Consider the following 71,608-nt stretch of genomic DNA (forward strand, 5'->3'; position numbering starts at 1 on the left):
ATTCTGTTCTTTCATTTACTTAGTTACTTTTGGCTGTGTTGGGTCTTCGTTGCTGCACGCGGGCCTTCTCTAGTTGCACTACTCTTTATTGGGGTGTGCGGGCTTCTGATCGTGGTGACTTCTCTTGTTGTGGAGAACGGGCTCCAGGAGCATGGGCTGAGTTGCTCTGCAGCATGTGGGATCTTCCTGGACCAAGGCTGGAACTGGTATCCTTTGCATTGCCAGGTGGGTTCTTAACCACCGTACCACCAGAAAAGCCCCAATTTTATCCTCATTTTAAAATTCCCTACAGACAGTAAATCTTGTTTGGCCTGCTCTAGAGAGAAGGGAGCCCCACTCTCACTACTCTGCCTTAATACAACATTCCTAATGCCTAGATCCCTGGACCACACTCAACTTCTTATCTAAGATACAGAGTTCTGGCCCTGCACTCAAGCAAGCTTCTAGGTGAGGTCGCCAAAATGAATGATGGAGAGTTTTTCTGTGATAAATCACAATCTCCCCTCTGCTTCCTTCCCCTACTCTAGCACCACCCAATTAGTATACGGGTTATATATTCTAGAAGACAAAAGAGAAAATTAAGTCTCTATGTTTCAAAATCTTACCCCAGTATCTAGCACTGGAGTGCTTGCAACATGTCTATCACTGTGCTAAGAGCTTACTGGCCATCATCTCATTTAATCCTACAAACCCTGGAAAGTAGGTATAAAAATCATTAGCATTTGTTAAAACCTTTTAAGTAGAAATTTTATTGTATATCATTTACAGCTGTCGTCTCTAACCCAGTGGTGCTATTTGAGGGGAGAGGTAGGCAAGTGTCGAATGCCATTTTAAGAATCTGATGAAAGTTACAGATAGTCTCTGAAGGAAAATTCACATATCCAAAGAGAAAAAAATGTATCAGGTATATCGGAATGTTTATGGACTTCTTAAAGCTCATCCCTGGACTCAGGTTAAGAACCTCCACTTTTTTGTCTTTTTGGCCACTCCGCATGCAGTATTTAAAGATTTTAGTTTCCCAACTAGGGATTGAACCCTGCAGTGGAAGCTCAGAGTCTTAACCACTGGACTGCCAGGGAAGTCCCAAGAACTTCCACTTTAAACAATGATAAACACAAGGAAAGCACTTCTGTTTTTAAGATGAAATAGAAAACTTAAGGCTCAGAGAGGCAAAGTGAATAATCGCCCAGAGCCTCACAGCTAGTAAGGGGCAAAGTCCTGGTTGGCAACCAGCTGGTTGAGCTCTGAATCTTCAGCCTAGGCCACTCAGGACCAGGGTGAAGGGTTAAATTCCGAACACTCGAGAATGAATATGTTTGTTTATCAAGTCTGTTGGATGTTCTGTCTTACATAAGAAAAACAGCACTAAGCAACACAATACTAAGACTGGCAAAAAATTAAAAGGTGGGCTTCCAGTGCCCTCTGGGCACAACAGACCTGGAGAATGAAGGCAGGAGGAAGTGGGAGGAGTCTAGTGCCTCTTTCTCCTAATTGTTCAGAAGCTGAGTCTCATGAACGCCTCCTCCTCATACACATTTGTGGAGCACCTTGCTTGGACCAAGAACCACTCCAGATGTGCAGTAGAAACTTCTTCCTTTATCCCCAGCGGGGCCACTCAAGGAAAGCACCACCGTCAGGAAACATTGGGATACATGTGGCCAAGGCTGGGTCTTAGAGGACCAGCATTCTATGCGGAAAATTTTACAAGTCCAGCTGTTTCTACAAGCTGGGGAGACAAGAAGGAACTCTATCCAATGACATACTTCCTTCTTGAGAATTAATTAGTTTTCCATCAAGAATACACTTGGCCTGGGGGTTGGCCGACCTCTCATTTGCAACAGTGGCCTGGGGATTTTACGTCAGGCTGTTGGTCCTGACCTAATACTTTTTTATTTCCTCAGCTGCTTTCATCCCAAAGTACAGCCACTTCCAGAAAGACTGGCAGCATCCCAAGAACAAAGTCATAAGTTTCTAAGATTCTCTGGTGATTCAAGCAGGCAAATGTTCTCAGACCATCACCGTGACCACGGTTTCCGTTATTCCCTGGAATACTCCAGTGACTGGAACCTTGAGCTTCGAGACATCAGACCTCCTCCTCCTGAAATCAGTTCCAAGTTGGCCTCCTCCCACATCCTTTATGACCAGATCTATGTGTGGAAAGAAAGTGTGTTAGTCACTCAGTCGTGTCTGACTCTTTACGACCCCATGGACTGTAGCCCGCCAGGCTCCTCTCTCTGTCCATGGAATTCTCCAGGCAAGAATACTGGAGTGAGTTGCCATTCCCTCCTCCAGGGGATGTCCCTGAATCGGGTATCGAACCTGGGTCTCCTGCACTGCTGATGGATTCTTTACCGTTTGAGCAACCAGGGAAGCCCAAGTTATATAGAAAGCCAAGACTATTACCTGGATAAAAGAAGCCCAAGATACTGGAAGGCTGAGATCTTAAAGGAATTCTTGGGGGTGTTTTTTTGCTTCTCCCTCAGATGATTCATGTGAGTGCCATGATTCTCCTTTCTCCCTTGTATAGGCCCAGGCTGGGCTGCTGAGAGGTATTTCATGCCCCATCTCCTCAGAATTCCTCACGGACCCCTGAGCCCCATGAAGGAAATTCCAGGAACAGGAGAAAAGGCATATCCTGCCTTCAGTGTTCCCCAACTTCCGTCCCCCTCCCCGCTGTGTGGGGACTGCCCCTCCCTTGTTCAGTCCCCGAGTTTCCCTTTCTGCAGAATCAGCTCTTCCTTGGCCAGATCCCTCGGTTGGAAACTACCTGTTGCTTCCATGAGCCAAGGAAAAAGCCTTCCTCCATCCTTCCTCTGGGACATCCATGGAGCCTGCTGTGTCTGGTGGCCCTAGAGCTTGTCAGAGATGGTCCACGGAATGTCTCCTTACCATGCTGCTGGGAATCTTGATCCTTTGGCGAGATTGCTCTCCGCTCACAGGCTATTGCTACCAGGGGGCTTCCTGAGGAAACTGAAGTTCAGCGTGGAAACAGCTCACCAGGGCCGCTCAGGCAAGTGTGGTGGAAAATCCAGCCTTGTGCCATCATGTCTCTCGGGCAAGGTTGGTCCTCACTTTAATCCACTATTAGATATGGCAGAGGTCGACTTCTACCTGAAGCCTTTGATGGCCCCCAGAGTACCTCTCAAAGTCCGCCTACTCCTGATTCCTGACTCCATCTCCTTTCATTTTGTCAGTGGTTCCTTCTCTTTCCACAGTATTCTTTCTATATTGAAATCACCCAACAGTTGGTAAGACTCACTGAGTCTTAGTATAACACAGCCAAGCAAAGCTCTACGAAGCCTCGTTTTTGCCTCCTGGTATCCCCTTTGCCCTTCCAGCCCCTTCACGTCTCCTGCATGCCTCCAAGATGGCTTAGGGCCCCCCAGAACAGAATACAGAAGCCACTCACTACAAGTGGCCATTGAGCGCTTAAAACACAGCTGGTCCCAAGTGAGATGCGCTGAAAATATAAAAACCACACCATATACCAAAGCTTAGCATGAAAAACAAGACTGTAAAAACTCTCTTGGTAATAAGTTTTATAATGATTACTCGTGAAAATGACAGCATTTGAATATATAGGGTTCAATGAAACATATAACTAAAAGGAATGTCACCAAATTGCTTTGGCATTTTCTTTATAGGTGGCTACTAGGAAATTTGAAATGACGTATACGGTTTGCATTATATTTCTATTGGACAGCAATGCTTTAGAAAAAGGTTAGTTTTAGTCCAGGAGAATCAGGCAATCATTCTTCATTCACCAAAAATTCGTTAAGCACACATCCATTAAGTACATGAAAAATAAAAGCTAACTGTGCTTATGGCTATCGGGAGAGGTACACATTTAATAGGACAGGTTCCCGCTCACCCAGGGGTCATGTTGTCAGGGAACTATAAGCTCCTACAAATCTCTGGGTTCCAAAACAGAGCCAAAGGATGGCTTTATTGAAGGCCAAAGCACACATGTTTAGGATATATTGGAAGAGGCAGAAAGGGACTCAGCTTTCTCACAGAGGAGGATGAGTCTTTAGGAGATTAGATCTGGTTCTCTAAAGAAAATCAAAATAACTAGCTTTTTTAATGTAATGAAAACAAGTATATTTTCCAAAACAAAAACTTGCATTGACAAGACCTGCATTATTTTACATTTTTTCCCCAAATTTCTTAAATTTCTAGTGTGATAAAAGTCAGCTTGTGTCTCACATCTACTTTTTTTTTTTTTTTTTCATTTGGACTTGGACAACCAACTTATGGTTTCCAAACAGGATATGTGGTAGTTGCTGTTGTTATTTAGTCACTCAGTCATATCCGACTCCTTGTGACCCCATGGACTGCACCCACCAGGTCCTTCTGTCCATGGAATTCTCCAGGCAAGAATACTGGAGTTGGTTGCCATTTCCTTCTCCAGGGGCTCTTCCCAACCCAGAGATCGAACCTGCATCCCCATATTGGCAGGCAGATTCTTAACTACTGAGCCACGGGGCGGTGTTGGGGGGAAAGGGAGGAGAGGGTAAATTAGGAGTTTGAGACTAACATATACACACTACTTTATATAAAATAGATAAACAACAGGGACCTGCTGATTAGCACAGGGAAATCTACTCAATATTCTGTAATAACCTACATGGGAAAAGAATCTGAAAAAGATGTATATATATACATACATAGATCTGAATCACTTTGCTGGACACCTGAAGCTAGCATAACATTGTAAATCAACTATACTCCAATATACAATAAAAAAATCAAATTTGAAAAAAACATAATAACTAGCTTTTAAAAGAGAGAGACCGGTTTTCTCTCAGATTACTGCTTGAACATCCATGTCCCAGGGCTGATGGGGCAGCTTTACCACGTCAAGGACCCAGGCACCTTCCATCTTGTTGCTCTGCCAGGATATGGGGTCCTAATACCAAGTTCACATTCCTGCCAGCAAGAAGGGTGGGAAGGAGCCAGTTACTAGTCCCGTGGCCACACCGAGCTTCAGGAAGTCTGGGAAGTGTTGCATGCTTTGCCATGTGCCCAGTTCAACTCCAGAGACTCTGTGACCACCAGAATCAGAGGAGAATGGATCCTGCAGTATAGCTTGCATTCTCTGAAACAGAGGGATTATCTGAGCAGCACCTGGGCAGATGGATAGAACTGAGAGGTGGAGAAGAGAGATGCTAGGCTGACAGAACTGTGTTAACCAAGACACCACAGTGTGAAGGCGGCTGACAAGTTTCAGGGGTGCTTGAGTGAGACATGAAGGCAGTTCTGGGTCCTGGGATGGAGAATCAGGGCTCTCTTCTGTGTCCTCCCCACAGCCAGAAGCACTCTTTAGTTTCCCGAGTTAATTTTCTAGAGAAGCTAGATGTTCTTATAAAAACTCCAGGAGCATCCTTCATCCAGATGGGGAGCAAAGCAGAAGTTAGGGAGCCACAGAGCAACAGACCTTGTTGAGCCTGGGAGGCAAGGGCCCCACAGGACTGGAGGAAGGACCTCAACTGAAAGCACCAGCAAAGTCAACCCAGTTAGGAAAAGCCTGGATAGGCATAAAGGTCATGGATTCCTAGGTCACTGGCTCCCTGAGCTTGGTGAAGTCAGACCCTGAATCTCCCTAATAAACCTGACATTGACCATTTGCACAAGTGTCACGCGTACCTCCCATATGTTTCGGTTTATGTGACTGTGTCCTCTCACCAGGATATGCACTTGTCCATAAGGGCAAGTGCAGTACTTCTAGCACATAGAACACAGAAGGTAATCAACAAATACTTGTTAGGTGAATGGAGGAAGGAATGAATTGATAAATGAGCATATGCACAAAGGAGTGAATGGTCATCACCTACACTAAAGCAATTCTGTAACACCCAAGAAGATATCTCAGAAGGTGATGCTCTCCTGACAACTTGCTACAAAAAGCAACTTCCCACTAAGGAAGTCCCACTCCACACTCCTAATGCAGGCGGTCCAGGTTCAATCCCTGGTCAGGGAACTAGATCCCACATTCTGCAACGAAGATCTGGTGCAGCCAAATAAATAAATCGACAGTTTTTTTTAAAAAAAGGAGTGAGAGAGATCACGGTAATCATAACTGCTGCTTGATAACTTACCGTTTGTCCATGTTTTTCTTGGTCATTTCAGCAGCCCTCTGAGAAAGGCATTCTTTCCACTGACAAATGAAAACACTGAGACTCAGCAAAATCCTGGGTGGAAGATACAAAGCAAGGATTCAAACTTGGGTCTTCCTCAGCTGCTGACATGGCATCCTAGAGACTCTGGATTGATTTCTCAACTTATGACAAACCCACCCCAGAAGTCCCAGCTGATGTGGTCATCCGTAGAACCGCCTCATGAAAAGAGCTGACATTGACCGAGACCTCCCTAGGTGCCAGGCACCTACATACCATAAATGCTTTCTACACATCATCTCCTTTCACCTTCAAACAATACCCTGAAGTCGAGACTATTATTTAGTTCCATTTGGGGAGTTAGTAGATTTCTGAAACTGCCTTTGCTTTTCCTCTGGGCGCCAAGTCACTGAACCACTGAACAGGAATGGAGTAATCCTGGTATTTGGAGCTAGTGAGTGACTGTGTCAAAGTATGTTTGAGCAGCTGGAAAAAAGTGCTAGTAGGATCACATGCCCCAGCCAAGGAAAAGCTCTTGTGGTTGGTAAATAATGCAGGATCTTCACAGAGGTTTCCAGACTGAGAGGGAGATTTAATTTCACCTTATGCATTTTGCTTATCTGAACAAAAAAACTTTTTTCAGCACAGAGTGCTCCAATCAGAGCATCATGGCATACATGTTATACTGACATCTGGAACTATTTAGTAACACTACAAACAAACAGTTAAGGAGTTGGCCCAGATCATCAAATACAGATTTGACTCTAACCCAGATTCTCAGCAGCACCCATCAAGAGTGAACAAACGTGAAGTTCCTTCCCGACCTGATCTTCTTCTGTAGCAGAAACAAACATGGCTGTTTCTGGTACTCAGGCCTGGAAGAGACTGGAGGATCCTGGTCTCTGGTATATTGTCCACTGGCAGGCTCAGTGGAATTCAGCAGAAACCAGGCCACAGGACTGGATGAGACAGGACAGTGGTCTAGACATGCTGGCAGAAGTTTAGGCCAGGGTTCAAAGGCAAATGGTAGACGGATGTGGTGGTCAGCAGAGGTCAGGACTGAGTGGGCATTATTGGGCACTAGGCTTGAGGGTTCAGTGACAAGCCATAAAAGGACCCAGCAGAAGCTTAGGAGCTGGCAGATCAGAAGCACACCAGAGACACAGCAGAACACAGCCAGGATATGGGCTAGAAATAGGCAGTGTTAGTGTCAGGGTGCTTCCTTCTCACACGTGCTGATGGCGTAGGAGTGGACAGAACCACCAATTCAGGTTTCTGGGGTGGACGCTGCCCCCCCCACCCCCCCCCCACACACACACACAGGCTTCCCAGGTGGCATTAATGGTAAAGAACCCGCCTGTCAATGCAGGAAATGGAAGAGATGCAGGTTCGATCCTGGCTTCCCCGGTGGCTTAGACAGTAAAAAATCTGCCTGCAATGCAGAAGACCCAGGTTTGATTTCTGGGTCAGGAAGATTCCCTGGAGGAGGAAATGGCAACCCACTCCAGTATTCTTGCCTGGAAAATTCCATGGACAGAGGAACCTGGCAGGCTGCAGTCCATGGAGTCGAAAATGACTAAGCAACTAACACACACACATCCCTGGGTGGGGAAGATCCCCTGGAGGAGAGCAGAGCAACCCAGTCCAGTATCCTTGCCACAGTCTATAGGGCCTTCTTCCCCACTGAGCAGGACCAGCCCCTCCCCTCTATTTCTAAAACCAGTCCCTCTTGCCTCTAGAGCCCCAAGCTTTATTCCAAGCACTGTTTTGCCCCCCTCACCAGTTCACCTGCTGTGCCTTTCCTGTTATTTCCACAGTGAGTGGGGATTTCATAGTCTTTAGAACACTCCTGTTGTCCCACATCACCAAACTGTTCCACCAAACAACACGCCCATGCAAATGAAGTAAAAAGCCCCCTCTTCCTCCACGCTGCCAGTCCTCAGCCCCACCCTAAGGCAGCCTTCACTGGCACTTGCTGTTTATCTTCATAGGAAGCATGTTGGGATCTCCAGATATATACCTGAGCATGTCCATTAACCACAAAACTAAACTCATACTCTTCCCCAGGCTTACTTTCCCCCTCTATTTATTCCTGACACTGTGATGAGCATCGTTGTCCATTTAAAACTAGAAACCCAGGGGCCACCCTAGACTCTTTCCTCATTTTCCCCCTCTATCCAAACACCAGGTCCAGTGATTTCTTTTTTAATTTTAAAAACATCTCAGGCTATGCCTTCCTACCTATCCGCTTCTCCCACCTCTCAAATAATTATTACAAAGCCTCCAAGTTGGATTTCTGCCCTCTAAAGTTTCCAGAATAATCTTCCTAAAATGAGGATTAGCTTGTCAGCTGCTTCTCCTTGGAAGCCTTTGTTGACTTCCCGTGAGTAATGGATGATCTTCTTTCCTCAAGAGAAATTCAGGGCCCTGAGAACATAGACCCCACCACCTCCCCCAGCCTCTCCACCACCGCCACCCCCACGCAACTCCTGGCTTTAATCTCCAGATCAAAGGGATCTAACCAAGGTCTGTGAACGGGTTGTAAAGTCCATGAACTACTGAGATCATAGGCAAAATGTCAGCCATATGTATGCTTTCTAGAGGGACTTGCAATCATTCTCAAATGGTCCTCAGGGTCCGTGACTCAAACACAAGTTAGGAACGACGGCCCCTCCCTTGGCATTCTTTCATACACCAGACCATACACACCTCACACCTGGCTTGTCAGAAGTGTTCAAACACATGTGACCAGGACCTATGGTAAGAAACATGATATTTCTATGTAAAACAGAACCAAACTTTTACTAAAAATATGCTTACTTGTACTATGTCATAGACCCTCAAATCTTTGCTGTTTGAGTTATTTCCTTTTTTTTTTCAAATGCCCATTGTGATTCCTTAAACTGATTTTACAGCCCATCCACCAGTGGATTTCAAACTATAGTCTGAAACTTAGGTCTTGAGGCTGTGCCATCTTTGTGGTTCTCTATCATTTTTTTGGTGTCAATTCCCAACTGTCTGGTAAGTTCCTTGAGGGCAGGGATTGTGACATATGTGTTTTTAATATTGCCCACAGCAGAGAGTCGGCACCATAGAAACAGCTGGAAGACATATGGGAAGAAACAAAGGACTACTTGGTATAAAAGTATATACCTTGAGGATGAGACAATTATTATTTGGTGGAGGAGAATTTTCTGGATTGCATTTGGGGTAAGGGCTGGGTCTCTGCGGTGCTGCTTTGGTGGGAACTCTATGCTTGAGTCTGTCACCTAGAATGGGAGATGCAGGAACTCGTGCAGGAGAAAACACGGTGGCCCATGCAAAGCTCAGCAGAACAATAAACCCGAAACTCTTTGAGGTCTCTCTCCCACGGGACATAGGAAAAAAAATGAATTACTGGACTTGCCTGGTGGTCCAGTGGTTAAGAATCCATCTGCCAATCCATCTGCCAACACAGGTTTCATCCTTGGTCCAGGGAAGAGTCCTCATGCCTCAGGGCAGCTGACCCCCGCGCTATAACTACTGAAGCGCATGCGCCCTAGAGCCTGTGCGCGGAAACAAGAGAAACTACTGCCATGAGAAGCCCCGGCGCGCAGCTAGAAAGTAGTTCCCTGCTCTCCACAACTAGAGTGAGCCTGCACACAGCAACGAACACCCAGCGAAGACAAAAATGAATAAATGAAAAGATTTTTAGCATGAATTACTAATGGAGTAAATATCTGCTTTGCTAAAGACACCAACAAAGTGAGGAAGTCACTTTTTTATTTAAATCTCTCGATCAGTCTTTCTGAATTTGTTGTTTTCTGCTAGGTTAGCACTGGGCCAGGGAGGGGATTTTAAATCCAAGGTGCCTGCCCTCCGGGGCTTGATAAACCAGCTGATATATGGAAAACAGCAGATTGAAAGGATCAAAGGGTTAAACGGTTGGTGTGGAAAAGTTCAGGAGGGCAGATCTCACACTTGAAGAAGGTAAATTCTTCATTCTAACCCACAGTGAAAGCACTAGTATTGTCTCGGTGTAAACATTAATATCACAGGAAACCAAGGGCCAGATAAGCTGGAGGACCTTTGTCAAACCACAGAGGCCGCTGCTAATGGCAAAAAGTCTGCCCGGATGGTCCGTTAGTGGAGGGAGGGGCCTGTGCGTGTGAGACACTGCTCTGCAGCATAGCCCGTGCAGCCCCCACCGTGAGAAAGCCTTCTCTCTCCTGCACGGATGCCCCTGGGCAGCCTTAAAGGGCTGGGCTGCCTCCCTGTTTGAGTGTCCCACCCCCAAACTCCATCACAGGCAGACGTGGAGGCAAATTCCTCAATTGCCACAACTTCCTTGACCTTGGCTCCAAAGCGAGAAGTTAGTCATTATGTCCTCAAAGGATGTCTTGAGATGGTGTCCATTCAGGACCTAGCACATAGTACACACTCAATAAATGCAGGCTTCCCTGGTGGCTAAAAGGTTAAAGCAACTGCCTGCAATGCAGGCATTCCTGGAATGTGAAGTCAAGTGGGCCTTAGAAAGCATCACTACAAACAAACCTAGTGGAGGTAATGGAATTCCAGTTGAGCTGTTTCAAATCCTGAAAGATGATGCTGTGAAAGTGCTGCACTCAATATGCCAGCAAATTTGGAAAACTCAGCAATGGCCACAGGACTGGAAAAGGACAGTCTTCATTCCAATCCCAAAGAAAGGCAATGCCAAAGAATGCTCAAACTACTGCACAATTGCACTCATCTCAAACGCTAGTAAAGTAATGCTCAAAATTCTCCAAGCCAGGCTTCACGTGAACCGTGAACTCCCTGATGTTCAAGCTGGTTTTAGAAAAGGGAGAGGAACCAGAGATCAAATTGCCAACATCTGCTGGATCATGGAAAAAGCAAGAGAGTTCCAGAAAAACATCTATTTCTTCTTTATTGACTATGCCAAAGCCTTTGACTGTGTGGATCACAATAAACTGTGGAAAATTCTGAGAGAGATGGGAATACCAGAGAACCTGACCTGCCGCTTGAGAAACCTGTATGCAGGTCAGGAAGCAACAGTTAGAACTGGACATGGAACAACAGACTGGTTCCAAATAGGAAAAGGAGTACATCAAGGGTGTATATTGTCCCCCTGCTTATTTAACTTCTATGCAGAGTACATCATGAGAAACGCTGGGCTGGAAGAAGCACAAGCTAGAATCAAGATTGCTGGAAGAAATATCAATAACCTCAGATATGCAGATGACACCACCCTTATGGCAGAAAGTGAAGAGGAACTCAAAAGCCTCTTGATGAAAGTGAAAGAAGAGAGTGAAAAAGTTGGCTTGAAGGTCAACATTCAGAAAACAAAGATCATGGCATCCAGTCCCATCACTTCTTGGGAAATAGATGGGGAAACAGTGGAAACAGTGTCAGACTTTATTTTTCTGGGCTCCAAAATCACTGCAGATGGTGACTGCAGCCATGAAATTAAAAGACACTTACTCCTTGGAAGAAAAGTTATGACCAACCTAGATAGCATATTCAAAATCAGAGACATTACTTTGCCGACTAAGGTCTGTCTAGTCAAGGCTATGGTTTTTCCTGTGGTCATGTATGGATGTGAGAGCTGGGCTGTGAAGAAGGCTGAGCGCCAAAGAATTGATGCTTTTGAACTGTGGTGTTGGAGAAGACTCTTGAGAGTCCCTTGGACTGCAAGGAGATCCAGCCAGTCCATTCTGAAGGAGATCAGCCCTGGGATTTCTTTGGAGGGAATGATGCTGAAGCTGAAACTCCAGTACTTTGGCCATCTCATGAGAAGAGCTGACTCACTGGAAAAGACTTTGATGCTGGGAGGGATTGGGGGCAGGGGGAGAAGGGGACGACAGAGGATGAGATGGCTGGATGGCATCACTGACTCGATGGACATGAGTTTGAGTAAACTCTGGGAGTTGGTCATGGACAGGGAGGCCTGGCGTGGTGCAATTCATGGGGTCGCAAAGAGTCGGACACGACTGAGCGACTGAAATGAACTGAACTGAACTGAACTGCAATGCAGGAGACATGGGTTCGATCCCTGGGTCGGAAAGATCCCCTGGAGAAGGAAATGGCAGCCCACTCTAATATTCTTGCCTGGAGAATCCCATGGATGGAGGAGCCTGGCGGGCTACAGTCCACGGGGTTGCAAAGAGTCGGACACAACTGAGCGACTTCACTTCACTTCCCTGTTTTGTGCTTCTGTTTACTCCGTTGATTGATACATACACATTCTTGCATTTGCCCCTCTGACCTGCCAAATAGCACAAGGGCTTAGAGGGACAATGACGAAGCTAAATAGACAAACCCTAGCCCTGTGATGCCCAGTGTTGGTGGGTTAGTCGCTAAGTCACGTCCAGCTCTTTGCGACCCCACAGACTGTAGCCCGCCAGGCTCCTCTGTCCATGAGGCAAGAATACTGGAGGGGGTTGCCATTTCCTTCTACAACAATGGTACAATCCCCTTTCAAGTCAGATCCCACAGACTGGAAGCGTCGGCTATAATAGGATAGTCCAGGTCCCAGCATGGAGGACATGGGGAAACTGACCTGGATATACACCAGCAGTTCATGCTCAAGTGCCATGTGGCTAAAACAAGCACACACGGCCTCCCCTTACCAGAGGCAACCCCACCACCCCTCCCCACCCATAAGGATGCTGGGAGTCAGGGTGTTTCACCCGCTGAACACAGCAAGGGGCAACCCTGGTTCACACGCCGCCTGCTGTACTGTTCAGGGGCCAATTTGCTTTCTGCCTTCTGCCTCCCGAGGCATGAGAACAGGAGGAAACGATCAGCTGGGCATACTTTAATGAAACAAAATAAACTCAGCTACAAGTTGTTACGAAACTGCTCTCTGGGGAGCAGTTTCCCTGCCTCTGACACAATCCCAGGAGAATCATGTTTTTAAAAGGAGATTTAAAATTCCCACCCTACAGTAAACGGGCTCTTTCTATCATACTGCAGCAAAAATGGCCAGTGAGCCCGCCATGAGAAACCATGGCTCCGATGTACAAACACACACAACCCTCCTCTCTTCTCCCATGGGCTTTCAGTGGGTTTTGTTTGTTGTTGTTTCATGGGGGATTTTCCCAATGCATTTAAGGACAGCCTACTCTCTCAATTTTTGTCATTTGCATCATGGACAGCCTCGTGCCATTCAACGCAAGCAATCCAGTCACGACACACAGCCTCCAGCTTGCCCCACTCCTAGCAGAAGCTAAAGATGAGCAACCTCACTGTCCTGGCAGAGGTGGCGCCTGGGCCCTCTGCCCCGGCCCACCTTGCATGTTGTTGTTATTTTTCAGTTGCTCAGTTGTGTCCGACTCTTTGCAACCCCATTTACTGCAGCACGCCAGGCCTCCCTGTCGTTTACTGTCTCCCAGAGTGTGCAAACCCATGTCCTGCATGTGAAAGAGTGAAAAGCAAGACATGTGGCCTTCTCCCAAACACAACTGTGGGGAAGACGGCTGGGACCCAGACACAACCACTCCTTTCTCCTCGTGGCAGCAGCATTTTAACCCGGGCAGGAGGCTGCCCAGGATAAAGATCACACTGCACCTCCCTTGCCACCCACATGGCCCACGCAAGTGCTAGGTAGTGGGGTGTAAGCAGAGGTGTCCCTTGGCTACACTTTTGGTTTCTTCTTTGTTTTGTGATTCTTCCTGTAGCCTGAAAGTAGGTAATAGTCATTAGGGACAAGAAAGAAGGCCACGCCCTGGGGAGGGTGGAGCTGGAAGTCAGGGGAGCCTGGGACCCCAAGGATGCATCCCTCAGGATGCAGTTCATGTGAGAAATAAATGCCTATCTTGTTTAAGCCAACGGATATACTGATTTTCCAGGCCTTGAAACTGAATCCTGCCCTAATCATACCAATTCTGTTCCAGGACAGTCACCACTGGAAACAGCGGCAGATCCAATCCACTACAGCCCACCAACTAAGCCATTGCTCATAGCGAGACCCAAACCCTACCAGTCAGGCTTCCCAGGTGGCTCAGCAGTAAAGAATCTGCCTGCAATGCAGGAGACCTGGGTTCGATCCCTGGGTCAGAAGATATCCTGGAGAAGGAAATGGCAACCCACTCTAGTAATCTTGCCTGGAGAATCCCATGGACAGACGAGCGTAGAGGGCTACAGTCCATAGGGTCACAAAACTGTCGGGCATGATTAGTGACCAAAAAACAACAAACAACCATACAAGGCATCATTCGGGCAGTCTGGATTCCAGAAAAGCAGTTCATCTGTTGTGATGAACAAGTTCATCCCTTCATCTATCCAGCTATTTTGTGAATCAAGACTCTGCCAGGTCCTGGGCTGGCTCCTGGAGGTGGACCTGTAAGTAGGATGGTCTGGGTTCTGTCCTCCCAGGGAGGTCTCCCATCTCACAAGGAAGAGAAGCCGAAACAAGGACCTAACCTGGTAAGCGGGCTGACACTGAAGGACAGCTGGCAGGTATGCTCACCTGCCTTACATTTATCAGATGCTCTTTTACAGGAGGAGAGAGAAGTTTGTGGGGATGACAGCTGGCTGGGCAGGTGGGTGGAGAGTGTGTGCAAAATAGAATGTGCTCAAAATCCTGGTGGTTGTCATGCAGTGAGGCTTCCCTGGTAGCTCAGTCAGTAAAGAACCTGCCTGCAATGCAGGAGACCTGGCTGTGACCCCTGGGTCAGGAAGATCCCCTGGAGGAGGGCATGACGACTCACTTCAGTAGTCTTGCCTGGAGAACTCCATGGACAGAGGAAGGAGCCTGGTGGTCTATAGAGCATAGAGTCACACAGAGTCGGACATGACTACAGCGACCTAGCACACACACACACGCAGGCAGACGTGGAGTGGCTGCCCCGGTGCTTGGAGGGCTCACAGAGGCTCCTGAGATCTGGCGCCTGGCCACCTTCAAGCCCTGAGTGACAGCGAAGTCTCCTTTCAGCTTCCCTAAGTCTGGACCAGGCACGGGCACGGCTCCGTGTGGAGGCATCAGCTTCTCCTCCAAGTGCAGTGGGGACAGACACTTCATCCTTGTTCCCCCTGCTCAGCGTCCCCTTCCCTCTCCAGCTCCCTGCCCTGCTCACCCACAGAGACCTCATGCCCCAAAACGCATCAGAGGACAGCCTCCATCCACATGGTCCCAGCTCCCTGAGTGGCCTCAAGGTAGCACCTTCTTCTGATCCCCCAAATGCCCGCTTCCAGAGTTGTACCTCCCAGCTTCTCCCACGATGCTGCCATAAACAAATCCTCTGATAAATCTCATTCTTTTGTACCCGTGGTCATGCTGCTTCCCTTTTCAGATCCTAACGCTAAATATTAAGGCCGTGCAGTTCAAAGAAAGACTATAGAATTCTCGGGGATTGGGAAACTAAACAGACAGAATAAGGAAATGTGACAAATGATTCTGGACAGGATCGTGTATAGGGGAGGAGAGGGGGATGTTCTGACAACATAATGGGGACAACGGTAAGATGTGAACATGGACTTCACATATGAAACTCGCCATATTGTGGTTATATTAAAAAAAAAAATTCTTCTCAGGAGATACTGGCTTCCTGAAGAACCCCTTTGTCTGCGACTTAATTCCAAATAGCTCAGCAAAACTTACAAATAGCAAGTATTCATAGAGAGAGAGGATGCACAATGTGGGCTTGTAAATCAGTGCAAAAGGCATACAGGTACTCCTTGTAGTTTTCTCGCAACTTTTTAAAATTGAGGTAGAGTTGATTTACAAGTTACGTAGTTTCAGTTATATAGCAAAGTGATTCAGTATGTTTGCGTACACACACATTTTTTCAGGTTCTTTTCCTTTATAGGTTATTACAAAATATTGAATGTAGTTTCTTGCGCTCTACAGTAGGTCACTGTTTATCTATTTTATGTATATAGCAGTGTGTACTTGTCAATCTCGAAATCCTAGTCTATCTCCCTCCTCCTCTTCCCCTTTGGCAACCATAAATTTGTTTCCTGTGTCTCTGAGTCTATTTCTGTTTTGTAAATCAGTTATTTCTATCATTTTTTTTTAGAATCCACATGTAAGTGAATCATATGATATTTGTCTTTCTCTGATTTACTTCACTTCACACGATAACCTTGCAACTTTTCTGAGGGATGAATTTTTTTCAAAACATAAAGAAAAATATTTTAAACGTTTAAAAAAAAAAAGAAAGAAAGAATAAGCCCAGAGGCAAGCAGAAAGGAAAAGAATTTGGAACCCCTGAAACATCGGCAAGGAGGGAGGTGTCCACCCTGGGAAGCCCCTGAGAGTTGGGTGACAGGGTCTCAAGGTTACTTGGGGCTCCTGGCCCCAGCCTCCCCACACAGTGACAGCCACCTCCCCAAATGTGTTTGCCCTGCTATTTATAGAGGGATCGCTTCCCTACATGAAGCCCTGAAATAGAAATGTTGAAAGAGCAGCTGGTGCCTCACGGGAGCCTCATAAAACGTCTGTTTCCAAACAGTCCCACTTCTCCCTGTCATAAATATCCTGTAGTTCTCTCTCCCTTTTTCTTTGTCAGCAGGCGTATTTGCATAAAAACAGGACTTGGTTTATTAAGAATTTATCTCTCCCTGCTGTTTACCGCCTGCCTGAGATTCACAGGTGCCATGTAACATGGCCTGTGATGGGCACACCAGCCTTCACCCAGAGGTGAGGCATACACAACCAACAGACACAGTGAAGGCTGAGAGAAGGGTCTGCTCTGCTTGGGTTCTGCTTTTCTGCTCCAGTAAATGAAGTCGCTCAGTCATGTCCAACTCTTTGCGACCCCATGGACTGTAGCCTGCCAGGCTCCTCTGTCCATGAGATTTCCCAGGCAAGAATACTGGAGTGGGTTGCCATTTCCTTCTCCAGGGGATCTTCCTGACCCAGGGGTCAAACCCAGGTCTCCCACACTGCAGGCAGACTCTTTACCATCTGAGCCACCAGGGACACCCTAACATAAAGCTGACATCCATGCGTACAAGGCTCAGTGGGGTCTTGAGAGGGCAGCCCTCATCAGCTGCATGGGCAGATGCCTGAGATGGATGTAGGATCCATTTGCCCCTAGACTTCTTGGTCCCTTTTTCCTTCAGGTTTGTCACTGAATGATGTCTTAGTCAGTTTGAGCTGTCATAACAAAGTACTGCAGACCAGGTGGCTTGAACACACTTATTTCTCACAGTTCCAAAGCTGGAAGTCCGGTTCCTGGTGAGGGCTCAATTCCTGGCTTGCAGATGGCTGCCTTCCCACTCTGTCCCCACATGGGGAGACTGGGAGTGAGAGAGGGACAGGAGGAGCTCTCTCTGATGTCTCCTCTCCAGGGACACTAATCCTATGGGATCAGGGCCCCACCCTTAATATCTCCATAAAACCCCTGTCTCCAGATACAGTCACACCAGGAGCTGGAGCTTCAACATAGGAATTTGAGAGTACACAATTCAGCCCATAAGAGAAGAGAAGACTGTTGTCCCTAAGGTTTCCCAAACCCTTCTTTTGGTGACAAATTAAGACTCCCCAACCTCTAATGCTGTGTGATGATAAACAAATGATGAATTTTTATCATAGCATAGGAAATCAAAATAAATAATTACTTATTTTTGTTTTGTGAAATATTATCCACATGACCTTGGAAAAATCTCTTTCACCTACAATTTCTTAGTTTATAAAAAGAGGACAATGATATTTGTTTATCTCCCAGAGATATAGTAACATGTTTTTAACTGTCGAACGCAAGCATGTGTAACATGTTTTAAGCAAAGGGTTCTTTTCATTGTTTTCATTTTAATTTATTTACTTATTTATTTTTGGCTGTGCTGGGTCTTCATCAAGGCATGTGGGCTCCTCGTTGCAGTGATTCCTCCTGTGGAGCACAGGTTCTGGGTGCATGGGCTTCAGGAGTTGCAGTTAGTTGTGGCACATGGGCCCTGTTGCACCAAAGCATGTGGGATCTTCCTGGACCAGGGATGGAACCCGTGTCCAGTGCATTGGCAGGCAGATTCTTAACCACTGGACCACCAGTGTGTGAGTCATTCAGTCATGTCCGACTCTTTGTGACTCCATGGACTGTAGCCAGCCAGGTTCCTTTGTTTATGGATTTTTCCAGGAAAGAATACTGGAGTGGGTTGTCATTACCTTCTCCAGGGGATCTTCCCAACCCAGGGATCGAACCTGAATCTCCTGAATTGCAGATAGATTCTTTACTGTTTGGGCCACCAGGGAAGCCCAGACCCCCAGGGAAGACCATAAGTATTGGGGTTTTTTGTTTGTTTTTCACTGTGTAAGTCATTTGTATCAGTAAAGATAGTCCTTGATCAAATAATAAAATGTGACATTTGGAGGGAAAAAAAAAGAAAGGCTCCCCCGTCTCAGCTGCCTCTGGCCCCTGACGACTGTCTGCTTCCATCACCAGATGAAGTCTCCAGGGCCACTGGCCACTGTGGAGAGAGGGCCTGCCTCCCACTGAGGGCCTGGGGACTAACACCAGAGGCAGGTGTGGCTCAAATGTCCACGTCACTGAGAGTAAGCAGCAGGCAGGTGAGGACTTGGCTGTGATGAGTGCCAAGCCCCAGCCAGGTTCTATCCCTTCTGGACACAATGTGGAGAAGGGACAGCCTCCTTGGGGGCGCCGACTGTGGGAGAGCCACTAGGTGACCCCCAGACAGGGGACTCAACAGGGGACTCAAGCGCTCTCAAGGATTTGCCCCAATCTCGAGAGTCCTCCCGTGGAAATGCCATTCAGCTTTTTTTATCCATTGTTGCATGCCTAACAATTGGAAATGTTTTCCTTGGAACCGGTTTGTAATCCCATCATGCTGTACTTCCTTTGTACTGAACAAGTGTTATTTAATGGGGCCGTTTTGATTGTTTTGGAGATAGGCGCATATTTGGAAAGAGGAGGGGTTTGTGTGAGTTGATTACATTGGCCAGCTTCCTTTATTTTTTCTGGGAAATCCTTCTTCCTGTGTGTATAGATGGTGAGTCTCACAGAACCTCACAACACAGCATGTGAGACCCTCACCGTGGGCAGCTTGGCAGCGACCCGTCCAGGCCTGCAGCTCTGGGTCCTAGGAGGCCACAGAGGTGGGCAGGCTGGGTGGGGGCTGAGTCAGTGGCGCCTTGTGAAGTCGTAAAGTCACACTCAGGTAAAGCCATCAGCAGGAGCTGGCCAGGTTCTTTCATGCCGGAGACGGGGCGTATCAGATTCCAAGTCAGCTCCCAAGGCCTCTTGCTCGCCTGGATCAGTGCAGGCGTCTGTGGCCCCTGTTTTCCCTTTCCTTAATCCTTCCCCCACCCCCTCGCCCTGGAGGCCTTTCCTCTCTTCTTCGGGAAGGTCAGCCTCCAGTGGAAGAATAGCTATTGTTCCTTCTTAGGGGAAAAAAGGCCCCGTCCCTTCTCTCCTTTCTTGCATCCTGTTGCTGACTCCTAAGTCCCCCTGCAGGGCAGCTAAAGTTCCCTCCCGACCTGGGAGCCTGCCTGCCCATCCCCCCTAGCACCACTGTGCACTTCTACTCTCTCCATTTCCCCCAGGAGCCAGCTGGCTCTGGCTGCACTTAGCTCCCACCTCCCCAGGTTGCAGATACCCTATGGAGAAGCTTCCTCTATGCCCTCCTGTCCTGCAAAATCTCCCTCTGATTTACCTGGGAGGTTCTGCCTGCTCTCTCCTCACCTTCACGCCTTGTCAATCAAGGGACATATTTTGCCCGAGACCTGGAATGAAAAGACACACTGCAAATTCCCTTGCCTGCAACATTTGCGCTTCTCGACGGCATCATCTGGGATAGAGACCGCAGAAAGCTTGTGGATGAGCCTTCCTTCCAGTCTTGGCAGATAAATTCTCACAAATTTATTATGCAGTCACCTGCTGGCTCATCAGCCTCCTTCCTGAAAAGCCAGTTTGTCCCTAGGCACTGGCCAAGGGACATCTAGGCTGTATCCTGCACCACCCTCGAGTCCTGAACAAGGAGCGGGACTGGCCGCCTCAGAGGCTGGAATCCAGAGCACCCTTTATTCCTCTAGCAGCCGCACTTTCTGTTCACCAACTAGAAGCTCAGTTCTTTCTGATCCCTGAAATCTAATCGGACCATTTCCCTATATAGAAAAGCATATAAAGGTGAGAGTTGAACCAAGAATCTTAAACTGAAAAAGGCCAGTACCCCAAGATGCCCCTGAGAACCTCCCTCACTCCCCTGATCTTCCTGCTTGTCCAGCTTCTCTCATCCTCTGGGGCTGAGTGAGGTCAGGAGGGATGCTTAGAACATAGCTATTTGCATAGCGGTCCTCCTCTGCCTCTCTTATCCCCATCAAATGCTCCAGGAGAGAGAGAGAGAGACATGATTCACAGATTCTGTAACTGAGTTTTCCTGGACTTTGGAACTATCCTAATAAATCCACATTGGACCCAACTTCGAAGGGAAATCCTGGGAAATCTGTAGGGTTTCTTTACCAGGTTGTAAAGTGTCCCTGCCTGGGGAGGTGGGAGCTGCTCTGCTTGAGATCCCGAGGGACCGCAGCAGCCTGGGTTCCCCCCAAGTTGTTCTGCTCTATGCTGGACTCTGTCCCTGCCTGTGCCCCTGGTGGGTCCCTCTCCTGGCACCTGAAGCTCTTCCCTGCTCTGCCCTCACCAGGTTGCTCGCCGCTGCCAAAGTCACCCATCTATCCAGAGCTCACCCAGGCCCAGTGCATGTCGGGGGCTTAAATCAGAACCTACAATGTGGTGTTGCCGCTGTTTAGTCACTCAGTTATGTACGACTTTTTTGTGACCCCCTTGGACTGTAGCCTGCCAGGCTCCTCTGTCCATGAGATTTTCCTGGAAAGAATACTGGAGTGGGTTGCCATTTCCTTCTCCAGGAAATCTTTCCGACCCAGGGATCGAACCCGAGTCTCCTGCATTGGTAGGAAGATTCTTTACCACTGAGCCACCTGGGAAGCCCATAACATGGTGAGTCCACACCAAAAAAAAATCAATGCTCACCATTGCTTTTATCCAGCCTCTCTTCTCAAGGGTGTTATGAGAATGAAATGAGATGGGGCACCGAATGTGCTAGAACAGTGCCCAGCATGCCCTGAGTGCCTGCAGACGCTTCCTGGCCCTGCTGACCCTCTGGGACAAGGTAGGGATGGATCTGAGGTTTGAACAGGTGCCCTTAGGTGCCTGGTGAATACTTGCCGTTGACAGGAGGAGACTGTGGCCCTGCAGAGCTAGCCTAGGTGACTCCGAGTGGTTCAGCCAGACTCGACCTCTGAACCAATGTCCTCATCTCGCTGAGTTTCTGAATCCACCTTACTAGGTTAAAGAGCAAATTCCAAAGTAGAACGGTCAGTGGTCACATGCCTTTGTCAGGTTTATGGATATGAATTATGTTTGCCCTTTGTGTGCTAAACATCCCTTCCCTCAAAGCCTCTCAGAGTTCACTGCTCAGCAGTTCCTCCAGGTCTGGGCCCCTGCAGGGCCCACTCCCCACCGGTCCCCTTTTCCTCACACCCAAGGAAGCGTGTGCATGTACAGCCTCAAGCCCCAGGAGGACACGGCACCCATACACATGCCTGCCATGCACACACCTCTGGGTTTCTTTCCTCTCAAAGCCCAGAGCCGATTGTCCCCCTCCAGACACAAGATGTCAGTTCCACTCAAGCCAGAAGCCTTGTGACCAAGCCCCAGGTGAAAAACTCCGTGGGCTGGAATATTTTGGGGGAAACAAAAGAGCCAGTGGCCTCCCTGTGACAGAAGGACCAGACAGGAACGGCATGCAGATGAACAGGCTGTGAGTCAGGTCTGCCCGATGGAGAGATGTGTGTGGCTACACGAGAGACACTGCCCAAGGAGTGTGGGGTAAATTTAGCAGGACAGACACAGACCATGGTAGCCGTGCTCCAAGAGTGAAGCCTGGGGAGCAGGGGGTCATGGACAAAGGGGATGCGACACCTTCAGGGGTGGGCTCCAAAGCCCCAAGCAGCTCAGCACTGACCCGTGTTAGTTATTGGGTCCCTGATGCATGCTAAGTTGCTTCAGTTGTGTCTGACTCTGTGTGGCCCCATGGACTATAGCCTGCCAGGCTCCTCTGACCATGGGATTCTCGAGGCAAGAACACTGGAGTGGGTTGCCATTTCCTCCTTCAGGGGATCTTCCCAACCCAGGGACTGCACCTATGTCTCTTACCTCTCCTGCATTGGCAGGCAGGTTCTTTACCACTAGCACCACCCGGGAAGCCCTACTGGGTCCCTTGATAAGATTTATTTAAGCAAAGGTTGAGTCTGCATTATGTTTTTCCAAAGTTGTCTTATCCAGTCTCCTTGGGTACGTTCTTTCCATTTTCAAATGGTCCATTTAGCTTAGTTTTCTGTCCCCCAGATGAGAACTTGCTTCCTCTTTGCCTTTAAAATATCTACGACCAACTCCATAGACTTTGATCATAAAGCTCATCAAAACAATAGGCACACATTTCTGCCTCTATGCTGTAAAACGAAAATCATGCAGGACTGCATATGTGTAGAATGATTTTCAAACCGAATCTGTGGCTTTGAGGCTGAGACAATTCTCAAAACTGTCAAGTTACTCCTTAGTTGAAGGAAAGGAGCCCCCATGAACAGTGCCATTCCCAGACAAGACAAGCCATTCTGAAGCTTCTCATTCCTTATGGGACTGATAATATTAAAAAAAGCATGCTTTGTTTCAACATCCAGAACCAATGGCCCTAATTCCTTATTGTTTAAGGAAGCAAAAAGCCTCCTGGAGGGAGGCAAATGTTAATGGAGACCAGGAGTTGCTGCTGGAAGGAGGCAGCATCTAAGGGCATCTAAGGGCTTGTTTTCCTTGGGTCCCCATCCCACAGGAGCCCTCGCTCAGCCAGTGTGACGACTTCTGCCCCAGCACATGCAGACAACCTCAAAGGAAGGCTCTGCGCTTTCTTTGCAGTAGAAGCCTTCCCACCACAGCCCATGACTGTCAGATACATGGGTGCTGGCCAAAGAATCTTCTCCCTCCACCTTTTAAAAAAAATTTATGTATCTTAGTTTTGGTTGTGCTGGGTCTTCATTGCTACACACAGTCTTTCTCTAGTTGCAGCACGCAGGGGCTACTCTTCCTTGCACACACAAGCTTCTCTTGTTGGAGAGCACGGGCTCTAGAGCGTGGACTCAGTAGCTGTGGCACGTGGGCTTAGTTGCCCCACACAGGTAGAATCTTCCTGGACCAGAGATCGCACCCATATCCTGCACTAGCAGGCAAATTTTTAACCACAGGACTACAAGGGAAGCCTCCGATCACCTTTTGACAGCTGCTATGCGGGTGATGGACAGGGAAGCCTGGTGTGCTGCAGTGCATGGGGTCGCAAAGAGTCAGACACAACTGAGCGAATGAACTGATGTCCAGCGCAGTTTTGCCTCTGAGCCCTGCATCCAAATGCCCAACTTCCTACTGGATTCTCCAGCTCAATATGCCTCAGACCTAACTCCTCCTATTCCCTGACCTCTTCCCCAGAGGACGGGATTTTTAGCCACCTGTCCACCCAAACCCAACCTGAGGGCTGTCCTGGACTCCTGTCTCTCCCCTTCGCCCCTGAATGCGCTCCCTGCCCAAGTCATACAGATTCAATCCAGCAGTGCTTTTGTTTCCATCCCCCCTCTCTACCCTCTGCAGCAATGGCCCCATACCCTGCTTCACCCCCTCTTAGCTGACCTTGTGCATCTCTCCAGTGCTCCCTCTGGGCTTAGTTTCCATTCAGCCTTCAGAGTAAAGCCTCCAGAGAATCCCTCTAAAACAGAAAGCTCTGGTTCTATTATTTGTCAGCTTAAACCCCTAAATGGCTCTCCTTGGCCCACCGAGAATCACCTCCAGCCCTTCCTCCTTGCTCCTAATCTCCAGCTCCCTAAGTGCCTGTCCTTCCCACACACATAGGGTGTGTTGCTCCCTCCCCACCCTCCTAACAAATCCACCAGCAGGAATCTGCTCTTTCTCTCAAGCCTCCAGACAGGAGCACCTCTCCCTTGAAAATCTTTTCCAGCACCACAGAGCAACCATCTGCATACACTGCTTCAGGGCAAGCTTCCAAATATTTTGTGGCTTTGATTTTTCCTCATCTGTTCTGCTGCTGATGGACATTTGCATTGTTCCCACTTTAGGGCTAGTGCAGACAGCGTTGCTGCCATCGCTGTTATACACGTTCAGTTCAGTTCAGTCGCTCAGTCGTGTCCGACTCTTTGCGACCCCATGAATCGCAGCACGCCAGGCATCCCTGTCCATCACCAACTCCCGGAGTTCACTCAGACTCACGTCCATCGAGTCAGTGATGCCATCCAGCCATCTCATCCTCTGTTGTCCCCTTCTCCTCCTGCCCCCAATCTCTCCCAGCATCAAAGTCTTTTCCAATGAGTCAACTCTTCGCATGAGGTGGCCAAAGTACTGGAGTTTCAGCTTCAGCATCATTCCCTCCAAAGAAATCCCATGGTTGATCTTCAGAATGGACTGGTTGGATCTCCTTGCAGTCCAAGGGACTCTCAAGAGTCTTCTCCAACACCACAGTTCAAAAGCATCAATTTTTCGGCACTCAGCCTTCTTCACAGTCCAACTCTCACATCCATACATGATCACAGGAAAAACCATAGCCTTGACTAGACAGACCTTAGTCGGCAAAGTAATGTCTCTGCTTTTGAATATGCTATCTAGGTTGGTCATAACTTTTCTCCCAAGGAGTAAGCGCCTTTTAATTTCATGGCTGCAGTCACCATCTGCAGTGATTTTGGAGCCCCCAAAAATAAAGTCTGACACTGTTTCTACTATTTCCCCGTCTATTTCCCATGAAGTGATGGGACTGGATGCCATGATCTTTGTTTTCTGAATGTTGAGCTTTAAGCCAACTCTTTCACTCTCCACTTTCACTTTCATCAAGAGGCTTTTTAGCTCCTTTTCATTTTTTGCCATAAGGGTGGTGTCATCTGCATATCTGAGGTGATTGATATTTCTCCCGGAAATCTTGATTCCAGCTTGTGCTTCTTCCAGTCCAGAGTTTCTCATGATGTACTCTGCATAGAAGTTAAATAAGCAGGGTGACAATATACAGCCTTGACGTACTCCTTTTTCTATTTGAAACCAGTCTGTTATTCCATGTCCAGTTCTAACTGTTGCTTCCTGACCTGCATACAGATTTCTCAAGAGGCAGGTCAGGTGGTCTGGTATTCCCATCTCTTTCAGAATTTTCCACAGTTTATTGTGATCCACACAGTCAAAGGCTTTGGCATAGTCAATAAAGCAGGAATAGATGTTTTTCTGGAACTCTCTTGCTTTTTCCATGATCCAGCAGATGTTGGCAATTTGATCTCTGGTTCCTCTCCCTTTTCTAAAACCAGCTTGAACATCAGGAAGTTCATGGTTCACGTATTGCTGAAGCCTGGCTTGGAGAATTTTGAGCATTACTTTACTAGCGTGTGAGATGAGTGCAATTGTGTGGTAGTTTGAGCATTCTTTGGCATTGCCTTTCTTTGGGATTGGAATGAAGACTGACCTTTTCCAGTCCTGTGGCCACTGCTGAGTTTTCCAAATTTTGCACCCATTCGTTTCTAAAAGTATGAGCCTTTCTAAAAGCCTCTGAGCCTGGGGTTTTCTTTGTGGAAAGGTTTTTTTTTTTTAAATTAAGGGTTTAATCTATTTAATAGATATTGGAAGAGTTAAGATTCATACTCTTTGTCAGTTTTGGTAAATTATATTTTTTAGGAATATACCCATTTATCTAAATTTTCAAATATATGGGCATAAGATTGTTCATAACAACTTCTTATGGTCTTTAATGAATGTGGGTTCTATTGTGATGTCTCCTTATCATGCCTGACATTGATTATTTTTACCTTCTTTTTTCCTCTTGCTCAATCTTGCTAAAATTATTGACTTTTAAAACAAATTTTATTATTTTTCCAAAGAATCCAACTTTGGGTTTTATTGATAATCCCTATTTTATATTTATGTCTTAGTTTATTAAATTCTGCCTTTATTTTTCCTTTCTTTGGGTTCAGCTTTTGTTGTTGCTGTTCAGTTGCCAAGTTGTGTCTGACTCTTTGGGATCCCATGGACTGCAGCATGCCAGGCTTCACTGTCCTTCACCACCTCCTGGAGTTTGTTCAAACTTGTGTCCATTGAGTTGGTGATGCCATCCAACCATCTCATCCTCAGCAGCAGCTGCTAAGTCACTTCAGTTGTGTCCGACTCTGTGCGACCCCATAGATGGCAGCCCACAAGGCTCCCCCGTCCCTGGGATTCCCCAGGCAAGAACACTGGAGTGGGTGGCCATTTCCTTCTCCAGTGCATCTGGACTATAATTTCCCTGCAGGAAGATATTATGTCTTGGTTGCTCTTTGTTATCTAGACCCTAGCATAGTGCCTGGTACATAGAAGATGAATAATAAATATTTAAGAAAAGAGGTGAGAGAAGGGAGAAGAGGGAAAGAGGGAGAAAGAGAGAGGAATAAGAAAAGGAGGGAGTTGGAAGGACAACAGAACTGGAATATAAGCTATCCACACACCTGAAAGGTTAATTGTAAGATAACTGCCTGTGTGTGTGCCTGTGTGTATGTGATATGCTGAGTCTTTTATTTTAAATAGTGTAGTATCATGACTCCAAGGCAGCTCAAGGTGGGAATTATAAATATACCTAGAGACCCATGGCATTTTCCTTGGAAGATCTTCATGGTGTATTACTCAGCACATGCCCCTGAGGGTCTCATCTGCTCTGCTCATGATGAACATTGGGCTGTTCCCAGTTTAGGGCTAATGAAAATAGTACTGCTGCCATCGATCTCATACATGCGCATGTGTGCATTCGTTTCCAAAAGTTTTAACTCTCAGTCTGAAAATCAGGCCCTGCACCAGGCTCTAGCTAGACAAACATGAATAGGAACTTGTTCCTCGGACTTGCGGTTGCCAAGCGGGAGGGGGATGAGGAGGGGAGGATTGGGAGCTTGGGATTAGTAGATGCGAATTATTATATATAGAATGGATAAACAGCAAGGTCCTACTGGATAGCACAGGAAACTATACTCAATATCCTATGACAGATCATCACGAAAAAGTATATATAACTGAATCACTTTGCTGTACAGCAGAAATTTACACAACATTGTAAATCAACTATAGTTCAATAACATTAAAATAGAACTTGTTCCTGCACTTCAGAAACTTAGAGGAAAAATCTAGGCAGTTAACAAATGGGCCAAACCCAGCCAGCACTTGTTTTGTAAATAAAGTTTTATGGAGACACAACCACAACCAAGCTACCTTCACCCAACAGTGACCAAGTAGTTGCCTCAGAGACACATGGTCTTCACAGCAGGAAATAGTTGCCCTTTGCGGAAATGTCCACAGCCCTGCCTGAGGCAGTAGGGCCCTAGAAGGCAGACCCTGGCCTTGTCCGCCAGGGACAAGTCCCCAGTCCGCTGCTGAACGATGAGCATATGTGTTCTCAAGGTACAGAAGTTCTGTGGAATTGGTCTCACCCGTGGGTAAGAATCACTGCTCATTATCTAACAAGTTTGCACATTTTCCTCTGAGCAAATGCAACACAAAATCCAGTGGGTAAGAGTGGTCTCTTTATAAATCTGGCAGCTCATTCTTGGGATCAGTACCTTACAGCATGAGCTCAACCAGAGCTCTAATGGTGTTCGGCCTAGTGGAGCAAATCCCGAGGCCCAGAAGCAGAAACCAAAGTTCTCATCAAGAAGTGAGACTGGTTGTATGGGGACCCCACCTCACTACCGACTTTAGACCACTTGTACGTGTGCATGCTGAGTTGCTTCAGTCATGTCCAGCTCTCTGAGACCTCACGGACTGTAGCCCACCAGGCTCCTCTGTCCACGGGATTCTCCAGGAAAGGACACTGGAGTGGGTTGCCATGCCTTCCTCCAGGGAATCTTCCCAACCCAGGAATTGAACCCGTGTCTCCCACAGCTTCTGCATTGCAGGCAGATTCTTTTGCTGCTGAGCCACTCAGGAAGCCCTTAGGCAGCACTGCTTCATCTCAAATCAAATATCCCATCAGGAGAAAACTTCACACTTCTGCCAGGATGGTGCTAACAGTAGTCTTGGGATGTGCACTCAAGATGACTGCAAAGATGTTTTGTTCTCCTGCTCTGAGCATTTAGTGACCATCAGGGTAAACAGAAAGGCGGGGAGAAAGGCTCAAGATGATCTACTCCAGTGATCCAAAGCCATGCCCAGATGCCTGGCCCTGTGCTATCTGATTTGGGTACCAACCCACTTGGCCACCTGACCCATCTTTCCTGCAAACAAGTGTTTGCTTTTCTCTCAAACGGCAGTGGTATGTCTTAATGGAAGAACCATATGAGGTATCCATCCTCTAGACAACAAAGTGCTAATTGCTTTCCTTGAGTTGTGAACTATTAAAAATTCAAGCTGTGTAAGTCAGCTAAGCTGAGAATTTTTGTCATGGCCCCTTGCTTTTGGAGGGCCAGCCTTAGTGCTTAGTCAGCTCTTAAAGAGGGTTTGTTGTTTTGTAATTTTTTTCCCCCGTGAGTATGTGTATCTATATGTGTTTAACTTTTCAAATCTGTGGTTTTTTTTAAAAAAAAAGGTCGATCCGTAAGTGTCAGAAGTGTCTAAGTGAGAGTAGGCCCTAACAGGAAAGCAGGAAACACAGTCTGTAAATTTAGAGGGGGGAGGAAACAGAATTTCCATTCAACACCAAGGCGGTAGTAACACGCTGGTGGGAGAGCCCAGACAAAGCCAAATGTCATTTTCTTTATCCTAATTTATTGATTTTTGCTGGCTGTCGGAAGCGCTCAGGGAAGGAAGCCTGGTTCAGTCTGTGGCTGACGTTGTTCATTGTTCTCACAATCAGATCCCGGGGTGGGGAGACAGATCCGGGAGAACGGGCCGCGGAGGGGAAACACAAGTGCATGGAGATGGTGGTGAGGATGCACAGGAACCCCAGTGCCTGGAGCAGACGCGTGTGCACCCATTCCTCCCACTGCAGTGTTTTTCAAAGTAGCCTATTCATTCACTTGGAAGACATCTCATGCCAAAAAAAAAAAGACATCATCTCATCCACCACCCGCTCAGTCATCTTGACTCATCAGGCCAGAAAGACAACCATTGCCGGGGGGGCACACCCCCCAAAATCACCATCTCCAGATCGCTCATTCAAAAATCTATGATACCAAAAATGTAAATCACCGAAGCTGCGTGGAAAATCTCCAGGCGGGGTGCGAGGCCCTCCTAGAGGTCAGAGAGGCCCAGGTGCGGGTGTCAGGGCGGGGGAGGAGGAGACACAGAGTTCAAGGTCAATCAGCAACCCTGAAAGAGAGATTAGGCCCCTGGGATGTTCGCTGTGCCAGGTTTTCTTTCTTTTTTTTTCATGAACACTCATAGCAAAACTGAAACCAACATCACAGAACAATGAGCAATCAGCAGCCCCTTCCACAAGCTCCGAGTCGTGCATACCGACTTCAAATCTGAAAACTGTTCCGGCTGCATGTGAGGTGACCGCCCACCGTGGGCTTTCCCAGACGGCTCTGGTCTCCTGCTGAGGTCCCCTCCTCCCCCAGCCTCGCCCCAGGGCAGGGCCACCTCTGTGCAGGTGCCCCTTGGACATGTCCTGACCACTCAGCTGTCCTCAAAAGGCCTGATACCGGCTGCCCACCGGGGATCACCACCTTCAGGCCCCACTGACGGCTCCCCTCTGGCCTCCCCATTCCTGTCACAGTTTAGCCTCTCGCACAGCCCTAGACTCCTTCCTATCCTACCTCAGAGAGTCCCTGCTGTCAGGCCTTCCTGCTCCACCATGCGAGGCCTTGTGTTGACCCAGGTTCATCCCAGAAGGGCCTCCTGTCTGAAGGCTGCCCTCCTGCACCACCCACTCCAGTGACCTTGTCTCTAGCCTGGCCTTCAGGGCCTCCCCAGCCCCACCCTCCCCACCCCAAACCACCTTCCCAAGCTTCTCTTGCATCCTCCCAACACCAAAGCCTCAGCATCCTCACTTGCTCTGGGAGCATCTCTCCCCACACCCTTTTGTCTGCATCATAACCTCACCTAGACATTCCTCTCCCTCTAATCTGCCTACTCGGCTCCTTTTTTTTTTTTTTTTTGAGGTTTGTTTGTTTAGATAGTTCTTTATTTGGCTGTGCCAGGTCTTAGTGACAGTATGCAGAATCTTTTCGTTGTATCCGGTAGGATCTAGTTCCCTGACCAAGGATTGAACTGGGGCCCCCTGCATTGGGAGCACAGAGTCTTAGCCACTGGACCAGCAGGGAAGTCCCTTGGTTCCTCTTCGAACCCCAGTTCCAGTGCATTGCCCTCAGTAACCCTCCCAGTCTCCAACCACGCTCTCTCCTCTCCCTGAAGCCCCATGGCTCTCACTGCCGGTGTGTCTCACACTTTGCATGAGGACATTGGGGTAATATTGTAAGGCGTGAAGACATTACTGTTTCCTGTTCTTCCCTCCACTGGCTCATTTTCAAATTCACAAAATTTTTTCCTTCCTTAAAACGCTACCTTTAGATCACCATCACTGTAGGCACAGCACATCTGTAAAGTCTGTGATGAGTGGTGGGCCCTAGGACCGCCCAAGCTGACCTGCCCCATCCCTGGGTGGTGGCCTGCTGGCCCCTCCCCAACTCAGGGGTAGGATGGCTTTCCTGACACTGTCCGCTTCAAGTTCAAATTCTTAGTTCTCCGGTTCTCAAGGTTCTTAGTTGTCCCCCTTTGGCTGAAATAAGACTCTGAAAACCAAAGTGCTTTTGATTTTCAAAAGTCAAGCTGTATTAAGAACTAGGAGGTTTCTCTTAGAATCCCAAAGGGCGGCCTTCACATATATTAAATGGATTTTTGGAGCAGGGAGTGTATATTACCATATGTGAAATAGATCACCAGTCCCCGTTCAATGCATGAAACAGGGCACTCAAAGCTGGTGCACTGGGACAGCCCTGAGGGATGGGGTGGGAAGGGAGCTGGGAGGATGGTTCAGGATGGGGGACACATGTACACCCATGGCTGATCCATGTCAATGTATGGCAAAAACCACCACAATATTGTAAAGTCATTAGCCTCCAATTAAAATAAATATATAAATTAAAAAAAAAAAAGAACTGGAAGACGTTCAGGGAGCACTAGGGTGGGGGAGAGGGGCAGGGAATGTTGGGTGATGACAGAGAATCGTTATTTATCTACCCAAAAGGAAACTGTGGGTTAACAGTAGGCAGAAGAGAATCCATAAGACTACAGCTTAGACACTTGGGAAATAAAGCTGGGAATATTCCCTCCTAGGTCTCCCTTCTGCCCTCTGCCCTCATCCACCCAGTGACGATGCCAGCCAGGAGGCAATGGGATCTTTCAGAAACCCCCAGATGGGTTTGGGAGGAATAAGAAGAGAAGGGTTCATCTCTCCAAATGTCATTTGCCATACTATGAATTTTTCTTGCATGGGGCTATATCTCCTCAAGTAATAAGTCAGCTCCTTGGGGCAAGACAGTGACCCACGTGTGCACAGACCATACCACCCCACACCCTGTGTGCAAGAGCACAGCCACGTCCATGCCCTCCATATCCATGCATAGGCCCTAACCGGGCCCAGGGACTGTGCCAGGGCCTGAGGACACACAGAGCGCTGACCCTGCCTGGTGGCAGGTCGCCTTGGTGTGGTCAGTCAGTCACTGTTTGCTGTGGAAGGCAGAGGAAGAGGGGCTGTGTGCTTTCCAGGGGTGTAGTGGGGTGGGCAGCTGTGTTGCTAGGAGAGTCTGGGTGACTTCAAGGCTAGAACTAGGACTGAGCTTTGAAGAGTGAGGAGAGAGTGAAATTATTTCTTCACTCCCTGACTTCCTTTGTCCAATGGGGACAGGAGAGAGAAATCTTAACCGGACAAACCAGTCCTTTCTAGGGACTGCTGCCCCAACAGCCACACACAACAGCACAAAGTCTCTTAACTTTTGGCTTCCTCTCACTCTGTCTTTCCCTGATGGGGTGTGGAAGATAAAAGCTTGAGACCCAAGGTGTTCTAAATCTTTGAGAGGCTCCGTATTCTGGTGCTGGGTGTGGCCTCCCCACAGCCCCTCAGAGCCTCAGTTGGTGACTCCCAGCCAGGGTCTTACCAGCCAGGCTGTGGCACATGTGACCTCATAGCCTGATCAGCCGGTTCTTCCCAGGGGCTGGGGGTAGGGCTTCAGCTTCCCCCTCCCCAAGCCATCCTGGACAGGCTGGTGCCCAATCTGGCTCCTCTGTGTTAGATTCAATTTTAATTTTGGAGGTATTTTGTTTTTTGAGCAGTTCTATTTCTTTGGTAAGGATTGATGTTACTATTCTTTATTAGGGGTTCTCCAAAGGGAAAAAAGAAGTAATTACTGTTTTTCTTAAAAGATTAAGATTAATTCTTGGACTTCCCTGGTGGTCCAGCAATTAAGAATCTGCCTGCCAATGCAGGGGACATGGATTTGATCCTTGGTCCTGGAAGATTCCATGTGCCTTGGAGCAACTAAACCTGTGCGCCACAACTGTTGAGCCCACATCCTGCAACTCTGGAAGCCCGCACACACTAAAGCCCATGCTCTGCAACAAGAGAAGTCACTGCAATGAGAAGCCCAAGCACTGTAAGTAGAGAGCAGTCACCACTCACCACAAGTAGAGAAAAGGATGATCATACCATCCCTAAGACCCTTTTATACACCTAAGTTACTTTTGCAGATCTTAGGTTGCTTATTTTTCTCATATCTTGAAACACGTTTGCTGTTTCATCATTAGTCACAATTATTCTGAACAATGTGGGAAAAAAAGGAGTAGAAGAAAAATGATGGAATGACCTAGGTTAAGAAGATAATGCAATTGTGAGATAAATCATCACACTTGCATCATTCTTGGTTTCCCTATTGCATTGCTAAAAGCATGGCATCATTTTAAGAATTATAAAAGAAGAGTAGACACCTCATCTCTGGAGCTTGCATGAACACACTTGAAAACTGAGCATCTTTTTTACTTTCTATTTATAATGGCATAGAGAAAAAACTAAAGGACGATGTTTCACAATTCCTTGATGAATCAAAAGATGAAGACGGAGGCGGCAGTCCTCCGTGCTCTAATGACAATGATGAAATTGATCATATGCATGAAACCTCAGACAATAAGTCTTCAGATAACAATATCTTTGATGGATTTTCTCAAACTCAAAATGTGATGGGTGAATTACATATTCTTATGGACAAGAAGGAAATATGGCGTTCTCATTCAATCAGCTATGCAAACCAGAAAGACTTCATCATGCAATGTTTTGTCACAGGAGCCTGGACCATTGCATTGCTAAAAGGATGTTTGGAAGTGCTCTTTCATCTTTTGTGATGTCTAGGTGCTGGGAATTTACTTGAGTGGGCAAATGTTGAAAGCAGATGTATATACAGAGGTGATGGGAAGCCAATAGAGAAACTTGTTAGACTGATCATCTTAATCTAGTTATAAATCTAAAAATGAAAAGTCTGTGAAGTTATGAAGCAAAGAAGATGGCCATCATCTCTTCCTCAAAATCATGTGCTATCAAAGGTCCCAATTTTTTTCTCATATTTTGATGATGCAAGTGCAAGAAGATGCAGAAACAGTGAGAACCTAGAACTTCCTAGAGATGTGTTTGAATTCTGAGTCAGTATTTACAGGACCATGTTCTACAATGATGCGCAGCAGCTGAAGGGCAATGAGCTGCATTCAAAGGGTATTACATCAAAAATCAGAAAAATATGGAAGAAAGATGTGGACTTTTTGTGTTCAATTCTAGTGTCCAAATATCTAATAGAGTTGTTTTCTGCTCTTACTTCTACAGACTATTTGTACAATGACTGAAAAATATTTTTTAAAGGTTCCATTGGATCTAGATGTTCAGTTCAGTTCAGTTCAGTTCATTCGCTCAGTCATGTCCAACTCTCTGCGACCCCATGAATCGCAGCATGCCAGGCCTCCCTGTCAATCACCAACTCCCGGAGTTCACTCAGACTCATGTCCATCGAGTCATGCCATCCAGCCATCTCATCCTCTGTCGTCCCCTTCTCCTCCTGCCCCCAATCCCTCCCAGCATCAGAGTCTTTTCCAATGAGTCAACTCTTCGCATGAGGTGGCCAAAGTACTGGAGTTTCAGCTTTAGCATCATTCCTTCCAAAGAAATCCCAGGGCTGATCTTCAGAATGGACTGGTTGGATCTCCTTGCAGTCCAAGGGACCCTCAAGAGTCTTCTCCAGCACCACAGTTCAAAAGCATCAATTCAGATGTTAGGCAGGGACAACTGTCTTTTCCAGTACACGAAGGCTGCATAGGTAGAAGTTTCTCAATATGTGTTCTGCAGAACACATGCCAAATATGTTTTGCTTGGCCAAATATGTTTGAGAAATGTTGGATGAAGCAGAATGATTAAATTTTTAACTGCAGGATTTCTCTGAACCTTTAATATACACTATGTCCAAAGCTGGTTTAACCAAGAAATTCTTGGAGGGGCAGAATATTTCCTAGGACTACAGAAGACTGGAAAAAAACTGCCCTAGCAGATAAAAGGACAACCAGTCAAACCATATTATTAGTTAGCTAAGGTTTAATGTATGAAGGCTTTTCCCTTTTTTCAGGGAAAAAATTAAGTTCCAATTCCATGAGAGGAGCCCCCAAAGAAGGCTGGGACAAGAAAAAAGAGAATGGACGTCAGAGAGAACTCTAGTTTAAAAAAAAAATGGGGGGGAGGGGAGCAGAGTGAAGGTCCCACGGTCTCAGACAAAGAGAATAGAAAGAGAAATAACTTCATTAGCTTTATTTTGAAAAGGAGGAGCAAGATTATTCTAGAGACAAGAAGTATAATCAGACTCTTGGGACAGAGAAACTCTGCCCCTGCAGAATTCCCTGGGGTGGGGGACAAGGAGTGATGGGAAGAAAGGAAAGCAGTGGTTCTAGATCCTCAAGGGAAAAGGGATACTTTTTGTTTAATTCGTTGACACAGAGCCCTGGGTTCCTGCCATCTGGACATTGCCGATGTGATTTAAACAAACCACCTTTGAGACAGGGTGACTTCCCACAAGAGTCCTGATGGCAGAGGCTCCAGCAGTCATCACTGGGTTCTGAGCTCAATTTCCACCACCCCTTCTACCAACCATCAGCGCTCTGCACCAGCCGGCACAGCCCTGTTGGCCCTGTACGCACACTCTGCCTTACCTTCTGAAATCCAGCAGAGAGAGTGTCCCTAACCATCAACGGCCAACACCATCACTCATCCTCTGAATCTCCCCATCTCCTCAAGCACACTTCTCCTGCCATGACCCCCCGTCTCCCTGATTCCACCTCCCCCACCAGTTCCCAACCACTTCCATCCTTCCTTTCAGAAGGCTAACTTCTCTGAAGAGTTGTATAGACTCACCATTACCACCTCCTTGACCTCCGGCACCCCTGCTTCTCTCTTCCAATTGCCTGGGTCAAGCTCTCATCTCCACCTCCTTCCTAAAATAGGGCACCAGAGACCCCATCACACCATGGGCTTGCTCAGTGCTGTCTTCCTCTTTCCCAAACCCTCTACAGCATTCATAGTCAATAACTCCCTCCCAGAAGCACTTTTTCAGATGACTTCTACAATCCCACCTACAGCTAATGTTTCTCCTACACACTCCTCATTCTCAGGCTCCTTTGTCTCTGCCCAATCTCTATATCGTCTTTGAATATCCCAATCTGCTCTTCTCTCTTCTACCTAGTCTCAACACTTTAAATATCATCTATACTTTAATGATTTTTTTTATTTTATCCCTGTGCCCATTTCTCCCTAACACCCTAGACTGGTAAATCGCCTAGCTCAGCATCAACACTTAGGTTTCAAATAGTCATTCAAGCTTAGCATGACCAAGTCTTGATCCTAACTCAGATCCCCAAACTTTCTTATCTCAATAAACTATTCTGGACTTCCCTGGTAATCCAGTGGTTAAGAATCCACCTGCCAATTCATGGTACACAGGTTTGATCCCTGGTCAAAGAACTAAGATCCCACAAGCCTCAGGGCAACTAAGGCCGTGTGCCACGACTACTGAGCCCATGCTCTAGAGCCTGTGCTGCGCGAGAGAGTAGCTCCCGCTCACTGCAACTAGAGAAAGCCCGTGCATAGCAGTGAAGGTCTAGTTCAGTCAAAAGAATAAATAAAATAAAATAAATGAATTTTTTAAATAAAAATAAACCATGCTGATTGTATGGGCCGTGAACCTGAGAGTCACATTAACTCTTCTTTTTTGTCTCCCAGCCATCCCCCAACAGCCAATCAAAGAGAAAAGCCCATAGGAGTTCTCTAAAATATCCTGAAACTGAAAGCTTCTCACCATCTACCCAGACACTACCCTAGACCAAGCTACATCATCTTTGTCCTGGACCACTGAAACACCCAGACAGTCAGCTGCCAGAGTGATCTTTCACAGCAGTAATTAGAATACGCTGCTGCTGCTGCTAAGTCACTTCAGTCATGTCCGACTCTGTGCGACCCCATAGATGGAAGCCCACCAGGCTCCACTGTCCCTGGGATTCTCCAGGCAAGAACACTGGAGTGGGTGGCCATTTCCTTCTCCAGTGCATGAAAGTGAAAAGTGAAAGTGAAATTGCTCAGTCGTGTCCGACTCCTAGCGACCCCATGGACTGCAACCTACCAGGCTCCTCTGTCCATGGGATGGTCCAGGCAAGAATACTGGAGTGGGGTGCCCACCGCCTTCTCCATACAGCACACTACTCCTCTATTAGTTTCCTATAGCTGCCATGAAAAAATTACCATAAACCAGGTGGCTCAGAATGACAGAAATGTATTCTGTCATAGCTGAGAAGACCAGAAGTCCAAAATTAAGATATTGGCAGGGTTCGTTCCTTCTAAAGACTCCGAGGGAGAAGCTGTCCCATGTCCTCCCTGTGCCATGCCTCTCCCCTCGCTTCCAGTGGTTACCAGCATTGAGTTCTTGGCTGGTAGACACATCACTCCAGTCTCTGCCTCCCTCTTCCCATTGTCTTTGCTCCGAGTCACCCTATTTCTGTCTCCCATACAGATACTCTCGTGGGATTTAGGGCCTACCCTAATCCAAGATGAGTTCGTCTTAATCCTTCCCTTCATTATATCTGCAAAGACTCAATTCTCAAGGGAGGTCACATTCTGAGGTTCCTAGCAGACATGAACTTTTTTTTGGCTGCACAGCATGGCATGTGGGATCTTAGTTCCCTGACCAAGGATCAAACTCTGCATTGGAAATACAGAGTCTTAGGTACGGGACTGCCAGGGAAGTCCCAGCAGACATGAGTTTTTGAGGGTACTCTTCAACTTACCACAACTTCCCTGCTTAAAGCTTTCCAGTGACTTCCTGCTGTAACCAAAATAAAATCCAAACTCCTATAAGGTCTTCAACACCTCATGCTTGCCCAGTTTATAACCCTTTCCCCCTCTTTTCTTTTTCTATCCACCCCAGTCCAGCCACAAGTGCCTTCTTTTTCTCCCTTGAAGCTGCCAAGGGATTCCTCTCTCCAGGCCTTTGCACATCCTGTTCCCTCCTCTTGAAACACTATTCCCAGGCTTTTGCATGGCTGCCTCTTTATCATTCAAAACTTAACAAAAATGTCACACCAATAGACCCTTTCTGACCATTCTAATTAAAGCCTCCAACACTCCACCCCAGCCTCATTACTCCATTTAATCTTCTATATATAACATACCTGTATGTGAAATTATTGGGTCTCTTAATGAACTTGCTATCTATAATCATGAGAAAATTAACTTCCTGAGTGCAACAACTCTGCCCTATTTGCTTAAGCAGTGCTTAGCACATAGCAGTTGCTTGCATTAGAAGCCATGGATTCAGGGAAAGGGCAGGGAGGGATAAATCGGGAGTTTGGGATTAACAAACACACTTCTATATATAAGATAGATAACCAACAACAACTTGCTGTATAACACGGAACTATACTCAATATTTTGTAATAACTATTAGGGAAAATAATACAAACAAGAATATATTTATATTCATATATATGAATATATATATATATATATATATATATATATATATATGGGGAAAGAATTTGAATGCAGAGTTCCAAAGAATAGCAAGGAGAGATAAGAAAGTTTTCCTCAGAGATCAATGCAAAGAAATAGAGGAAAACAATAGAATGAGAAAGACTAGAAATCTCTTCAAGAAAATTAGAGATACCAAGGGAACATTTCATGCAAAGATGGGCTCAATAAAGGACAGAAATGGTATGGACTTAACAGAAGCAGAAGATATTAAGAAGAGGTGGCAAGAATACACAGAAGAACTGTACAAAAAAGATCTTCATAACCCAGATAATCACGAAGGTGTGATCACGCCCACTCGCCTAGAGCCAGACATCCTGGAATGTGAAGTCAGGTGGGCCTTAGGAAGCATCACTATGAACAAAGCTAGTGGAGGTAATAGAATCCCAGTTGAGCTATTTCAAATCCTGAAAGATGATGCTCTGAAAGTGCTGCACTCAATATGCCAGCAAATTGGGAAAACTCAGCAGTGGCCACAGGACTGGAAATGGTCAGTTTTCATTCCAATCCCAAAGAAAGGCATTGCCAAAGAATGCTCAAACTACCGCACAATTGCACTCATCTCAAACGCTAGTAAAGTAATGCTCAAAATTCTCCAAGCGAGGCTTCACGTGAACCATGAACTTCCTAATGTTCAAGCTAGTTTTAGAAAAGGCAGAGGAACCAGAGATCAAATTGCCAACATCCGCTGGATCATGGAAAAAGCAAGAGAGTTCCAGAAAAACATCTATTTCTGCTTTATTGACTATGCCAAAGCCTTTGACTGCATGGATCACAATAAATTGTGGAAAATTCTGAGAGGGATGGGAATACCAGACCATCTGACCTGCCTCTTGAGGAATCTGTATTCAGGTCAGGAAGCAACACTTAGAACTGGACATGGAACAACAGACTGGTTTCAAATAGGAAAAGGAGTACATCAAAGCTGTATATTGTCACCCTGCTTATTTAACTTCTATGCAGAGTACATCATGAGAAACGCTGGGCTGGATGAAGCACAAGCTGGAATCAAGATTGCCAGGAGAAATATCAATCACCTCAGATATGCAGATGACACCAGCCTTAGGACAGAAAGTGAAGAGGAACTCAAAAGCCTCTTGATGAAAGTGAAAGAGGAGAGTGAAAAAGTTGGCTTAACGCTCAACATTCAGAAAACTAAGATCATGGCATCTGGTCCCCTCACTTCATGGGAAATAGATGGGGAAACAGTGGAAACAGCGGCTGACTTTATTTTTCTGGGCTCCAAAATCACCACAGATGGTGATTGCAGCCATGAAATTAAAAGACACTCCTTGGAAGGAAAGTTATGACCAACTTAGACAGCATAGTTAAAAGCAGAGACATTACTTTGCCAAAAATGTCTACCCAAGGCTATGGCTTTTCTAGTAGTCATGTATGGATGTGAGAGTTGGACCATAATGAAAGCTACACTCAACTGAAAGCAGAAGATAAATAACCAACTTGAAGGAGCTTCAGCCACATTTATTCAACTGTACCTGATAGGCCAAGAGGCAGACCAGTGTCTGACATGTCCATCCTGGAAGAAACGTGTATTGGACCTGAGGCACTTTCAGAAAAGGGCCACTTCCCAGTTGAGGGCTGGTTTTCCAGGACAATTACAGCCAGCCTTCCCCACCTGTAAGTCCAAGAAGGAAAAGAAGGTCAAAGAGAGAAATAAGAGTAGGAACAGATGACTGCCTGGACCCAACAGGCGATTTAACAAAGATCTAGAGAAGTCATGAGTTGAAGCAATTATCGAGATAAATTGAGGAAAAATAAAAAGAAGTGCGAGAGAGGCGCTCTGCAGAAAAAGAGAGGCAGTGGAACTTCCCTCAGGAAAGCCGAGGGGTCCCCAGGGGAAGTAAGCCTGTTCTCCGCCAACCCAGCCCCTCAGCAAGCCAGACACAAACAAACGCAACAGACGTTCCCTCTGAGCAGTTCCGTTTTATTGCCACAAACTCTTGGTTTATATAGGCAAGCAGGGGGTTTTGGGAGGGACTTTCCATAGTTGCACCAATCACGTTAAAGGTCAAATCATCATGTGCTATAGTTGCACCAATCATGTTAAAGGTCAAATCATAATATGCCATAGTTGCACCAATCACGTTACAGGTCAAATCATCATGTGCCTTCATTGTAACAGGAGTCTATGGTGATCACCCGCTATCCACGTGCACGGAAATCAAGAGAGCCAATCAAAAACTTTAACATAGACCACACCCCTATCTCTTCTGCCAGGCGCCATCTTAGTTTCCGACTGCAAAGTTAACCCATCTTTTTTAAGGTTTCCCATTTAGGGCCCCACAAAGAAGTAATGGGATTTGGGGACCTTTCCAGCCAAAGCCAGTTCTACCATATAAGCCACTAGATAATTACTTAAATTTCGCTACACTGTGAGAGCGAAAACAGAGGCTATGATGGTTCTAAAGGCCCATGACTATTTCACCCATCTTAGCAGACTTGTGACATTAAATCAAGCCATCAGTCAAGATGGGAATACACATAAACTATTATATATAGGACAGATAAACACCAAGGTCCTACTGTATAGCCCAGGGAACTATATTCAATGTCCTGTGATAAACCATAATGGAAAAGAATATTTAAAAAGAGTGTCTACATGTGTATAGCTGAGTCTCTTCACTCTACAGCAGGGATTGGTACAGCATTGTAAATCAACCATACTTCAAGAAAAAGTTAATTAGGAACTTCCCTGGTGGCCCAGCGGCTAAGACTCTACACTCCCAACACAGGGGACCAGTTTAATCCCTAGTTGGGGATTTTTTTTGTCCACAGCATGGACAAAAAAATAAGAATAATAAATTTAAGAAAAAAAGAAAAGACCATTCTACCAAAAGGGGGAAAAAATGGGAACACTAACCGTGAGCAAATTGTCAATGTTATTACAGGAGAAAAAAGGAGTTGAACTGTTCTAGCAAGAATTGTCACCCAAATAGTACTACTTAGGCTGGTGATTGGAAAGAACCACAGTTCAGGTTTTTCACGGTTTTGTTTGTTTGTGGAGAGATCGGTTGACTGTGTTTGTAAGGAAAGGCCTAATACGAAGGGAGAAAGTGAAGATGCTTTATCATTCTAGACATGTACAGAGAGAAAGATCACACAAGTAAGGGCTTGCTTTTGAGAAGATGTGAAAAAAAAAAAAAAAAGTCTGACAATGAAGAGAAATTAAAGGTGGAGGACCATGGCAGACCAGGCAATTTTCTCCCAATCTTCCCAAAGAGGACAAACATACTAGTTACACAAATATAAAAATCATCTTTCTAGAGGCATCGGATAGTCTTCACCACAGTGAAGAATTAGCAAGCCAGGAACTGGGGGAAATGAGGGCAGAGGAGACCTGCAGCTGGAATCTGAAGCTGCTCTTCCTCTGGACTGTTCTTCAGCTCCAGATCAAGCAGGAAAGAGGCTGAGAGGCCAAGTAGTACCCTTCACTGTGTCCTATGGCTAGAGGATCAGGGATAGAATCCAGGGCCCACTCAGTTGGATTGCTGTTGTTCAGTCACTCAGTCGTGTCTGGCTCTTTGTGACCCCATGGACTGCAGCATGCCAGGCTTCCCCATCCTTCACTATCCCCCGGAGTTTGCTCAAACTCATGTCCATTGAGTCGGTAATGCCATCCAACCATTTCATCCTCTGCCGTCCCTTCTCTTCCTGCCCACAATCTTTCCCAGCATTAGGGTCTTTTTCAATGAGTCAGCTCTCTGCATTAGGTGGCCAAAAAATTGGAGCTTTAGCATCAGTCCTTCTGATGAATATTCAGCGTTGATTTCTTTTAGGGTTGACTGGCTTGATCTCCTTGCTATCCAAAGAACTCTCAAGAGTCTTCTCCAGCACCACAATTTGAAAGCATCAATTATTTGGAGCTCAGCCTTCTTTATGGTTCAACTTTCACATCTGTACATGACTACTGGAAAAACCATAGCTTTGACTAGACAGACCTTTGCCAGCAAAGTGATGTCTCTGCTTTTTAATACATGGTCTAGGTTTGTCATTGCTTTTCATCCAAGGAGCAAGTGTCTTTTAACTTCATGGAAATTGCATCCCTAATTTAAAACCCTTCCACAAAGAAAACCCCAGATCTGGAGGTAATACCCTCAGAAGTGCATGCACTCACGTACCAGTGTACAAACACAAGAATGATCCCAGCAGCACTATTTGCACTAGCCCTGGAACATCCCAAATGTACAGGAGTAGACAGACAAGCATATCATGTCACATTTATAAAATGTAATCCTATCCAGTGATGAAACATACAGACTAAAGCTGAACACTACACAGTTGAATTTCACAAGTATAATGAATGAAGGGCATCATGTGTAATAGACTACATACTCTGTAGTTATGTTTATTTGAAGTTGTAAAAACAGGCAAAACAAAACTTTAGCTTTTGAGGACTGCATTGTATTTTGATGGTAAAACAATAAAGAAAAAAATCAAGGACGTTTTACCATGAAAATCAGAATAGAGGTTACCTGTGGCAGGGAGGGAATGGGGGAGGCAAGAAGAGGCAGTGGGAAGGGACTTACCTGGTGGTCCAGTGGTTAAGACTTTGCTTTCCAATGTAGGAGGCAAGGTTTGATCCCCCTGGCAGCTAAGATCCCACATACCTCAAGGCCATAAAACCAAAACATGAAACAGAAGCCATACTGTAATAACTTCAACGGAAACCTTAAAAAAAAAAAATGGTCCACATCCCCAAAAATCTTTAAATACAAAAAAAAACAGGGAGTGTTTAGAGCTTCCAGAGTATGGCATGGTTATATTTGTTGTCCTGCCTGGTAAGGACACTGATGTTGACTATAATAAATCATTGATCTATTGATCTTGGATTTGAACACTCTTTCAAAGGCACATTTTATTTTATAATTTTTTAAATGTTGGAAAAGAGATAAAGAAAGGATGGAGGGAAGAGGGAGGGAATGATCAGGAAGATTCCAAGGCCTGGAAGAATCAGGCAGGTCCTCCATGAATGAGGTACATTGGCGGGGAGGAGGCAGAGAGAAGCCCATTGATCATGAGCGTCTCATACTCAGTCTGTGTGTCCAGAAAGATCCTCACTGTTGTTGCAGAGATGGTGACAAAGTAGAGCATATGCGCCACATGTCAGGGGAGCCACTGGCTCTCAGTGCCAGAGTTAGCAAAGATCCAGGCCTGCCAGCTCACCAACTTTTCAAGAATAGCAAAATATCTGGATTTTCTTATAATCCCCTGTGTCTTCATTGTTGATAACAAAATCAAACTACTATAAATATTGTCCAGGTCAAACAAAACCCATTTTATCTTCCAGATGAGGTCCTTGGGGTTTAAGGCCTCTGGGTGAAGCGCTCAGAGTTCGGGGGACCAGTCACCCCAGGGGCGTGGCTTTCTCCAGCATGGTTTGGTAACCACCCATCAGCCAGTGTCAAACGTGGTGACTAAGAATGCCAGAAAACAGAAGAACAAAAGAGGGACAGGAAATCAAGGGCGGACCTCATTGAAAGGGTTCACACCAAGATCCAGGATGCCAGAAGGGCCTCTGCACTCAGAGTCTCCAGAGAGATCAGAGACTCAAAGCCCCCAGGAGAACAAAGAGCTGAGTTAGAAGAAGTGAGAGAGGCAGTTTTGGACTGCAAGAGCTCCAAAAATAAACCTTTGCCTTTTATCACTTTTCTCTTTTTACTTGCTCTCGACTTGCCTTTAAAAAAAAAAAAAACAAAAAACACTAACAATTCTACAAGCAACCAGAAATGGGGAAAAAAATAAAGCAACCATAGGTTTTTGTGAAGCTGCTTTGTTCATCCTGGCTTAAGCCCACTGGTTTCCAAGGGAGGCGTACACCCGCTCTTTCCCAATGACCCAGCGGTGGATTCCAACCACAAGCCAAGGCCACAGGCAATAGCGGCGCTCTGCATCTGCCTCAGCCCTGGTGGCTGGCTTCCAAGAAGTGCTGGAACATCGGAAGCAGCTAGCAGGGTGCATAAGAAGTGGTCAGCAGTTGGGAACAGCTGGAGGGAGGAGGGCCAGCAAGCAAATATCAGAATTTGGGAAATATGGCTTTGACTGAACAAAGTTCACTGTTGTTTTCCAAGAAAGCAGGACCTGGTTGAGCCACCCCAGAGAACAGGGCGAGGAGCCCAGGAACTGAAGGCTGGCTCTCCAAGGCCTGGGATGCTTGGCCACCCAACAGTGACCGGGGCCATTGCTGTTCCCCTCTGGGCAGAGGACAGGCTCAGCATAAAAGGGGAAAGATGGATAGGCAGTCAAAGCAAGACCAAACTACAGAGACAGACGGCAAGATAAGAGGAAAAACAACAAGGCCACTGGCACTTTCCATGTGCTCTATGCAAATTCAGTCTGATGTATCTCCATTAATTAGCTCACCTTGAATATTTAGAGTTATTCAACCCCACAGGTACCTACCTTTTGTAGTGAGCTTTCTGCTCCTAGCAGAGTTGGAGCAGAAGCCCAGCTATTATCTATCAGAAACTCTGCTACAAGGATGAGAGATTGGACTAGCTCACTTCTCATTCTTCCAACTGTAATTTAACAGAACTGGATAATGATGTCCTTATGACAAATGATATTTTTTTCTGAGTATCCACATGTCACGAATCTTAAAGGCACTTAGACCAACCAAATTTTTGCCAATAGTTCTGATTATCTGCAAATCAGCTGATGGAAGTTCTCAGATCTGAAGCACAGCTTATTTTAAGAAATTAAGTTAATTTAGGTAATAGTTTTATTGAAAAGCAATGAACTCAAAATTAATTAGAAATAAGACAGTCCCCCTGTTTAAAATTTTTTACGTTTTTCAAATCATTTGTAATAGACCCTCTGCTAAGAAAAGCGCTTTATAAATTAATGAAATATTCTTGGGACTCGTTATTTTACTCAAAGGAACATTTCTATTTATCTAATAGCAGGAGTTTCTATGCTTTACATGTTTGTAGCCCTGCCTCACCCAGCCCTGCTCCTGGAACATAATAGGTGCTCATTAGATGTTTGTTGAATGAATCAGTTGTAAAGGCAAAACACGTAAATGGTCCATTTCTGCCAACTGGCAAAAATAAGAGCATTTTGAACACATACTGTGTGCTAGAAACCTGGCCAAACAAACTTAACACACTGCTAGTAATTGCTCTTGATTCTAAGACATGATTACTATGATAATCCCCATCTTACAGAGGACTCAACTGAGGCTGGTGAGGGACAGAGCCAAGATTCAAGGCCAGGGCTGTCCCACTCCTGAGCCGAAGTTTTCAGCCACCATTTGAAGCTGAATTTCAATCCTCCGCTCCGTGGACAGGGAGTGCCATGTGTGGTGAGTTCAGCAGATGGAAACCACAGCGTCGCCCCACGGAGACAGACGGCGGGGCTGAGAAGGCTGACTCCCCCTGGGTAGGCAAACAAACTGCCCCCCCAACTGCTTCTGCACCAGCCATGCAGCCTCCCCTCCCCCAGCCCCTAAATCACTGCCTGGGCCTTTGTTCTTCCCACAGCTGCTCGGCAAATTCCTTGATTTAAAATTATGATCACAGGTTGAAGTGCCACTTAAAATAATTTTGCCAAATGTTCCATCTCTCTGCGTTGATGAATATAATGGATGAAAATTTAAAGAGAAAAAAAAATTTAAGAATTCACTTTGTGGAAGACAAAAAAAAAAAAACATGGGCTGCCTCTATGGCATTGCTTTGGGCCTAAAGGATTCTCTCCCACAGGAAGTGGCCCAGAGGCTGCGCGTTCAAGAGCCCTCCACTGATGGGGAGCGTGAGCTGCTGGCAGGTCCAGCTGCCCCAGATGCAGGGAGCAAAGGTCAGGGCGGGTGTTGGGTTTGTTTAAGCATGAGTCAGAGGTAGGGTGGGGGTAGACCCTCAGGTTTCCAATTTCCAATTTCCTGTGCAAGTTACTGATGGACACTTCTTCCCACCCGGCCAGCCTTTCATGCTCACCGCTCTGTAGAACAAAGGTGGATCCACGGACACATAAATAACCTGGACAGGCCAGGTCTTCCTTCTCTAATTCCAGATTTCTCTCTCCAATTCGGAAGAGTTCGAATCCTGAGGGAGGCAGGGCAGGAAGGCAGACCTCCGCCAGCACCTGAATCCCTTGAGGCCTAGGGCCTGTGGGCTCTTGGTCTCTTCCTCCTGGCCCAGCCCTGAGCTCTGGTTGAAGCCTCCAGCTGACCCATCCTTCAGACTGGCCCGCTACTGCCCAGGATCCCAAGAACAGGGTGGCCCCTCTGGTGCCTGTGACTCAAGGAACCTGGTAGATTCAGGCCATGATGAGTCATGACAAGGGGTCTTGCATTACACCAGGTTATGTCACATTAGCTGGACTCCACTTAAGATTTTTTTCCCCATTTCTTTTTTTTTTTTTAAGATTTTTTAATATGGACCATTTTTAAAAAGTCTTCACTGAATTTGTTACAATATTGCTTCTGTTTTTATGTTTTGGTTTTTTGGCCTCAAGGTAGATGGCGTCTTAGCGCCACAGCCAGGGATTGAACCCGCAACCGCGGCATCAGCAGGCGAAGTCTTAACCACGGGAACACTGGAGAAGTCCCTTTGTATCCCATATTCTGAGGTTTCCTCTTTGCTTGAGAGGTCGATAGGCAGAGAGGAGCCAACCTTGAGCTTTGGGGTGGAGGTGAAAGGCTCTTTTAAATCCTCTGGACCAAAAAAGCCCAAGGAAGCACTTCAACCCATGGGTCCCCGCAAGCAGGCTGCCTCTGAGCGAGCAAGGATTCCAGGATCCCACAGAGAACATATGCCCCAGGGCCATCTTCAAAGCAAACTGGTCTCTAAAAATCACAGGTCTGCCATTGAGGGAAAACCAGTCGCTCTGGAAATAGCTCATGCTCAAGGTGGGGCTGCCTGTTTGTTTGGCACTGTGACCATCAACGACCCTCAGAGGTGATGCCTTTTCATTCTGTGGCATTGCAGTAAGTTTGGCCCACCGAGCTTAAGGGGAGCTCTGTGTATTTCCACCCGAAAGGGCTTCCGTGTGACACAAGGCCCTGGGAAGAAATGATTGCTTTCAGCCTTTGGGAGCAGGAGGCAGACTCAGGTTCCTGTCCCTTTCTGAGCCTCAGTTTCCTCCTCTTTAAAAAGGACATGATTACATGCACTTCACCAGCTGGTTATGGTGGTTCAATAAGCCCACCTGCTAAGTGTAAGCAGGAGTCTTTAGAGCTATTTCCACCAGAAAAGGCAGAAGCACAGCCGGGCAGAAGTACCTGCTTCCAGGTGGGGGCAGAAGGAGGGGGTCTCTACATGCTGGAACGCTGCCATTCTCTGTCACACCCTCACTGTCCAGGGCCATCTGCTTTGCTGGGAGGCCCATTACCAGATTCTCTCTAAAGCGTCCCCCATTCCCACTTCCCCAGCCCAGCACGGCCCCATCATGGGCTCCACTCCCAGGCCTTGCCTCTGGACATGTCAGGGAGAGAGGAGAACCAGCTGGATGCATCTCTCCGAGCTAGGGTCACCTCTCTCTCCCTCTCTTTCATTACTCTTTGGATGCCCAGCGTTGCCTGAGCAGTTGGCTCCTCCAGCCCGTTTTAAGGGAAAGAAACATCTCAGGTTGCTTTGAGTTCTGGTTACACTGTCTACTTTCTACGTGCTCACCCAGGGCACACAGAGCAGCAGCAGCTGCCCGAGGAAAGGAGTATTTTATCACTAAGTTTGTGTAGAATGACTGGTACCCAGCAATCAAAAATTTTTAAAGCAGAAAACTCTAGAGACAGCGCACCCCTCATGACTACACTTGAGGTCTGCCCACCCAGCACTCTCATCTCCTGAATGACACCCTTCTCTCTTTCTCTGCTGATGCTTTTATCACATGTATACATGCTAAGTAGCTTCAGTCATGTCTGACTCTGTGACCCCATGGACTGTAGCCCGCCACGCTCCTCCGTCCATGGAATTCTCCAGGCAAGAATACTGGAATGGGTTGCCATTTCCTCCCCCAGGGGATCGTCCCGACCCAGGGAATCGAACCCATGTCTCTTGTGCCTCCTGCATTGGCAGGCAGGTTCTTTACCACTGGTGCCATCTGGGAAGCCCTGCTTTTGTTACAAAAGGTGCTAAGTCTCCACTCTTGGAGCCATGGCGAGAGAGAACTCCAGAGAAGAAGTTATGCCAGGCCCTTCGGACAAACAAAGAGACAATTCCTCCCCAGAGATCACCAGAGAAGCCTGAGAAGGGGACTTGGTTCCACCTTTCCCTTCTTGAGTGTTTTTTTTTTCTTCTTCTTCTTTCCCTTTTTGCAGATGGCTGCATTTAATGAGGAAGCGCTGTCAGCAAAAATAGGAAACCTTCAGCCTGGCTGCTCTCAGGGTGTGCATCCCCCATCAGCAGTGAGGCGAGAGCTCACTGCTCTGCAGGGGGGCTCCGTCCACTCAGGTAGAAACAAGTAGAAAAAGCGTGGAGGATGCAATCACGTTTTTTACCTTGTACAGGTGACTTCCTGCAGAAACTTCTGGAAAGAGATAACAGATGTTTTCTCCCACCCAATAAAGTGACCAAAGACCTCTAACCCTGACATTTTGTAGGCTAAGTGAAACACCACCTTCCAGTCTCCCACGTGGCCCTTCACATCTCTCTTTTGAATCCCTTCGGAGGGAGATAGGATTTCCCCCTACCCCCATTTTACAGATGAGGTGACTGAGGCCAAAGAAATGAATCGATTTTCCCCAGTGAAACTGGAAGTGACAGGATCAAGAATTCAACCTGTAGTCAAGGTCAGTCTTCATTTGGTCACACAGCCCCTCTAGGGTTTCCACAGCGTCACAGGTCACCCCGGTTATCACACCTTTCAGCTAAAGATGCCAAAATCCCTCATCAGTAGAGAATTAACACCTTCTTGAAGACTTGGAAACTGATGCTTCTAAAAGCAAATAGATTTCCAAACTTTGGGTTAATGATAAAGCCAGAAAAACGCAAAAGACTCCTAGTTCCCTCTCCTCCTTTATCAATATATGACTTAGATTTAGGTGCCAAGTCAAATTTCTCCAGCACCATATCCTTCATGGTAACTTATTAAAGAGTAAATCAAAGTTTGCTCTAAGAGAAAAGTAAATACACCCAACTTTCCATACCACAATGGACCTGGAGTCCACTTCCCGGTTCCCCTGCTGACTCAGGCTGTAATTGGAGATAAGTGCCTGGGGTGAGTGTTCCAGCATCCGTGTGCCCCCAGGGATGCTGGAGATGGAACCGCTGTCCCCACAGGAGCCTGCTCCCTTGGCGAGGAAAATCAGACCAAAGGTGATGCAGTGGGCGCAAAGCTCTGCGTGCAGGTAGCAGCTGCTTGTCTTTGAGTCTCATGGAGAGAAAAGAAGTCAACGCTTTGTCACATCACCATGAAACCCTGCCGTTCTTTGACTCTGAACTCACCCATAATTGCTGGGAGTGAGGTGGGAAGGGCTGCACTTTTGGACTCAGATGGCAGGGAGGATAAGAACAAAGTTGGCAAAGAGTCAACTCCAATCGCACAGGGAGCATTTTCAGGGAAACAAATAAAAATAGCCAGAAATGGGTCAGACTCGGAGGTTAGAGACAGGAAACTGGGGCAGAGTCCTGAGTAGAAGGATAGAAATGTTACTTTTCAGGTCCAAAATCAGACAATCTGCCCCATCTGATTCCCTGCCCCACCCCCCTTTTATCCCTTCTCCTGTCCTTTTGGACGTACAGAAAACATACACTCAAAACACAATGAAAAAGACCAGCGTGCGATTGAATTCTTGCTCCCTCTTCTCAATTCTAAAACTCTCTCCCTTTTCCTTAGGCTGAAGACAACAGGGGTTTGAGTAGAACTCATTTGAGAGGCAGGCAGGCAGGAGAAATGTCACAGATCCTTTGCTTGCCTGTAAGGTTTCTGCGATCTCCATACACGTTGCTGACAGGAGAAAGGGGAGCAAATTAGAAGAACAGCACTTTGTACTGAAGTGATTGACCTCTTCCCAAGCAGGCTAACATACACCAGCATCCTTCCCGTAACTGCCCCCAGAGGTCTGTGATATTCCATGTGTCACACACAGTGGACACGCACGTGTGTGCAGGTACACAGAGGCAATACACACACCCACTCCGCATAGGCCCAGCGCTCCTGCAGGTCCACAGAACACAAATGCACACACAGTTCACACACACACAACACCCATGCACACATGCATAACCCAGAAAGTGGTTCTTGCTCTCAATGTAACCTTCTGCTCTTGGCGGTTCTCCTGAGCTCCCACTCTTGGCAGGATCACATTTCCCTATGACCTCAGTGACGTGACTGGGGCAGACTTACTGGGCTTATCAGAGAGAGAGAAAGAGAGAGGATGGGCAGAAAATTCTGATGTGCAATAATGCCAGGCAAGTCATCAGGCCCACCCTAGAGGAATCACCAAGATGGGTTCATTTAGTAAGGATCGGCATACTCGACTGATAATTTGCTGGAACACTGGTGCATACCCTTCTTCCAAATGCTATGTCCTCTGAATTCACCGAAAAATAAAAGGAATTTGCCGGTTGTGTCCAACAACACAGGTAATACACATACAGGCATGTACACAAAGAGACATATATACCTACATACAAGCATGCCAAGTGTTCACAAGGACTTTGGGAGGAATTGGGGTGTGGAGGTGGCTTCCCCCAAGTTGGCCTCTCTCCCCCCTGCAGGCAAAGTACAGAAGTAGCCTTCTAAAAGTAGATTCATCCCACCAAACTGTCACGCCCGAATCCCCTCCCGAGCAGTCAGGGGATCAGAAGCCCCATCTGAAGTTTATTTCTAAAGCAGAATGTTTTTCACGCCAAGATAGCCCCACACATCCAGCCAACAGAATTGTTTGTGCGGCGGTCAGTTAGCCGTGTGACGCAGGAATGGCACCTGTTTTCATTTATTTCAGGACACAAGCAGGGGTCCTGGGAGCATCTGTCTCTCCAAGCCTCCCTCTCCTTATGAGAGGCTTTGGCTTCCAGAACAGCATAGCATTTACTCAAGGCTTAAAATTCCCAGAAGACTCAGGATATAGAGATGTTCCTGATGGTCTTTGTTCCAGATCATAAAATGTATTTGAAATCTGCTTGTTATCAATCTGGCTTCAAAGCTAATTGATCAAACATAGACCCACTGAAAAATCTGCAAGAATAGACCAGACAATTTTTTTTTTTTTTAGCTTGGGGTTTTCAGGGAGGGATTTTTGGGAAGTGGGAGAGAAGTCACCCAGTTAAACTCCTGAAGAGCTGGGGCAAAATTCCCTTGTCAAGAACCAGTTTTTTTTTTTTAATGACAAAGTCACACAAGAGAGGAAATGAAAAGGGAAATTTTTAGACTTCTCATCCGTCCAGAAAGCCCCGGGCCTGTTTCAGAACCCTGTCAGGGTAACTGTCACCTGCGGTCACAGCACTGCAATCCCAAGAGGCCTTGCGTCACTGGCCATTATATCAATAAGGAACTACAATCACCAAACCACAAGCCAGCTTCTTTTCTGCGCCCACATGTTGCTTTAGAGGGTTTTTGAACAAGAGACTTTCCTGTTTTTGAAAGCCGTGAATCCACAGGTCTTACAGGTTACTCAAATGATCTTATCACTTGCAGCAACCACTGGTATGGATTTCAAAACTGCCTCCTCCAGCCCTGCCCTCCCCTCACTCCACAGACATCCACTTATTCACCAGCATTGGTACTTACAGGATCATGCTGCCAACTGCTGACACAGAAGAAAAACATAGTAGTTATACATTAAGCTGAACGGTTAGAGTATCTGTGCCAGGTCCTATCCAAACACCATTTATCCACTGACCAGAAGGAGGATAACCACCCTGAAGAAAACCCAACAATAACTGCTCTGCAGTCAGATCACTGATCCATAGTACAGCCATACTGGTTTTCATGCGAACACATACACACGGGGGCAAAGGTAGTGTCAGAAATCATCATGGTTCTTGGAAAAAGATTATATTCATCCCAGGGTGTGCAGCACGTCTACTGGAAAATGTTAACTACGTCCCAAACCACCAAATGAGGCTGCCGTCCAGATTGCTAGGAAATGAATGTAGAAAATCGTGGGGAGCGGGCTCCGAGCAACCTGGGTGAAAGATGTAAACTGGCCAATCTAAATCCTCCATGGTATGCAAGTCAGACTTGTTTTTCTCGGGAGCAAAGAGAAAGACTCAGATTACAGAGTGCACTATAGCGCGATGAGCTAAATCCACAAACAAATGTCTCTCTTCCTGCTCAGCACAGCAGCTCAAGAGACAAGCGCCAAACCTAACAACTGCCCTTGATAGCCATCTCCTGGTTTAACTCCTACCCTGGCCGGGGGCCACTTGGCGTTGCTCAAGCAACGCCTGCAGAATCCATCCTGCACTACCTTGCTAGAGGCGTCCACCCTCTGGGCGCAGACCTGAAGTTACCAGAGAGCTTCCGGAAGGTGTTGCAAGTCCCTGCTCTCAGTAACTGTCCAATCAGAGCTAAGTATAAACCAGAAAAACTTTTATTCTGCAGCTACACCCAGTGACTCTAAGCTGACTCCACAGAATCCACATGGCAATAATGAATCTAGCAGACACTTATCTAACCTCACACTTCTCAGTCTTTTTGGGTTAGAATCAACACTTAGCTCATCAAAAAAACACACACTGTCCAAAAAGAACCCGCTCTCAGTTTGAGCATGCTGGTGTTTTGTTGATCTTCTTTTGTTTTTCTGCATTCCAATCAATCTGCTTGCGCTAAAATGTTGAGATAGACGCTGGAAAGCCAGAATGTTGTGATTTTTATGTTTGAGAGAGGATTCCTTCAAAATACCAAAAATCCTCTCTCTTGTGAAATGCTGAGTGTGAACAAGGAGATGAAGAAAACTGTCAGAAGTAAATCTCTCAACAATGATGACAGGTCTACCGTGGCCTAGCATGATGTATCCTCAGGGGAAAAAACAGTAAAAATCAAAGAATTCTGGAGACTTTCCACCCAGATCAAGAAGATATTTTTAATTATAATCCTCATTGGCAAGTAGTCTACTTCATTTTATGGAAAGCATCCTATCCTTCAAAAATGTTTTTAAAATAATCACTTTTTCTTTCGTCCTCTGGAAAACCCATGCTATAAAACAAACATAAACGTTGAACAGTTTTCCAATCCCTTCTGATAGTGGTAGTTTAGGACTCTTAGGCAAAGTGGGCTTCCCTGGTTCATTTCAGTCAGTAAAGAATCTGCCTGCAATACAGAAGACCTAGGTTCTATCCTGGATTGGGAAGATGCCCTGGAGAAGGAAATGGCTACCTGGTCCAGTGTTCTTGCCTGGAGAATCCCATGGACAGAGGAGCCTGGCGGGCTACAGTCCATGGTGTCAAAAAGAGCCAGAAAGGACTGAGTGACTAGGCACAGGCCTAAACAGTCTTGCCTGACTTGGAACCTGCTGGACAATTACCCAACCAGCCTCTCACTTTGGCTGCGTGGACCACGGCTCTGTGTCCTCTCCCCAGGGGATAAACATTGCCCAATGAGGAAAATGTTGCCTCTCCCCTTTTACATCACCACTGACACCCCATCCTCAGGCAGGTGTCACCAGGCCCGCCTCCAGGACTGTATGTTCCCTACTATCCTGGGCTTTCGAGCTCAGATGCCAATGAGGGCACTAGGTAATGGGTATTTTTGACAAAGGACATTGCAGGAGGTCTTTCCATATCACTTATGGGAGTTCTCTATTTTGGGTCATCACCAATCCCCATTCACTCAGATCAACAAGGAAAATAACTCATATGAGCAAATGTAAGATGTCACCTTATAAGTGTGTCTATCCAAAGTTCCTCATGTTATAGAATGCTCACTCAGTTTCTTTATTTTAAATAACAAAATGCCCTTAAAGGCATTCAATCGATACCAGTTTAAGATGTTCATAGAGGTTGCCTAGAACAGTTGTGGGTGTTTTTGCTTTTTACAGTGTTTTTTAATTTTATTGGAGTATAATTGCTTTACAATGTTGTATTAGTTTCTGCTGTACAACAATATGAATCAGCTATAAGTATACATTTTATCCCCTCCCTCTTGAGCTTCCCTCCCAACTTCCCTTCATCACACCACTGTAGGTCATCACAGAGCACTAAGCTGAGCGCCCTGTGCTATACGGCAGCTTCCCGCTAGCTACCTATTTTCCACATGGTCATGTATATATGTCAAGGCTACTTTCTCAGTTCGTCCCACCCTTTCCTTCCCCCGAATCCTGTGTCCACAGGTCCGAAGAACAGTTGTATTTTTTTAATCACAGTAAGGTAGGAGTTTTTGTAGTTATCCTTGAAGGTGTGCCTCTAACTGCAAGTAACAGATAATGCAAGCATGTTTTTTAAAGCTCATTTTTTATAAACTTATTATGAAAATTTGTAATCGAAAGAAGAGCATACAGTATGATGATATACTCTCTCTCCAGATTACTAATTACCCAGATTTTTTCCACATTTGCTTCACTGGTCCTTCTTTTTTTTTTTTTTTTTTGTCTTTTATCTTTTTCTCTTTGCTGAATTGTCTCAAGGAAAATCCCAAACCTCACGTCATTTCACGCTTTGGTATCTGAGTATGCATCGTTAAAACGCATGAATATTCTTTCCTAACCTAGGCACAACGCTGTTAAGATCTTTAATGGGTTAAGATCTTCACCCTGTTAAGATTTTTAAGCAGGACAAGAAGAAGTTACTTTAGGGATATCATAAATAGCGTGTGGATATTAAGCTTGAGATAACATTGCCAGTGACTGCAAATACAAACTCAAAAATATGTGGGCAGAAGCAAGTTCTGGAAGATGGAGTGAGATCACTCAAAAGGGGGGCTCAGTGATGACAAAGACAGGTGATGATGAAGAGTCTGGATAATGAGTTCAAAAGGGCAAGATTCTAAATACGTATATTTACACCTATAATTTTAAATAGGCATGTAATGAGACCAATAAGTTAAATTTTATAACTAGAATTTTGACTATTCCACTTGCATCATTAAAAGTGTCCATATTCAACCCAGCCAAGAAAAGAAAAACAGACACGGGTGCACACACAGAAGACTTTTGTAACTTGCTCGTTGGGAAATGGGGTATTGCCTCATATTTGGAGTTGCATATATGGTGTCCTCAACCCATTGCCTGCCAGCCCTGCCAAGACTACTCTTCCTAAGGAAAGGATTCCTACTAGCCTCTACTAGACTCCAAGCACAGTGCCAAGCCCTGAATACATTGCCTGGAGAATCCCAGGGGCGGGGGAGCCGGGTGGGCTGCCGTCTATGGGGTCGCACAGAGTCGGACACGACTGAAGCGACTTAGCAGCAGCAGCAGCAGCACTCCAAGGGCATCCTGCCAGCCCCATGTTTTCACTGGGAAGAAAACTGAAGCTTCAAGAAAGTGAGTTATTCTCCCAAGGAGAAAAAGATGGAACGTAGGCGTAGGTCTGACTTAGTTCTTTCTGCACCGCTACCTCATAAATTCTTTCTTTTCTCCCTTTCTCTAAGTAACCACTTTAGATCTGAGTTGAACCATGTGGCAATATCAAGATTTCTATTATATACTCAATGAAGGAAAACTGGGAGGCTGAGAGAAGGGTTCCCTGCCTGTGTGATTCACAGTATAGCCATCACTCCATTTTGTCATCGCTGAAATTGTTTCCGAATATAATAGTTGGTGGATAAACAATAGATGACACCACCAAATGGGCCTGTGAATTCCGCTAAGACAACAAAACCAGTCATGGCATTTGCAGAAAGGCTTGGCTTGTGGGTGACCAGATGCTCACAAGTATTTATCATTGTCTCTCTGAGCTCTCCTTGCTTTTTGCCCATTTAATCAGACATCTTCCCAACCAGGGCATCCTTACCGGCCCCACTCCTCAACTGTGGGGTGATCCCCAGCAAGTCATTTAACCTTTCTCCACTGAAGTTTATCATTAAAAGGCTATATTGGAAGACCATGGCTGAAACAGCCAAATAACATTAACCAATTAAGGTGAAAAGCACCATAGAAATGCTGTAGGGGCTAGGACTTAACTAGTCACATATGGTTTCATGTAAAGCACTCCAGTTCATCAGCTAACAGTAAAAGCATGCGGGAGTGAAATAGACTGGCTGGAAATGAACTGCAAATTGATAAACATTTAGTTGCTAATGCCCTGTTTATTATTTTTACTAGGATAAAAATTAACTTGCCCGGCCTTGGCCAGAAAACAGATTGAACTCTACCATCTGGGTATTGGAAACGGTATTTCTTTAGCCTCGGGTTTCATCCAGGTTACCGCTGCCAGCTCCGATTTTATTTGTCAATAGGCCCTGACTGTCCAGACAACAGAAACGGGGGAGGCTTCTGGGAAGCACAGTCAACGGAGCCAAAAGGGTGACTCTCTGGGGAAGCTTAGGACGTAGGGCCGCCCCCAACCATCCTTGGCGTCTCGCATTTCCCGAGAAAGAGGTTGCCACATGGCCCATGAAACTGTCTTCCTCCAGCGAGACCAGCGCGGGCTGGAAGGCGGGGTCTAGGCGCAGAGAAGAGAGCACAGTTAGGAGCGAGCGCGGACGCGCGCCGGGTCGGAGGGCGCTTGCAGGGGGATGGGCGCGCGGGGGGGACGGGGGCGCGCAGGGGGGCGGGGGTCGGGGGCGCGCGGGGGAGACGGGGGCGCGCGCGGGGGCGGGCGGGGGCGCGCGGGGGGCGGGCTGGCGCGCCGGGCGGGGTCGGAGGATGCAGGCGGGGCGGGGGCGAGCCCAAGTCAGCTCCGCGGACGCCGGCCTGGCCACGTGACCGCGCCCGCTGCGGCCCCAGCTGCAGATGCCGTCCCCTTCCCCGGGCGCTTTTCCATCAGCCCGTGAGCAGCTGGATCAATTTACTCGAGCTCCAGCGCCTCGCACCAGCACGGGCTGAATTATTACTCGTGGAAATCCCCTCTGTTTCAGGAAATCAGGTAGCTTTCAAACTCCCAACAATGAATGGCCCTTTGGGTCCAGGGAGAATAACAAAAAATATAAAACCAAAAAAAAAAAAAAGACTGTAGGCTACAGGTTTCCAAACAGGCTGTTTGGTTTCTAGTAAATTAGAGAGTGGGCGGATGAGGTACCAAGTAATGTTATGCTGGGGAGTGTGGTCTTCTTTGACGTCACCAAAATGTTTCTCCACTGACCGCCCCCCGCCGCCTTTCCCTTGCTTTTCCCTCCTCGGCCCGTGTGCACCCTGGCCTTTTTCCTCCCTCCTCCTTCCCTGTTGCTGTCACGGAGACAGATGACATAGGGAAGCTCTGGAAAATCGCTCAGAGTTGTGCAACGGAGCTCGCAGGCTCAGAAAATTCCTATATTTTCAAAAACAAAGGCCATGAGGTTGGAGAGGCGGCGGGGTGGGGAGGGGTATAGATCTTCAGCCACTGTCTCAGCCGGCCAAAAATCATGCGACTCAGGCCAGGAGGGGAAAGGCTGCTAAAAAAACCAGCAGCCGCCACCACTGGCTGTACGTTCCTCCCATCCTCTCGCCTGATTAGCAGTTCTGTCTGAGGGAACATTCTTCCTGTGGCAAAGAACATTCTTGCCTCCAGTCGGCTTGAAATAGAATCCTGGAGAGCATGCACCCGCCGCCCTGCTGCTGCACCCGGGGAAGGGGGGAGGCAGCCCCCTCTGCTGTGCATTGAATTCTCCAGCACCCTAGCCCCCCGCACCTCTCCTAGGATAGTTGTTTTTCCTATCCTCACGCAAGGGAGCAACAGCTGCCCCCATGTTGACATAGAACGATCTCGAATGAGCGTTCCACGGCTATATACGTAAGCATTTGTAGCCTGACCCTGCTATCTTTTTATTTCCCCTTTAAATTGACTTTGGGGCCCAGTTGTTTCAACAAGGACCGCTGTGGTCACTCAACGGCAGGGTCCCGCCCACAGTCACATGATGAGTGTTGGTGGGGCTGGCAATTTTCTGTGTGGCTAGTAATTGTCATGTAGCTCAGCAAGACTGCTTGGTTTCTACAACATTGTAAATCAACTATACTTCCATTTTAAAAACATAAAATGAAAAAAACGTAGATTCTGATGCAAAAAAAAGAAGAAAGACTACTTAGTTTCTAAAGTAACCTGACTCGTATTCTTTACCCAGGCAGCTCTTGAAAAGCAGACATCGGTATCCAGATGTCACGTTAGGGAGTATGGTTCCAGGCAGGGTAGGCTAAGGAGCAGCCCAGGGTACACGTGGGCCTGGTTTTTTCCATCAGTCTCTGGTGACTCCTCCCTCCTCCCTGATCTTTCTCTGATCTAGACAGCAAGAGCCTCAGAGGACCTTGGAACAGGGAGCGCTTTCTAAATCAGAGCCTCCAGATGCTCTTTGCGGGCACTGAGTTCCCCTGAAAAGTCTACTGGCGTTGAAAAAATACACTCACACAAAAATGGAGGTCACGTGCATCTATTCAGAAATTAGACGTGGAACCAGAACGACTAAAGAATTCATCGTATGTATTTGCAGAGGGTGGGGTGGTGCGAGGGAGTGTCACAAGTGGGTTGGGTAACACCTCTTCAGCAAGGGCACAGACCACGATCTCTTTAGCATAAGTGTTGGGAGGACCGATGAATGAGCAAGGGGATGAACATAAGAAATGAACGTGGAACACAAAGGAAGCACAAAGGAGCCCACAGTTTCTGGGAGGTAAGGCGGATGGGCTGGGGCATGTCTGCCAGAAAGAACCATTCTGTTTGAAGGAGAACAGACTTCTAAAGTGTAAAACGCAGGGATTTCCCTGCCCTCCAGTGGTTAAGACCCCACCCTTCCAATGCAGTGGGCACAGGTTCGATCCCTGGTCAGGGAACTGAGATCCCACATGCCACACAGCACGACCAAAAAAATCTGAAAATAAAGTTTTATTTTAAAGTGTAAACACAAAATGGAGTCTGACATAATGACAAGTGACAGTAACATTAGACGACTTGTACTCAACACATCCTATGTACCAGATGTTGCAAGTGTCTTACCTGGCACCACCGGCTTAGTCTTTGTGGCGCCCTCCAGAGATGGAAGCCAGCTGGAGGATCTGTCAGCTCTTTGGGGCACCAAGGAAGAGATTCCTGGACCTGAAAGATTTAGAAGGACTGGAAGCAGATCCCGTCAATACAGAGCAACCCATGTGCATCTTTAAAGTCTGTCCAACCTGCCTGCCTAGTCTTGCCTCCACTGTAGTTTCTGCCTCCACTGGCCATCGCTGAGAGAGGATCCCTGCTCCCCTGCTGACTCACGGAGCAGAGACCCCTCGGTAAGGTATGAGATCTGATCTCCAGGCAGCCAAAGCCAGCCTCCCTGCCTCCACTCTGCTGCTCCTTCCTTCTCTCAGAAATGCCAGGCCTTCCACAGATGCATCTGAGACTCACTGATGCTTCCTCCGGGAACACCCCTTCAACACCCCTTCATCGAGGCTCTGACCTTGCTGGGTGACCTCTGGGCCCTGATGGAAACACCTTCCCACCTCCTGGGACCTTTAGGGACCCAGGTAAGTAGAAGTGATGGCAAGAGCCCTCTCCTCGGGGGCCTTGGGAGACCTTTCACCTTCGAGAGAGGAACAAGAAACATAGGTTTCATCCAGTTGAAGCATTCATGCCTAGAAGTTCTTGTTATGACTTAGAAACAGGCTCTCCATTCAAGTCGTCACAAGGATCCTTTACCTCACATTTCCGCTCAGAAAACACACCTTCATTTGGGGCCACTTCAAGGGAAGTCTCCTTTATTCATGGTCTGTACATTGCCCTGCTGACCGCTTCTCTTTTCTTCCAGACATGCTGTATAGTCCTGGCACCAGAGAGACAGCCCTGCGTACATGTGTGCTCAGCCGCTTCAGTCCTGTCTGACTCTTGGTGACCTCATGGACTGTAGCCTGCCAGGCTTCTCTGTCCATGGGATTCTCCAGGCAAGAATACTGGAGTGGGTTGCCATTCCCTCCTCCAGAAAGCTGCCCTGAGAGGGCATAATTTGAAATCTCATCATTTCAGGTAAAATGTGTCCCTGAGGGAGGGGGTTTGGAGGAGGAACTTAAACCATCTGTTTCCTTCTGGTCACCCAGACAAGCAAGGTGACTGTCACTCTGAGTTTCCATCTCCTCCAGCATCCTAGAACCCACCACCACCCACCCCCAGCCAAAGGCTAGGATGCCTGTCACCCACCCATTGACATTCCATTAAAAATTGGGACTAACAACAGGTTCCAGAACACTGCGTCATAACTCAGCAGGTGTGGGATCTACCTGAACAAAAGGACAGAACGCCCAGCCACTGTGAGGTGGCTAAGCAAGGGCTTTGCAAAGCTGTTTGGCTTACAGCACACAGACGGATCTGTGTTCATGTAATGGGGTAAAGATGAAGCAGGTGCCCCGGTGTCCTCCTGACACAGCAAGTTGCCAGCCTCTGCTAAATACACACACCCACACACATAAACACACACTCATGACCTCCAGTGTCCCTGAAAAGATGGCCCATCTCGCAATCAGTGCAGGCTCCCCACAGCCAGACATGCATACATGCGCGCTACATTGTTTTAGTTGTGTCCGACTCTTAGTGATCCTATGCACCGTAACCTGCCAGGCTCCTCTCTATGGATTCTCCAGGCAAGAATACTGGAGTGGGTTGCTGTGCCCTCTACCAGGGGATCTTCCCGACCCAGGGATTGAACCCGCGTCTCTTATGTCTTAGCAGGTGTTCTCTTTACCACCAGCTCCACCTAGGAAGCCCCACAGCCAGAGATGCCTGGCTCCAATTCCAGCAAGCTGTACTCACTCCTGAGCCTCAAGCTCCTCTTCTGTAAAGTGAAGCTAGTAATACCTCCTTGAGGGGCTGAGCCAATGCATATAAAACTTTAGACTCAGAGTAAGCACTTCATAACTTGAATCCAAAACAATCCCAAATTGTCAGCAGCAGCAGCTTTCACACTGGCTTTGTGCTAAAGACAATAACATAGCCACTGTGGACAAAGCAGTTTTTATGAACCAGGTGTGTTCCATGCATTATCTCATCTCGACTCACACTAGCCCTGCTAGTTGGGTAGGTGTTAGGATCCTCATTTTACAAATAAGGTTTCTGAGGCTCAGAGAAGTTAAGACACTTGCCCAAAGTCACACAGTCAGCAGTAAAGAAATATCTAACATTGAGGTAATCGGTGCTTCAGTGCCAGCCCCAAAGCATGCTCCCTTCACAGGGCTGTGCTGCCTCTTGATGCAGTTAGCACAGGCCGAGCTCTGCTCTCTTTAGAAGACAACACGGAGTAAGTGCCAAGTGATTATGCAGAGGGCTGCAGCCTTGCACGTGTGTGTGTGTGCATGTGTGCATGCACGTGCCCTTGGCCAAGGGCCACAATTTTAGCCCGCATACTGATCTGCCAAAAGCCCATGTTCAAATCCCACCTATTGAAAAGCTCATCTCCGCTTTGGCAGGACAGGCCCTGAAAAAATGTAGGAAATAAACAAGGGCCATTCAAAAGAACTGAACTGCAATTCAAATGAGAAATTCCTTCACAGGAATAAAACTTCAGAAACCAAACAACCAAAGCCCTCAGAAAACGTCGGTAATGATCCATTAATTTTAAGTTATTAGAAAGGGAGAGCAAGAGGTAAACCCAGTTTCTGCATGGGCATCCTCACCCCTTCTCTGAGGGCAGTGCTCACAAGCCTGAAAGGGTTGGCTTGAATAGAGAGGTCACCCCCTGGGGAGCCAGTGGGTGAAATACACTGGAAATGTGCCTAAGAGACCAGCATTTTTTGACACACAGGCTCAGAATGATGAAAAGCACCCTTCTGGGGACTTCCCTCCTGGTCCAGTAATTGAGACGCTGAGCCTCCAGTACAGGAGCCATAGGTTCAATCCCTGGTGAGGGAACTAAGATCCCACACGCCTCAAGTTGAACCAAAATACTTTTTAAAATAAATAAATTTTATTTTTTTTAAAGCACTCTTCTGCTCTTTATCCCTCCACACCCGCTTCAGTTTCTCAAATATGGAGACTCCTACTGAGCTTTTCCTTCTTGGCAGTGCCACACTTGTTAAGAAACTAGTATCCTGGAAACCAAAGTGGCCTTGGATGTTGTTCTCTGCTGTGGCAGACCAAACTTTCCTTGCTGAATCAGACCCCATAATATATCAGCTCTGAGTCACACATGAACAGAGGAGCCACTATTAGGAAGAGAGAGAGTGCAGTGATATTTATCAGTGACTAAATCGGAGCAAATAACGAGTGTTACCTAATCACAGGGCATATTCATATACATTACCTTCCTATGAAGCAAGGTCATCGCTTCGTAGCTCTCAGGATGGTTTCTAACTGTCAATATTTACAGAACCAGGCACTTAACAACACACGCCAGGAGACCTGGCTGTCTCCAAGGATGAGTCATGCCGAATGAAGTCTTCTATCTCGGGGTCACTGCTCCATCCTCACTGACTAGTCATGGGATTATTGAAAAGTACGTGCAGGATTGCGGGCCCTGTTCAGTTCTCTGGAAGAACCAAAATTTATGAAATTGAAGCCTGGGAGGAAAGGATGTGAGTTTAAAAGCATATTCTGTGCTCAGTCGCTCAGTCATATCTGACTCTTTGAGACCCCATGGACTGTAGCCTGCCAGGCTCCTCTGTCCATGGGATTCTCCAGGCAAGACTACTGGAGTGGGTTGACATGCCCTCCTCCAGGGGATCTTCCCAACCTAGAGATCAAACCTACATTTCCTGCTTTGTAGGCAGATTCTTTACCACTGAGCCACTGGGGAAGCCCTAAAAACGTAATCTGCTAACTAATAAATATAGCTCTGGGTCTAGGGTAAGTGGCAATAAGATGGCACCAAGACCCGAGTCAGCCTCTGCTTGCAGCAAGATATGTGATAAATAGCCTGAGTGGTGTCAAAGCCATGGCTGGAAAAGTCACCTGCATCATGCAAGACACACACCAAGGAAGGTGGTGCCACTTGGCTTAGAGGGAGACTGGCCACAGTCTTGGATATTTGGGGATTTTTTAAGGTTATTTATTTATTAATCTCTGTCGCTGTGTGCAGGCTTTCTCTAGTTGCGATGAGCAAGGGCTACTCTTGGTTTTGGTATGCAGGCTTCTCATTGCAGTAGCTTCTCCTGTTGCAGAGTACAGACTCCAGAGCACCAGCTCAGTAGTTGTGGTGCACAGGCTTAGTTGCCCTGCAGCCTGTGGGATCCTTCCAGACCAGGGATCAAACCCAGGTCCCCTGCATCTTAACCACTGGACCGCCAAGCCCCAGCTTGGGTATTTGAATAAGCACAGTAGACCTGTGTGCACACCCAGTCCAGATAGAAACCCTTGGCTCCATTCAAGCAATGGAAGATCATTTCTTTGGGTTTTGAAAGCTTAGTTGTTCATGAATCACTCATTTAAAATGCCAGTAACCTCTGGGACTTCCCTGATGGTCCAGTGGTTAAGACTTCGCCTTCCAATGCAGAGGGTGAGGGTTCAGTTTCCTGGTCAGGGAGCTAAGATCCTATATACCTTCTCAGCCAAAAAAAAAAATCAAAACATAAAAGAGAAACAATATTGTGACAACAATAAAGACTTTAAAAGACATCAAAAAAATCTAAAATATAGATAACCTCTGGAGTTGCCTCTTGATAAAACCTAAGGTTTATCAAGTAGGGGGATTATGCTTGGTGAGAATCAGGAAGCAAGAAAAAGAGGGCAAGGATGGCGGGCAAGCCAAGCAAGGAGGGCACTGCAGGAGGAAGTGGGCTGGGGAGAGCCCAGCACATGCAGGACATGACTATTCTGGAAGATGTTCCTTTGTCTGTATGCAGAAAAGAAAAGCAGCTTCAACCTAAATGTCCATCGATAGAGGAATGGATAAAGACGTGGTACATGTATACAATGGAATATTACCCAGCCGTAAAAAGAATGAAATAATGCCATTGCAGCAACATGGATGGACCTAAAGAGTGTCATACTAAGTCAGACAGAGAGGGAGAAATATTGTATGGAATCCCTTATTTGTGGAAATGCTACAAATGGACTTAAAAAACAGAAAGAGACCCACAGACTTAGAAAACGAACTTATGGTTGCCGGCAGGGAAGGGATACGCAGGGAGATTAGGGAAGGTCATATACACACTGCTGTATTCAAAATGAATAATCAACAAGGACCTACTGTATAGCACATGGAACTCTGCTCAATGTTATGTGCCAGCCTGGATGGGAAGGGTTTGGGGGAGAATGGATACATGTATATGTATGGCTGAGTCTCTTTCCTGAGACTGCCACAGCACTGCTAATCAGCTATGCCCCAATACGAAATAACAAGTTTAAAGTTTGAAAAAAAAAAAAAAAAGAAAGGAAGCTTCTTTCACATCAACGTTAAATGAAGAAATTGGCACCACGCTTCAGAAACGCCACGATCAGTACAAGTGACCCTGTTGCAAACTTCACCCCCAACATGCAAACAGAAGCTGATTGCAACCATAGGGGCGGTTACATCTCTGCCAAAGTCCACTGGGGACCCAGCACTACGCAACATGGGACAGGTTGGTCAACACTGAGCTCCTGGAATTCCAGTTCCCTTTAAAATCGATGAGCTAAGCTAGGATTGCAAAAGAGACCCATGAGGGGACAGGATTATTACTGAGCTGTGTGGTGCAAAATGTCTTTGATTGAAAAGTGGTGGACACCATGGAAGAACCAGAAGTATCAAGACATATCTCAGGCACATTTGCAAATGGACTTAGTTTCTTAATAGGCTAGGTCTGCAGGCTCAGAGAAGTTGCCAGAGATCACAAGATTATTGCATGATGACAAGAGCTCCTGATTCCTGAAGACAAGGAGGTCACAGCCCCACCAACACTGGCCAGGGCCAGAAACCAAAGGACATTTCTCCTGTAGCAGTTGCGTGGAGACACAACATTGGCATCATATTTAGTCAAAAAGCGCAACAAGGGATGTACTTCATGATCCCGAGAAAGGTTTGATTGTGGCCCTTTCCAGCCACCATGTATCATAAAACTGGGGCTGGCAAGCACCCTGGGGAAGGCCCTGCCAGCTAAATGCTCACAATGTGTCCACAACAGCTGTGAACCCTTTCCCGGGCCTTCCTCAGGTGCACACACACATTCAGGCTGGCCATGCACATATGCATACATGCACCAAGTAAAGACGGTGGAAAGAGAGGTAGCCAGGAAAAAAAAAAAAATGCACTTCTGCAAATACACATGGAAAATACTTTTTGGATGAGTGCTTAAAGGGAGTTAACCCAGCAAAGATGACTTATTTACCTGCTTTATCCTTTGTGGCTTGGAATAAGAATATGATGGCTAGAGCTAAAGCAGCCATTTTGGACCATGAGGTGTTCTTTGCAATAGATGCCAAATTCTAAGAATAGAAAGAAAGGAACATGGAATACTGATGAGTGTAGAACCGCTAAAGCAGTCCTAGGCTACCTACTGCTACACTTCTTTGATAAGAGACTGAAATAAACTTCTTTATTGTGTAAAAAACAAAGAGACAAAAGTGCTTCAGATTCTATATGCATTCTACTACAGAGCTTCTGTAGGATGCCAGTCCTTTTGCTGGGGAACCCTCTGTTTCATTTCCCCCTGTGTTTCCTCTTTCTGTTGGAGGTAGAGGGAAGGAGAGGCCAAGTAGAGAGGGGTTTGGGAGGAGAAAATGTATAGCGAGGATGGGCCCCTAGCTGTTCCTCTTTCCCTGTGTCTATTTCTCTGCTTTGTCTCCAGACCTCCTAGAACACCTTGCATGTGGTCCTGTGCTTGGTGAATGTGTTGAAAGCTTGTACCGGTTTGCTGGGGCTGCCAGAACAAAGAACCGCCGCCTGATAGCTTGAACAGAAAACATGTATGTCCTCCCAGGGCTGGATGCTGGAAGTCCACGATCGAGGAGGAGTCAGCAAGGTTGGTTCCTTCTGGAGGCCATGAAGGAAGGATCTGTGCCAGGCCTCTCTCCTGGGCTTGTAGACGGCTGTATTCTGTGTCTTCACACCGTCTTTCCGCTGTGTGTGTCTGGGTCTAAATCTCTTCTTTAAAAAACTTTTTTTATTTATTTTTGGCTGTGTCAGGTCTTAGTTTCAATGCATGGGCTCTTCGGGGTCCTCCCTCGTTGTCGCACATGGGCTTAGTTGCCCTGCAGCATGTGGGATCTTACTTTCCCGATCAGGAACCGAACCTGCATCCCCTGCAATAGAAGGCAGAGTCTTAACCACTAGACCACCAGGTTATTGTGGTTGTTCAGTCACTCAGTCATGTCCACCTCTTTGCAATCCCATGGATTGCAGCACACCAGGCTTCCTTGTCCTTCAGTGTCTCCCGGAGTTTGCTCAGACTCATGTCTGTTGAGTCAGTGATGCCATCCAACCACCAGGGGAGTCCCTTAATCTCTTCTTCGTATACAGACACCAACCAGATTGAATCAGAGCCTCATTTTTAACTGAAAGCGGCCTCATTTTAACTTAATCCCCTCTTTAAAGACCCTGCATCCAAATACAGCCACATTCTGAGGTCCCAAAAGTAAGAATTTCCACAAAAGTGAGGCCAGGAAGGAAGTTAGCAAACGCACAGAGCCGCTACCATGGGCTTGGAGCCACGCCAGACAGCAGAGACCAAAGATAAGAAGATACAGTCTCATTGTGGCTGAATGACTAAATGACAGTCCTAGCAAGTGAGTCAGTGGATGGATCAGTGATGAATGAATGGGATGAACAAACATCAAAACTGCTGCTGGAGCCCAGAGAGCTGATTAGACATAACCATACTGCGTCCAGAAGCATAACTGAGTCCAGAGCCAGCAGCCCACTCCCACCTCCATCTACAAAGGGGTCTCAGAGATCATTAGAGAAGCAAAGTGGCAAAGGGGCTTCTATTCTCTGTCCAGGGGAGTCTGACCAGCTCTTGGCTAAAACTAAACAGGATCAGTGTGCTCAGAGATGCTTGCAGATGAAAACCAGACTTTTCTTCATGCTTAGCCTACTACTCCAGGGGAGACCTGGGGAGACACTCCTGCTATGATTCCAGTGGCCCCAGGGCCACAAATCAGATGGAAAGCCACCAGGAGCAGCATCTCAGGTTAGCCAGGGCAGGAAGGAGGACCACCTGCCCACCAGCTGCCATGCAGTGACAGGTGGGGTCCCATCCCTGGGATGTCGACACCCGTGAAATGAGTGAAAGTCTCCACACCCTCAACTCCATCCCCTGCAAATACTCTCTGAGCCTAGAACTGACACCAGGAGCCAGGAAGTCAATAAAGAGGAACAGAAAGGCAAGATTCCTGCCCCAGTCATTATTAACACGTGTTTCTCCTGACTGCAAGCACACCAGCCACGTCACACAATTATTATTATCTGCCCTGTGGCTGTTTACTTAATCAATAGAGATTTCTAAACAGGTCTTTTTGTGGCCTAGTAGAGGTCAGAGTTCCCAGGACCATCAGTCAGAGCCTGCAGGGGGCAGGCCAGCTGTCCATCATCTGGTCGAGGCCGCTGCAAGCGCAGTTTGAACCGGTTCCTGTGGCCTATGTCTGTCAGGCTCCCCGTGAACCCTGGTCATCAGTCAGTTCCTGAATTACAGCACACAGACACACACCCCAGCGGCCCTTCCCTGCTCGGATGATTCCCTTTTATTGTGTTCCAGTACATTCTCCCTCTGGCCCCAGTGGGATCGCCTCTGAGTGGCCTGTCCTTCAATTTTTACTACCGAATCTGTGGCTCAGAAGCCTTGGGTTGGTATTTCCTCTGCCCTCGGAGGGATTTTTATGGGGTTTTTATTTGGTTTCATTTTTGCCATGCTTCTCAGAACATTTCCTTTGTTCTTCTCACTCTGCTCTGAGCCTCCAAGGCCGTCCCTTCAGAAGATCACACACAGCTGTGGCCTCAAACATGTATCCCCCCCAAAAAAAGATGGTTGAGGAAACCCCCATCTTTTATGGATTTTCAAGCAGTAAAATGATGGTTTCTGAGGGTTCAAAAGGCACCTCCTCCCCTTGGCCAGGCCACTCACTGCAGCCCCTACAAAGAGAGGTGAGGCGGCCCAGGACCCCAGCCTACAGTGCCCAGGGTTAGGGGACCTACTGTTTGTCTACCTAGGATGGGCGCCCCCTTCTTTGGAAAATACTGCCACCCCTGAACTGATCATAGCAACCAAATGTGGGCAGCCTCTTGCTCAGAGATCCTCCCCCGACCACAGAGATGGAACCGGGAACTATTGTCTGACCCCCACAAAGGCCATCAGGTGGAACTTTTGAACTCTTGGCCCCCTCTCCAGCAGTGAAGCTGGGAGGTGTGATAAGCAGAAGCTGCTGTCCTGTACATTCCCTGCCATGTAGAGAAAGCTTATCAAAGAGATTGAAATCCATGTTGGGGTAGACGAGACCAAGATTTAGTAAGTGATGAGAGCGCCTGGCAGGGTCAGGTCCCATCTCAGGCATCCTTTTTGAAGCCCTGAGTCCCTTTTTGAAGCCCTGAGTGATCTGGGTCACATTTCTCTTTCGTGTGGCTAATCAGCCCTGGGATTTCTTTGGAAGGAATGATGCTAAAGCTGAAACTCCAGTACTTTGGTCATCTCATGCAAAGAGTTGACTCATTGGAAAAGACTCTGATGCTGGGAGAGATTGGGGGCAGGAGGAGAAGGGGACGACCGAGGATGAGATGGCTGGATGGCATCACTGACTCGATGGACGTGAGTCTGAGTGAACTCTGGGAGTTGGTGATGGACAGGGAGGCCTGGCGTGGTGCAACTCATGGGGTCGCAAAGAGTCGGACACGACTGAGTGACTGAACTGAACTGAACTGAATAATAGCTTCCCCATGAAACTCACCAGGGAGTGGACTCTGGCCATCCTGCCCAAGCAAGACCAGCTGTCCTCAGCTTTGGCCATGGGAACAGGAGGGAAAGGAGAGGAGAAGGGACCATCATCCAAGGTTGTTTAGGACACTGAAATACAGAACCCCTGTTGCAGCTCTTGAGAGGATTTCCACGTCTTTATCAAGTCAGTACTTTCAGGATTGGACACTCTCAGGCAGAGGTCATTATCTGGATAGTTAAAGTGTTTCTTAGAACAGGATTCAGTGATGGTGGTGATGGTGTGTAAGCAGCACACAGAGGATGGAGGTGATCACGACTCTGCTCATGGGAAGGGAGCAGCAGGGCCCCTGTGTACCATGATGGACAGATGGACTCCATGAAAGCTAGTTCAACACGTCTGATACCTGCCAAAGCCAAGCCCCTCAGAGCCCAAATGTTCTTCCAAATATGACCCCCAAATCAAGCAAACCCTCTAGATGGCCACAGACCTAGAGAGGCTTCTGCTCCCCAGCTCACTGATCTCTCTCAGCTGGAAGCACAGGCAGGCCTCAAGTCAGAAGGGCTTACCCAACGAGGAGGGAGGCAGAGAGTTCAGCCTAATCCCCTTACCCATCCCAAAGGGTCGGAGGAAAGCCAGCAACCACAGCGGTCAGTGCCTCTGTTCTGACTCCAAAGATTCTAGCTAAAGCAGCCCAGGGCCCCTGGCACCACCCTAAAAAACGGATCCAATCTTGAGTCAGAGAGGAAGCCGACAGTCACTGAATCACCCGTCCACTTCCTTCTACCCACAGCCGCTGGGCCAAGACCAGCAGCCGCTTCCAAGGGGCAGCTCGGTGACCAGTGCTCGGAAAAGCTGAGGCTCTGCAGAAGGGCTAGCAGGGCCGAACCACCAAGACCCACTTCCCCGAGGTGCCCCACCCCCTGCGTTTTCCAAAGTAAAGCTTCACGTCTTGTGACAGCCCCGTTGCTGTCCTGTGCTGCCCTTGGCTGGGTTATTTTTCACTTCCCTGTTCAGAACACAGCCACACTTTCCAAACGCCGTGAATCATCACCACGGAGCAACGGCCATTCAGCCGGGCAGGAAACCACGGAGGGGCAGACCTAGAAGGGACTGCAATCCTGCAGCTGACTCTGGCGCGCCTGGGCATCCCGAGGACCCCATAAAGCCTAGGGGACGGAGCTGCCACTCTGGGGACTCATTCTCCTCCATTGTCTGCCACGGCTGTCCCCCCACTCTCTGATCCACTCTTGCCCTGAGTTCCAGACAGCATTTCTGACTTTGTTCTTACGGCTTTCTTGGTTGTGTTGGCTAACGTGAAGCTGTCATCTTCCAGTGCTGGGAGGGAGAGAAATGGGCAGATCCATTCAAGACCCAGGGAGCTGGGACTTCCCTGGTGGTCCAGGAGTTAAGAATCCACCTTCCAGTGCAGGGGACCCAGATTCGATCCCTGGTCTGGAAAGTAGGATCCCACATGCTGCAGGGCGACTAGGCCTGCGTGCTGCAACTGACAAAGTCCTTGTGCTCAAACAAAGTGCCTGAGCAGCCAAACAAGTGGGGGAAGCTGAAATGGGATGCAGCATAGAGTAGAGTCACTAACAGAACACGGAGTCGGCTCTCTGCCTGCAAGCATGTTGCAAGAATGTTACAAAGGTCATCCCTGTCATCCAAGCCTCTTGTTGACCGAAACCATGTGGCCTTCCAGATGCCATTCAGTAAGCACCCGAAAGTAGTCACCAGTGATCCTATGAATAAATCAATCAATGAAAGAGTATCGTCCTCAAAGAGCTTCAAACTGTCCTGTGCTAGGCAACTGGCTCCTCTGAATAGTAACTCTGCTTTCGTGCCAGTGTTGGGTTCTTGTGTAATAAGGAGAACCTAATTTGAAGTCAGTATTTTCGCCTCTATTCAATCATAGACAATGCTACTCGAAAGTAAAGCACTCTGAGGACTTCCCTGGAGATCCTAGTGGTTACAATTCCGAGCTTCCACTGCAGGGAGTGCAGGTTTGGTCCCTGGTCAGGGAACTAAGATCCTGAGTGCAGAGAGGCACGGCTAAAAGAAAAGTAAAACAACCTAAGAAACGAATCAATATGACAATATTGTGTCAGTTTTAACCTATCAGATTGACTAAAACCTTAAATATTAACAGTGGCCAGAGAGTGAGAAACGAGCACTGCCCTATACTGTTGGTGGATGTGGAGTGTTACACATTTTCTGGAGGCAGTTTGATACTGTGTATTACCATTATTAATGAGTAACATTGACTCCTTCATTTCAAGGCTAGACATTTAGCCTCAGCTGAACAATCAGGAAAACGCACAAAAATGTAAGTAGAAAGAAAGTCACATGACTGTGTGGTAAATAAATATAAAACAAAACCAAGAAAACAGGAAACAACCTAGATGTGATTGAGCCAGTGAATTATACCCCACTTAATAAACGATTAATGCTGTGTAATCGTTGGGACCTCCCAACGGGAGACTAAGACTAAGATGCTAAGACTCCAAGCTCCCAAAGCAGGGAGCCTTGATTCAGCCCCCAGTCAGGGAATTAGATCCCACATGCCACAACTGAAAGAGTCTGTGTGCCACAACTAAGACCCAGCAAAGCCAAATAAATAAATATTTATTGTAAATAAATAAATAAATGAAAGTACTGTGCAACTCTGTTGTCGGACGTGTACACGCAAAGCCAGAGAACAATATCCACATGGCTCATCAGTCTTGTCCGACTCTGTGTGATCCTACGGAC

At 47.0% G+C, this 71,608-nt stretch overlaps 3 long non-coding RNA genes across 9 annotated transcripts in view; 1 reads left to right on the forward strand and 2 right to left on the reverse strand.

Moving 5' to 3' along the window:
• Nucleotides 1-721: 721 nt before the first annotated feature.
• LOC138429977 (uncharacterized) lies at nucleotides 722-19,776 on the reverse strand. The gene is made up of 3 exons (XR_011252938.1): nucleotides 19,707-19,776; nucleotides 6,099-6,191; nucleotides 722-2,147 (listed from the first exon to the last, which is right to left on the reverse strand). It is a non-coding gene; the product is annotated as an uncharacterized lncRNA (long non-coding RNA).
• Nucleotides 19,777-55,217: 35,441 nt separating this feature from the next.
• Nucleotides 55,218-71,608, forward strand: part of LOC138429973 (uncharacterized) — a 20,498-nt gene continuing 4,107 nt past the window's right edge. For 2 of the 5 annotated variants that reach the window (XR_011252932.1, XR_011252930.1), the window contains exons 1-3: nucleotides 58,925-59,559; nucleotides 59,841-60,055; nucleotides 65,782-65,955. This is a non-coding gene — a long non-coding RNA (uncharacterized lncRNA). Of the gene's footprint in view, nucleotides 55,468-58,340; nucleotides 58,531-58,747; nucleotides 59,560-59,840; nucleotides 60,056-62,387; nucleotides 62,593-65,781; nucleotides 66,104-71,608 lie in introns of those variants that run through there. The other 3 variants (XR_011252931.1, XR_011252928.1, XR_011252929.1) reach the window with 3 other exon arrangements.
• Nucleotides 56,226-71,608, reverse strand: part of LOC138429974 (uncharacterized) — a 96,849-nt gene continuing 81,466 nt past the window's right edge. For all 3 annotated transcript variants that reach the window (XR_011252935.1, XR_011252934.1, XR_011252933.1), the window contains exons 2-6: nucleotides 65,841-66,235; nucleotides 65,323-65,419; nucleotides 62,322-62,546; nucleotides 59,048-59,146; nucleotides 56,226-56,587 (exon numbers count right to left, since the gene is read on the reverse strand). This is a non-coding gene — a long non-coding RNA (uncharacterized lncRNA). The remainder of the gene's footprint in view (nucleotides 56,588-59,047; nucleotides 59,147-62,321; nucleotides 62,547-65,322; nucleotides 65,420-65,840; nucleotides 66,236-71,608) is intronic.

This window comes from Ovis canadensis, chromosome 25, assembly GCF_042477335.2.
Source record: "Ovis canadensis isolate MfBH-ARS-UI-01 breed Bighorn chromosome 25, ARS-UI_OviCan_v2, whole genome shotgun sequence".
Taxonomy (NCBI): domain Eukaryota; kingdom Metazoa; phylum Chordata; class Mammalia; order Artiodactyla; family Bovidae; genus Ovis; species Ovis canadensis.